A 70,675-nucleotide genomic window follows, 5' to 3' on the forward strand; every position below is an offset into this window, starting at 1 on the left:
AAGGGATAATAGCCATAAACACCTAACAACAAACATTTGGTAAGAAAATGTCCATGTTTATTTTTACTTGCATTCATAATTAAAAGAAAAAAATATTTTTTCTTACTAATTGTATTATTCAGCTGATAAGAAAGAAAAGTCAGGCACATCAGGTACAAGTGAGAGGGGTATACACAAACATACTAGCTTCTCCTGCTCTTGTAGACAAAGCTGAGCTCGACAAGTCCCTGTGCCTGCTAATAGCCCATGGCTGTGAGGGAAGAGGCCAGGGCAGCATGCCTTGGGACCATGTAAAATCGAGCTTTTTTGCAACCTAAGCAACAGATGCCCTTTGGAAATTATGGGCCCTTGCCTGAATTCACTGTTTAGTCACAAAGGATAGGTTGAAACAGGGGAAGCAGACTTTTTCAAATGGATCATGAGCCTTGCAAGGAGAGACTGCTTCATCCAGTCTTTCATATGGGTCTTCACTTCCTTGCACCTTGTTTCACCTTCATTAACCAGTTGGTACAGAGTGCAAATTTTCCTTGTCCCTATGAAGTGCCCACCATGTGCAACCTCACCCATTATTTGGGTTGCTAGACTCAGCAGCAGTAGCAAGAGCAGCACCCTGATGCTGGACATGTAGTGTTAACTGATACAGAAGGTATCCTGCACTGTCTATACTGAGGGAGATGCAGCAGCAACATGGTCTTTAATTCAGTCAAAGGAAGGGGGGTGTGCTCTATAGCATTCAGGTATTCTGCTTCTAGAGAGTAGCTGAATGAAAGACATGTTTCTTCTTTTAATCATTTTGCTGCTAACGTGCAGAAATTAGGGTTTTCCTGTATGTATTTTGCACAGCAGAAGAGATAAGAACCAGCAGATATAGCTCAAAAACGTCAGTGCCATGAGGTTCAACCTGTCCCACGTATGGGACTTATCAAGAACAGGGAGGAGTAAGGAGCACAGCTGGCTCTCCAGATAATGTCCTTAACCTTGTAGGACCTTTCAAGATACATTGCAAACATGCCAAGGATTATTTCTTTTCCATGTTTATTTCATTTTTTTTAATTGTGAGAGGGGAGGGTATCAGTGGTTGACATGCCTTTCTATTTAGGGCTGTTACAAAAACAAATAGGTTGGAAGGGTCCAGCTAAAGCTCACCTCTGTATATCAGTCATTCTTCCCATTGCAAGTCATAATGGTGTCTTCATATCTTTCTGTCTGCCCAGTCTGCTCAGTTTCCTGTGACACTAATCTCCTGGAACAGGGCATGATAAAACAAACCTCAATGAGGTGCTGCAGTCCTATCACTTACCTTTCTCCTTTGGCTTGACTTACTCTTTTCAGAGAGCATGGAGATTGCAGCTGTGCTCCAAAGCAGCACTACAGAATGCACAGGTGCTTTAAGGCAGGCTTAATGGCAACACCATCCTGTCTAACAGTCAAACCAAAATCAATGTCAGCATTGCCTTAGTTAGAACTGGCCCAGAATGAAGCACTAAGTATGCGTTGGAATAACTCACTGGATTTGGGGTGGTTGGTTTTTGTTTGTTGTGTTGGTTGGTTGGTTTGGGGTGGGGTTTTTTTTGTTTGGTTGGGGTTTTTTTAATCATATGATTGAGATCTCCTTTTGAACTTATGGGAGATAGTTATTCTTAAAAAATCAACATCTGTGGCTATATTTGAGCCAAAGATCACTACTCAAGCAGGTAAACCTTCACTTTGTATAGCAATTGTGTCTTTAATCAGCTGACCGTGTGCTTATCAAGGGTGAGTTCACTGGCAAGTTTCCATGACGTAATAGTACCTATTATGCCAGTGACTGAAAGACTTGAAGTGCAAAGGAAAGTCTGCAACATAAAATTGCTCATACATTAAGAATTGTCTACAGAGTTACACTGAAAGTTAGATGCTGCATAAAAATCGAGTTGCCCTCTTGAAATCACGCATGTGCCCCCTGCAAACCTTTTGAAAGTATTCCTAAATTATACAGACTTTACAAAGAGAATCATAATTATAGACAAGACTGGGAAAAAAAAATCCATCACAGTGACTTCTGGATAATATTTTTCCAGTCAGGTTGACATTTAAATTTTAAATAGCACTTTGTTCAAAACCAGCAAGGTAGGAAATAGTTGTCTTGCACAGAGCAAAAATAGCTTAGCACATACTGTCAACAGAGAAACAAGAGTTTCTCTTATGAAAAATTGTCCTTTATGCTATTTGGATGTTGACCTTTTGCACGATCTCACACTTCTCACTTAACTAAATTCTCAGAAACTTATCATGCTGACCCACCACTGGAAACTGCTTAACAGCCCTTACACCTTCAACCTGATACTGGATTTACATGGCAATTTACTCTGCCTTTATATCATCTATGTGGTTAATTCCATGTATAGTGTTTCTGCACTACTTTGGTTAAACTGGGAAAAGTGTAAAGTTTTGGACTCCTCAGTACAGGAGAGAGATGGACAAATTGCAGACAGCACAGGTCATTGAGATTTGGGAACTGTCAGAAATGCCTACAAGGAAGAAATAAGAGACCTGGATTTGTTCAATATGGAGAAGAGAGAGATCTGAGAGATTGAGGGAGCTGGGGTTGCTTAGTCTGGAGAGGAGGACACTCAGGGGTGACCTTATTGCTCTCTACAACTACCTGAAGAGGGGTTGTAGTGAGGCGGAGGTTGGTCTCTTCTCCCAGGCAACCAGCACCAGAACAAGAGGGCACAGTCTCAGGCTGCGTCAGGGGAGGTTTAGGCTGGAGGTTAGGAGGAAGTTTTACACAGAGAGAGTGATTGCCCACTGGAATGGGCTGCCTGAGGAGGTGGTGGGGTCACCGTCACTGGGGGTGTTCAGGGCGAGGCTTGACAGGATGCTTGGTTGCATGGTTTAGTTGATTGGGTAGTGTTGGATGATAGGTTGGACACGATGATCTTGAAGGTCTCTTCCAACCTGGTTTATTCTATTCTATTCTATTCTATTGTAATTGTCTTCAATGTCTAACAGGGAGTTACAGAAAAGAGAGCCAGACTCTTCTCAGAGGTGCACAGGGCAAGGAAGGAAGGCAATGGTCCAGGCTGCAGTAAGAGAAATTCTGGTTGAATATAGATTAAAGAAATATCTATGAGCATTGTAAAGCACTGGAATAGATTTTTTGAAGAGGCTGTGGGACCTACACTCTTGGAGATTTTCAAGTCATCCCTGGACATGGTCCTGAACAACATAGTCTAACTTCAGACTTAGTTCTGCTTTGAGCATGCAGTTGGCTTAGATCTGTGATTCTAGTAGCTACATGGGTGAAACACTCTCTCCTCAAGCTGTCAGCTTCCTGCAGATGCTTAAACAGACTTTCACTGTCTTTCAAATCATGTTTATAATGATGAGTCATTAAGGCAGTGTATGGAGGAGTGTCCTTTACTCTAGCCCAGAAAGCATTCAAAACACCCCCTACACACCGCCAAGCTTTCTTCCATCAGATAGCAACTAAATTGCTCATGCCGTATCTCTGTCAAACAAAGTCATTGGAAGTGTAATGCTAGGTCAAGTAGAAGACTAATCCAGCCTCAGAACAAGAAAAGAAGCCAAAGCAGTGCTGGCTTTCTAAGCACTAGCTATGCAAAATATGTAGTGAATGCTTTCACCATCAGCTTACGCAACACAAGTTTTATGACTTTTATGTGGCTCAGCAAACATTTCTCAGCTGTACCTTAAGCACACACCCTTACATGTGCACATGTGTGCATACATACATCTGTCCATACAGGAAGTACACACAGACATAGGTGTAGTGTAAGAGTAGATGCCAATCTTTGTTAAATGTCTGGAAATGGTAATCTGTATTCTGTCCTTCTTTACACCAATATCATTTCCCTTATCCATGTTCCTGGAAAATCACCCTTTCCAGAGTTCTCTAGTGAGATAAATACAGATCACAGCCTTCTGGCAGTAAAAATGAACCATAGCAGAAATTGTCTAATATGTTCTCATAAGACAGGGCCAATGTGGGCATCAGTCTTGCACATCACCATTTTTGTTGGTGGCAGAGTATCACAGTATCACCATATCACCAAGGTTGGAAGAGACCTCGAAGATCATCAAGTCCAGCCTGTCACCACAGACCTCATGACTAGACCATGGCACCAAGAGCACGACACACGAGTACACAGACCTCTAGCCTGGGTGTAAAGATTGCATATGAGCAGTGTCCTGCATGGGAGTGAGTTTTATTTGATCACTGCTCCTATAAAAATCAATGTGCAGTTTGCCCCTGTGGTGAATTTGTTTCAGCTTCCCATCAGTGGCTATGCTTTAGGCAGTTTTGCATTGTGAACAGTGCGAGTCCTAAGCCTCATTACTTTCATTATTAGCCCTGCTGGTTTTATGCATTTTAACACCTGGAACAGGTGCCAAAAGACTTTTTTTTGAGGAGTCTGTGCAACTTTTCCACATTGTAGAGCTAGAAGTGTGTCTGATCCTCCAATACACATTTAGATTGCATTACTTTCAAGCTAGTACTCTGAAATATGAATGTTCTGCATAATACTAGCTCCTGGTGGAATGATACTAGGACCAAGGAAGAAAAAATGCCTCTTCTAACTCCTGGCACACAAGTGTGCTGCATAGAACCCTGAACCACCTTAGTTTACCCTGTATAGGTGCAAAGCCTGCAACTCACTTCTGAGAAAACTTTTCTCCTTCTTTCAACTATCACTTTGCACATCAGGGAGCAGAGCCTGTATTCAGCTTGGCAGAGGAGCTAGTCCTATACTCAGTCAGTATTCAATGAGGTAAAACCCCTCATCTATCTCATTTTAAGGACATCTGTCCTTTGGTAACCTGTTTAAAATCATTCCATTCTGATTTAGCCATAGACACTGGGATGTTTCCCTGCTTGGTAGGGCACAAGTGTGCAGGATGGGAATGCTTTCTTTTAATATACTGGAATCTGAATCTCAGAGTGCATCTGTCAGCAACTCTGGTGAACTCTACCCTAGTTTCACAACCTCTATGACTCTCCTGAGTTTCCTGCAAAAGGCTAAGCAGAGGTGAAGTGGAGCAGAAAGGGGCAGGCTGTCAAACTTTAAGGAGCAGTAAGTGTGATCTCTGTAACACTTGGCAGAAACATTAGTGGGATTTGCACAAAACTGATTGTGCTCCCAACTGCAAGAGCTCATCCATTAGGTATGGCAGGTGCCTTCAGTACAGGACAGCTGCACTGAAGAAAATTAAACCAGTTTCCTTTCATCTGGATCCAAGAATCTGTGATTGTTGCCAGCCTGTGCACTGGAAAACAAAAAACAAACATGGAAGATACCAAATGCTCGGCTATCTGTAAAGTTCTACAGTTCCTCAGCATCAGGAGGAATATGAAAATCTTCAGCTGAGGTGACACAGACCATTTTCTATCACCAAGAATAGAACAGATGGTGAATTTTCAGCTGGTTAGAAAGTGTGTGCCATAAACTATTAACCTAGCATAGACAGCAGGTGCTGTCTCATTTTCCCTCAAGACAGACTTTGAGGTCAGAAAGAGCCCAGAAGGAGCTGCAGGACACTGGACTTGCCCTATCATGGGATGAGAAAGGTACTTGGGAGAATGGGTACAATACTACTTCAACTGTAGTTACTATTTGTTCAAGCTAAGAAGTATCTGGAAGCTGAAGACCTTAGGAAATAGCATTTCAGTGAAGCAGTTTGCCTTGAGTTCATCTGCAAAGCACAGATCTGGCTGCTGGCAAGATGTTATGATGTCTGGGTCTTGTCTTCAGGATGCTACTAGTGTACTCAGTATACCAAGTTCAGAGCAGGAAAGAAATATAAAACTTATTCTTTGCTTCTTACTAAATTCCAGTTATGAAATGAAGCTAAAATTTGTTTACAGGAATTCCATAAAATTGAAACAAATCCTTAATGAACAGAGTAATAGACTATTAGAGAGAATGAATAATACAGACTGGAAGAACAATCAAGCAAACCACTTTCCCAGGAGTTATCCTCTGTTGTGATTACATTAACATGAGAAATGTTGTCCTATGTTGCTGACCAGCAAAGAAAACTTTCCATAGTTCTGTAATACCAAATATTGACATTGTCAAGTTGCTAAAGGTGTCTATGAAATATTCCTTTATAACTGTGAAACTGTTAATCACTTGGTGATGAAATACTTAAAACATTAGTCTGCTTAATTTAAGACACCTCTGAGCCTCTTTTCAGGCCTCTTTGTTCCTAGGGTTAAGTGAGCTATGCACATTAATTAATTAATTGTACTTTAATTCTAATATAGCCCAACCTATTAAAACAGCAGCATTGTATTTGCTCTGTCAACAAGTTCTAAGACCTTGTGAACAGAGCACATCACACATAGGACTTCAATCCAGCAGTTAACTCTCCATCTTTGCAGCTGTCAACAAAGACAGCCTGGTGGAGGCCGAATAAACCTGTTCTACAGGTACCTGTATGTTTCTTTTCCTGTACTGTGACTCTTCCCTCCCCATAGCTAAGTCAGCAAGAGCATCACAGTGATACAGAATTAACCCCAAGTATCCACCATGAACTGATGAAAATCAACTGATTTTAATGTGTTTTCAATGCAGACTTTATCTTGCAGTGCTGTAACAGCAACTGCTGCTATTTTCAGAGTGATTTCTTAGAGAGCATCCATAACAATGACTAGGACAGGGCTAGAAATGTGTACTGTTCATGCAAATGGCACCATTGTCTCTATAGAACTTTGTGGCAGCTTCCAGGGACTTGGATGAGCCTTCCAACATGCACCCAGAGGAAATGGAGCTGTAGGGTGGTTCTTGTGCTTGGGACCTTCATCTCAGTCTATAAAGACTCAATTTCATAAAGTGCAGATCTCTCCCCTGTCTTTGAGCTTGATTTGTAACAGTTCCAGTCCTCTGACATTCAGAGCCCACTGACCATAAGCATATAACATGTGAAAGCAGAAAACAAAATTTTCTCAGCTACTTCCTTGCATCTCCAGCAGAGGGAAATTGAAATGGCCACAAAGCTGTCCACTTTGAGGCAAAAATGTCAACTGCTTTTTGGAAATTGGTTGCATACATAGCCACAAAAATAAACACACTGATAAATGCAAATAGGAAATGTGTGTGGGGAGTAGAATGTCTCAACAGAGAAGGGGAAGGCTGAAGGAAGAGGGCCACAACTGCTGTGAAAGAAAAGCATTGGTCACCTGCTTAAGAGTGCTCCCAGGGATAACATGAAAACTCAGCAATGAGAAATGACTACAAAAAGTGGAAGGTCTTTGAGGGGAAAAAAAAAATCACCGTGAACAGATGAGGAAAAGCTCACAAGCATCTTGTAGTATGGGACTTGGACTAACCCAAAACCTGGAGAGTACACAGCCTCTTACCGTCACAATCTTTATTCGAAGGTGCTAGCATAGTGGATGAAGGCTTTAGCATATTTTAGAAGAAACTTACAGCATTTTGGGAGGGCTATATGAAAAATGACTCTTTTAAAGGTTGTTTGTTTTTTTTCTGACAAAAGTCAAAAGGTTATTACTTCTGCCTCTAAGCTCTTACTACCATTTCAGTTGACCAAAGATAGAGCCTAATAATCCATAATTGATGCCCACAGGAGTCACATTCAGACACTGAGTGCATAAAATGAGAAATCAGTTAGCTATTTACATGTGCAGTTTTCTTGTAACAAATATCTGCATGTCTCTTCTCACCCACTCTGTACATACTGCAAAGTGCAAGGCCCTCCAATTTGTAGAGCATGCAATGAAAAAGAAGGTCAAAGTCAAGGTTTAGGAAACACCAAGGAAATGCAATGAGAGAGAATGGATACCTACACCTTGTTTCATTATGCATGAGTCACTCCGACAGTACCTTTACAGTGCCATACAAGCACTGTATGCATAGCTAATAAACTCCAATTGTACAGTTTTTTTACCACTTTTCCAAAGATGAGATAACACAGATGGTGCTGTATTTCCCCACCACTCCATCTTCTTACAGCTTTAATGTCTTTCACTTGTGTCTACCTGTACACCAGTCACTCTTGTCTGGTAAATGTGATAGCAGGTCTTTTCTGTCAGCAGATAAAATGCTAATGCCACTGTATTATCCACTTGAAATGTGAAACCAAGAGTAGATAAGGTCCTACTTCTATGGAAAAAAAATACACCAAAAACTTGTTCTCAAAAGAGAGGCTCATGAGAGGAGAAACCAGCAAGCTCACACAGATAGGTAGGCATACAACAGAGGAACAACTCTGTTCCCACAGTGCTGCTGCAGACATCCCATGTCAATGTGAGATGAAAAAGACATAGATGTCCAAGACATACACACCTGTTGCCTTTGCTTCTTGAACTAAATCTTTACTTCCCTGTTACCAAATATTTCTGCACTCTACAGGCTCCACTTTAAAGTACAGAAACTAAGTAAAGACCATATTTCCAAAGATATCAACAATCAGTTCAAGCTCTATCCAGCCTTGTCTCATAGGGAGGGTTCCTCCTCTCCTCTTCTCTCCAGAAAATGCTATTCTTGCTTCTCAAGCAGGTTGTTCAAGAAGTGATGGACCACCAGGAAGTGACACTTGAACTTCCTTTCTAACCACAGAACATGACAAAGTAACTTACATAGTAACTTCAAAGGTTTTGTGCTAAATTTGAAGTTTTCATCAGAAAAAATGAACAAGTCAGGATTTGAACAAAGGCTAGACATTTGCATGATGAAATACCCATAAATTTTGTCAGGCAATAGCTGCACAATACTGTGCTTCAGAAATTCCTATACTTTATACACTTCTAAAAGTATCTTGTTTAACTCTGCAGTGATAACATAATTTTGTCTGCAAAATAAGCTTGATGCCTAGCATTAAATTTTAATAGATTAAAAAAATACAGTTTTCTACCCTGCTTTGTCCTTTGCTGTTTTCCAAGTAGTTAGAATAGAATAGAATAGAATAGAATAGACCAGGTTGGAAGAGACCTTCAAGATCATCGCATCCAACCTATTATCCAACCCACCTAATCAAGCAAGCACCCAACCCACCATGCAACCAAGCACCCTATCGAGTCTCCTCCTAAACACCTCCAATGATGGTGACTCCACCACCTCCCCAGGCAGCCCATTCCAATGGACAATCACTTTCTCTGTGTAGAATTTTCTTCCTAACATCCAGCCTAAACCTCCCCTGGCACAGCTTGTTCTGGTGCTGGCTGCCTGAGAGAAGAGACCAACCTCTGCCTGTCTAGAACCTCCCTTCAGTTAGTTGTAGAGAGCAGTAAGGTCTCCCCTGAGCCTCTACTTCTCCAGGCTAAGCAATGCCAGTTCCCTCAGTCTCTCCTCATAGGGCTGTGTTCCAAACCCCTCAACAACTTTGTTGCCCTTCTCTGGACACGTTCCAGCAAGTCAACATCCTTCCTAAACTGAGGGGCCCAGAACTGGACACAGGACTCAAGGTGTTGTCCAACAAGTGCAGTGTACAGGGGCAGAATGACCTCCCTGCTCCTGCTGTCCACACTGTTCCTGATGCAGGCCAGGATGCCATTGGCCCTCTTGGCTGTCTGGGCACACTGCAGGCTCACATTCAGCCTACCATCGACCAGTACCCCCAGGTCCCTCTCTGCCTGGCTGCTCTCCAGCCACTCTGACCCCAGCCTGTAGCACTGCATGGGGTTGCTGTGGCCAATGTGCAGAACCATAGCTTGAAAAACGCAATTGTTTTTTTATCTGTCAGAGAAGGTAAAGTTTGTAATCTGAGAGCTAAACCTGAAAGTTGCACTAAGTGTACTTAGTATTGAACAAAACAGGAGGAGTACAAATAAAGCAGATTGGGTGAAACCTCATCCCAAACAAATCCTGTAGCAAAGATCCCATTAATTTCTTAGAGCCAAGACCTTACCCAGCAATCACACAACAAAGAGAGCTGGCACTGAGCAACTTTTAGAGGAGAAGAAAAGACTAAAAACTCAGTACTCAGGATACCGAAAGAGGGAAACATAAACTATGTTGGTATTTACCAGAAAACTGTTGAATTGTGAAAATGAGTGATTCCAAAGGGACTTGTGGCAATCTTAAGGCCAGTAGATAATTACAATTTGCAAGGCTCAGCCCCTGCAGAACCAGTGGACCTTGCAGAATTGGTGATAGTGCTTTCCTTGACAAAAGAACTTAAGGAGAGCAGCAGGAACTGAGAAACCAATCTCTGATAAGGCAAGCAGGCTGACTATGTAAAGAATGACTTGAGGGCACACATCTGCAGGACAGATGTCTGACTTGAGGGCACACAGTGGAAGGACAAGTGTCAGAGAAGATACAATCATCCAGTCCCAGACAAAACCAATGACCCTTTGGAGAAACTGGGGCAATGAAGGGCCATGAAATGATAATAGCTATGAATGATGTGCAAGTATCAGGTATAGGCTGTGATAGGTTAATGATCTCTGGGGAAACTGGTGAATATAGAATAGAATAGAATTAACCAGGTTGGAAAAGACCTTTGAGATCATAGAGTCCAACCTATGGTTGTTTATATGCTATAAAAACCTGTGTGTTCATGCCCTTAGTGGTGCATGCTTTTGAGAGAGATCTTGGTGTACCCCAGCACTGTTGCACTGGCTGTCAAGTACAGATTTCTTTGTTTCAATACAGTCACATTTACAATAAAGAAAAGATTCAGCTAAACTCTAAGCTGACATCCAGCACATGGTTTATTCAGCAGAGAAAAATTATAGATGAATCAAAGTGTTGTGTGAATAACAGACATAGCCTCTTTTTACATCAAAATGACAGCCTTTCTCTTTAATTTGATGCATAAAAAGAACCCCTCTCTGTAATCTTCACAGGCTGTAAGAGTTCAAGGGTGACCTTCTAGTCTGGTCAGTTGTAAAGTAATCTTTTGAAATGCTTACCATGCCATAAGGATAGCAACAATGGGAATGGGAGGGACCTCAGGGGAATGAATAGGGAAAAACAGCCTTGCAAAAAGCAGCAGGAAAAAACAGAGTTCATCTGGGACAGTCCTAGTTAATCTTTAGCTTCCATAATGCTACAGTTCTTAATATCCCAGAAATCACATAAAAATATACATATGCCTATGTCTTATATACCTTGCAAGATACTACAACAGATTAAATAAGAAATAGTAAATTCTTTTAGTAAACAGAGCCCTAAACACACCATGTAGCTTAATTAATAGGGAAGGATGCAAAATCCTTCAGAGCAGCAAATACCTTACTGCTCCAGCTGGTATGAATGACAAAAGTCTATTGACATCACAGAATCACAGAAACATTCAGGTTGGAAAAGACCCTCAGGATCACCAAGTCCAACCATATTGTGGTCTGCATTTTATTGTCTTCTGGTGGGAATCTGATGGCATCTGAAACAGCAATACCTCACTTTTTCCTCTGCAGAACACTGACTTTATTGAGCATCCCAGCAATGAAATGGAGAAGGCTGAGAAAGCTGTCTGGATCTTGTAGGTAAATATTATGCAGGGGATTTTTTTCTTAAATTAAAAATGACCTCACAATAAGGTTTGTGCAAAAATGATGGTATGTTTAAGGCAATTTTTATATGTGCCTTTAATTTCATGGCAAAATTACTAGAGCTAACACATTTCCAGAATATTAAGATTTAAACTAAGGCATTTTTTAAAGGAGTCTATGGGGGAAGTTGATAGATTTTTCTATGGATACATCAGTAAAAGAAGGGAAAGTTGGTTTATTTGGAACTGTGTAGAACAGAAATTATACTGAGGTTTCAAAATAAGTTTCAGTTCCCTGTCACTGCAACATTGCATGTCAGTGAGGGCATGTTCATTATGGCCTGATCCTTGTGGAACTTAATAATGCACCTATTAACTTTAGGCACATAACCAATTGCACAGCTCTCCCAGTTAAAATTAAACCTGTGCCTTGCTGCTTGGCTGAACCAGGGCCTAAGGCTAAATGGATCTTCAGCATGTTTTTTTAATGTTCTTAGAGGAGCTCTCAGGTGAGGAGTGAAGAAGGGCAGTGGCACTGAGGTGCCCCAATGTCATACAAGGTTTTTGGGCAGGGAGGATGAGGTCAACTGACTTCCAGCATGAAGCATTTACCTGAGAGGGAGGGAAAACAGGGATTTGTACAAAGTGCAGGAGCAAGAAGAACACAGAGGATTCTGCAGAGTATTGGAAACAACCTTCAGGTCTTACACTCTGAAACTTTCCAAATCACATTGAGCTACAACCACAACAGCTACCAAAAAGAAAATACAAGTTTAAATATAACTTTCTTCTTCAGAAATATAATTTCCCTCACATTTTCCATAAAATTTTCATCATTTCAAAGTACTTTTTAAAGGTCTGTAAGCACCAGCAAAAAGGTGGTTTACCTGAGGAGTTAAAAATCAGCTTTTTTTGCTACAAAGACAGCTCCTGATCACTCAGGATTTGAAGAAGGTAAATAATTCTGTGCATATTAGCTGAATATTTATTTGCATATGTAAAAAATAATCTCATTTATGAATGTTTGTGATGTTGGGCACCTTAAATAATCCTAATCATAAAAACAGGTATCTGGGGGTCAGATCCAATTCTTCAATGGATCTGACCAAATTTCATGGCATGTGTCAAAGAGTGACTTTTGACACCGTTAAACAGAAGCAATTTCCAGGAGTCAGTGCTCTTGTTCCTTTGCATTTTTCTTAAATGAACTTGTCTGTACTTCTCTTTCACCACTCTCATTAATATCAGCCTCAGAAATCATTTTGCAATTAATGAAAGTCTGAATTCTTCTTGTTCACTGAGCAAACTCTTAGTACAAATACTCAATGCAAACTCATTCCAAGATAATTAATAGTGCTAGCCTAGGTTATATCTATTTATCATCTGACACACAACTGTAACAGGCAAGTTTGTGTTCTCACTGTTGTCTTCTGATTGCTGAAACTTGTACAGTGGAAACTCAACAGTCAGCACTGGTCTAAAGTCTATTAAAAGCAAGGTACAGCAACTATTTTACCACAGCCTTTTGTCTGAAGTAGCCAAAAGGAATAATCATGGCTTTTCTTTAGATTTTGGGCAGATAGTAAGCTCATTAGGGTTCTCAAGCCATTTACATTTCTGAAGCTCAGAAAGTTCATCCAGAAGGGGAGAAGTATCTTCCTGCCAGAACGCAGATCAGAGAGGTTGCCTGCAGCAGCAAAATATTCAGTAGGTGTTTTCATGAATGATCATGAGGAGGGAGAGACAAATATCCTACAGTTCCCCCAGAGTAGCTGAATAATCCTCCAGGGAAGCAATGCCTCCTTGATCCTGCAGCACATGAGTCATCATTGCAGTGCGTGGGAGAATTGTTCTCTTGGCTCATGATACAAACTGGACAATTTGCAAAAAAAATAAGGAAAAAGGAAAAATCAAAGTTTTCAGTTGAACAAGTGCAAACTACTGTAAAAAAAATGTTTATGCTTTACAGTAAATATGATCATGGTGTTATAGCTTCTGCTGTGCATTGGGAACGGGAAAGGAAAATATAAAATCCCGTATCTGCTCTGTAGAGAGAGGGCAGAAAGTACAAGTTTAAACCAGACTTTAATTCTGCATAATTGGTTTCCAGAGCTTTCCTCAAATGCATGGTATAGAAGTCATCCCCTAAGAGCATTCCCTGGTTAAAAAGAAAAGAAGCATGGATGCAAGAGCCCCTCCAACTCTTGTCTTTTCTCTGATGTTCTGAGTGTGCACTGTCATGGATTACTGTGTCTGAGTGACCCAATAGTGTGTTTTACCCCTAGTGGGTACCATCCTATGTTTGTACACGAAGAGAATGGAATATAAAGTAGCTACTTGACCTATCATCCATATTTCGGCTGACCTGTGGTAGGTCTGAACATGAAACTTTCACCTTCTGGATCCTGATGCTGTGATTATCAACCAATACAATTTCCATCTCACCTGGCCTTTGGTACATAAGATCTGCTAACTGTTGCATGTACCAGGGAGCTACGGGAAATACTCCAGGAGTCTGCTGGAGCCAGACTGATCATTTTTATTGATGACTACTTACAAGTTCCTGTAAGATATCACAGTATCACACTATCACAATATCACTAAGGTTGGAAAAGACCTCAAAGATCATCAAGTCCAACCTGTCACCACAGATTTCATGACTAGACCATGGCACCAAGTGCCACATCCAATCCCCTCTTGAACACCTCCAGGGACTGTGACTCCACCACCTCCCTGGGCAGCCCATTCCAATGATGTATCTCAAACTCCTTATATTTGCATCCCCATCCATATTACACTGGTATGTAATGCTCTTACTGCATGAAGGCATTCTGTCCATCACTAGATTATACATGCAGTACCTGTTCTGATTAACTATACACAGATATGGGTTGAATTACAATGGAAAGCTGCTTCCTGTGTACAGCAAGGGATGACTTCATTAGCGTTACTTACACTTGAAAAGAAAGGACTTTCAAAAGGAAACCTTGTTGGCTTATTGTTTGTTTCTTTCTGAAAAATGACATTATATAAAAACATAATTAGTCTTGCAAAAAAAGCCACAAAGAATCAGCCAGAAAACTTATTCCACCTTGTCATTTTGCTACTGCTCAATCATTGTAAGACTCATGTAAAACATTTGAGACTTACAAATGGAGTCTCCTCACGCTGCATAGATTAGATTGAAATCTCTGCCCATTTCTTTTAAAACAGTTTTAATGAGATTTGCTAAATTTTGTTTTCTGTGAAAGCAGGCTGGTGGATTTTGAAGAGATGTCCATCCGTGCTTATGTGTCTGATCAAGGATTCTATGAAGTAACAGCTGGCAAAACTCCAAGACTGATTGGTGTTAGAGCACAAAGGGGTTTTTTTCTTTCTAGCTTCATACAACCTTTTCCTGCATTGTGTGGTGTCAGGTTGGACTCTATGATCCTTGGGGTCTCTGCCAACCTTAGTTGTACTGTGTGTCTGTCATGATTTGGTACATGCCAAAATACACAGGCCAAGCATTGAATGAAAACCATATATTATACCAGTGTAGCTGAGAAGTCACTGAGAATGGCTGCTGGACAAGAAACTAATTCTGGTAGCACTGTTTTAGGTAGCAGCAGTGGCAGTGGATTTCCTAGGTGGTTAGAGATCTTGATGAGAAACATTTGGGAAAACTGGATTCTGGTGAAAATAGAAAAATTACCTGTGGAATTAATGTTCTTAACAGCAATAATAGGACTCTTAAAGGGAATTCTAAAGCACAACAACAGCTCTCTACAACTACCTTAAGGGAGGTTGTAGACAGGCAGGGGTTGGTCTCTTCTCCCAGGCAACCAGCACCAGAACAAGAGGACACAGTCTCAAGCTGCACCAGTGGAGGTTTAGGCTGGAGGTTAGGAGGAAGTTTTACACAGAGAGAGTGATTGCCCATTGGAATGGGCTACCTGGGGAGGTGGTGGAGTCGCCATCACTGGAGGTGTTCAGGAGGAGAGTTGATAGGGTGCTTGGTTGCATGGTTTAGTTGATTAGGTGGTGTTGGATGATAGGTTGGACACGATGATCTCAAAGGTCTCTTCCAACCTGGTTTATTCTATTCTATTCTATTCTATTCTATGAATGGATTTGCTTTGATATTTAGACTTTTCCCTACCTTTCTCCTTTATCACATTCAGTTTTCTAAGCAGCAATAAAATTCTAAAATTATATACTGGAAATGAGAAAAAGGGAGATTTCCTACTGAAAAGTGAATGTGCTGAGTGTAGTTAATAAACCTTTCTCTTTTCCCTTTAAATTATCTTTTCATTCACAGCCCGAATCAAAATTATTATTAGAAGCTGCTTCTCTAAAAACTTCTTTTTAGTCTGAGACATTAAAGACAGTGAGTCAGTGTTCAGTTCCATGTGTTACACTGAGCCACCACAGATGACAGACTATTTCTCACACAACAGCATCATTTCTTTCAGGTTTTCCTAAGCTTTATCTTAATTTGGTTTGTTTCCTTGCTGTGAAAAGATATTGCCATGACAAGACTATATTGCAGTGGGGAAGGCAACAGGGCTATATCAAGGAGATTATTATTAAATCTGAATGTTACATATAGATACACAAAACAATGTTCTGCCAGAAAATAAATTCCATTCTTAAAGTCTGGTGTACTTGGGGTTTGGAGCACAAGCCCTATGAGGAGAGGCTGAGGGAGCTGGGGTTGCTTAGCCTGGAGAAGAGGAGGCTCAGGGGTGACCTTATTGCTGTCTACAACTACCTGAAGGGAGGTTGTGGACAGGCAGAGGTTGGTCTCTTCTCCCAGGCAACCAGCACCAGGACAAGAGGACACAGTATCAAGCTGTGCCAGCGGAGGTTTAGACTGGAGGTTAGGAAGAAATTCTTCACAGAAAGAGTGCCTGGCCATTGGAATGGGCTGCCCAGGGAGGTGGTGCAGGCCAACACTGGTGGTGTTTAGGAAGAGACTGGGTGGGGTGCTTGGTGCCATGGTTTAGTTGATTAGATAGTGTCAGATGATAGGCTGGACTTGATGATCTCAAAGGTCTTTTCCAACCTGGTTTATTCTATTCTATTCTATTCTATTCTATTCTACCCTATTCTATTCTATTCTATTCTATTCTATTCTATTCTATTCTATTCTACCCTATTCTATTCTATTCTATTCTATTCTATTCTATTCTATTCTATTCTATTCTATTCCTAGACTTGCAGCACACAGGAGCCAGGAAAGATCAACCAAACCATGTTAAATTCTTCATGAGAATTTCAGCATTAGTAGAGTTGTGCCAAGATTACCAGCTATCATGTGGTAACTGATCTTGTGCCATTGTTGGCTTTTTGGTGGTTTGGGGTTGTTTTTTTGTGATTGTTAAGTCTTAGGCATTAAGTATTCTTACACATTGGAAGATATTACTAGGCTCAGAACACTTGTTAACGATAAACCTAAATAGTGCAGGCATCTCAGGCTCTCCTGTGCTGTTGTTTCTAATGTGTTTTAATTGTAACATTTTAAGACCTAGTGCTTTTGTTAATCACACCTTGCTTTTCTTGCATTTCTTTGGAAATCACAGCGTATATATGCTGGTGGTGACTAATTCTGTATGACTGCAGATCTTGGAAACAGAAATGGGTTCTTCCTGGAACCTTTGAGCTGGTGGAGGACTAAAACACAGGTTTTTTCTTTTAGAAGCTTTCATTTGAAAAGAGGACTAATAATGTCTTTTGGGACTCTATATTGGAACAGCTTCCTTAAGCCTACTCAAAGTAAGAGGATACAAGTTGATGCCTCTAGTATCAATGAATTTTTTTTCCTTTTAATAAATAAGATCAATGTATCCAAATATTCATTTGGCCTTCATAAAAGTTTAAAATAAAGTATAACATTTACACTTTGACTCTCCTAACACTTCATGCTGAGTAATTTCCAGCACAATGGGGAGCTCTGTTCTCAAGAGAGAAGAGCAAGTCTGCTCAGGAAAAGAAAGATCAAGGACAGGTATATATCATAGTGTCATAGTATCAGTCAGGGTTGGAAGGGACCACAAGGATCATCTAGTTCCAACCTCCCTGCCATGGTCAGGGACACCCCACACTAGATCAGGCTGGCCAGAGCCTCATCCAGCCTGGTCTTATATATGCTGCATACTTAGAGTGGTTTCTGGTTTTCCTTAGACTATAAAGTTAAATGATTAACAATTTTATTTTCTGGCTAATTAATGAAACAATGCAACCAGAATTCAAGATGTGTTTCAAAGGAAGGCCAGAGTTTTCCTTTGGTTGGAGGATACCAGAAAAACAAACAAACAAACACAACAACAAAAAAACCCCACAAGTTGCAGTAGATCACAGACTAAATAGGAGTGAAAAAAATAATCTTGTATTGTAGCTAAGCAGGCATATCTCACTCTGGGTTGCATTCACAAAAGCTGTCAGTGATGTGGGAGGCAATCATTTCTTCTAACTGATTCCTGTAAGATGGGAAACATTTTTCTCCTTTCCATTGCTATAAAATGTTATAGAAGATCAGAAGGTTATTGTTCTACACGGCCAATGGGGTGAAAACAAATACAAAGTAGCTTAAATTTCACCAAAAGTGATCTCAACCGAGCATAAGAAGAAGCTTCTCTTTAACAGTTTGCCTGTTAAAGCGCTGCAAGCATTCTCCTATGGAAGTTGTGAAGTCTGCTTCACTGGAGGTTTCTTTTCTAGAATGGGTTAGACAAAAATCTGCTAGGAATGATCTTAGTGTAGACCATTGACTTGCCTCAATCCAAAGGAGGACTGGGTCAGCTGGTCTTCTGGGGTTTTGTGTTTCTGCTCTTCTAGGAATGTAAAATACCTGACTGAGCTTACTGCCAGATGGATCTTTTCTTGTTGCACTTCCCATTGCATAAATGTCTTCCTTGCTGTACAAACTTTATAGCACACTGAGAGTACAAGGACCCAATGAACTTCCTGTTATTCAAATACTCTTCTCACTGTTGCACTTCTGAGGACAAATTTGCAGTGTCCCTCTCCAATTGCATGTACTCAGTCAGGAGCTAAACTCTTTGTGACCAATGTCTCACAGGTTTGCCTGCAAAATACAAAGCTGGAAGGAGTGGCTAGTAACTTTCTAACTGATCTAAACACCTGGGAAATTGATATCTCATAATTTTTGTGCTTGCAACAGAAGACTGACTTTATCTCAGCTCAGACTTGAAATGGAGGAAGATCTTGTTTTCAATGAAAGCAAGCAGCAACTCAGAGCCATGGCATCCAGTTCAAGTGCTGACTCCTGGCTGTGTTTCTACTGCCAGAACCAGCAACTTTCTGCTGCCAGATATCCCATCTCTTCCTTTGGCAGCAGGATCAAAAAAGATGTGCTATTTTCAGAGTTTCTCCTGTAATACAATCATGATAAAGAGTATGAAACTGCTAGTTAAAATCCTCAAGGCATTTGGGAAAAGGTTCTTGGAAGTGTCAGTGTTGCATAGAAGTGTCATGGAGCTACAGCAGCTGGTTGGTGCCAGCAGGCCCTCTGTGACCTGGTCTAGGAGGCTGCCTCAAAGGGTGTTAGGGACAAGCCCCACACACAAACCCTGTTTCACAACACATCTTACATTGGAGGTGCGGACTGCCTACTTGAATAAATCTGTGGTAACTCCATGGAGAAATGGCACCTGGGACACTTACCCTTGCCATCTTCATGCAATTCCTGGCACATCATTGCAATGCTGAGCATAAGAAAGCTATGGTCACCAGAGGACTTAAGAGTTACAGCATGAAAAGTACAAAACTGAGACTTCAGCTTCTCTTTTCATCATCAAAATGCAGCACTTTCCTTTGCCTTCTTTTAGAGTTGTCCAAATCCACAATCATGCTCATTAGCAAAGTCTCCAGCTCCTAACTTTTGAGTATGTTGAAATACCTCATTTTTAACAGTATCCTATTCTCAGGAGATAGTTGATGCATAGCTCCCTAAAGCTTTGCAGAAGAGGTCCTCTCCATCTCTCTTGCTCAGGTGACAAGTATTTTCAGTGCACATCTGTCAGATAAAACCCAGCACAAAATATAAAGGTTGCTGGTAGTTGCAGTACCTCAAACCTCTAATAACCCTCAGTACTTTGAGCCCTCACAAGGAACAGGGCCACAAATCAATTTTCCAAGAGAGTACCTAGTAGTAAGCTGGAGTGGAGTTCTCTTAACTTCTACTTTCCAAGGAATAATTAAATATTCATTAGATCAGGGGCAGGAAGGAAGAATAAAATGAGATAACACTAAGTGGCTAAGGCTCTTTGGTAGGAGAAGAAAGCCTTAGGTTTCTTGTGGAAGAGAGTATTTCTTTTCAAATATTTAAATTTAGAATTGGAGGAGAGAGCAGAAAGTGAGATTCTCCACTTCTCCCAGATGAGAATCATAAAAAAGCAGTGAGCTACAGTGACATGTTCTTGTCTTGTTTCTAGGGCACAATGAATATTGAATGAGTGTATGAGGATGGATACAGCTTCTGCAAGACAGAATGAGAACCTTCTCTTTCCCATCCCAGAGTAGCATCAGCTCAAGTGGTTTAGGAGTGGAAAATGTAGGTTCAAGAACCCTATAGCACAGGAATGAATAGATTCTAGTGCTTTCTCTGCATAAATACTCAGGTGAATCCACCCCTGTGGAAGAGAGCCGCTGCTAAGACCATGCTTTGTGAGAAGCATTGGCAGAGGACCATCATGTCAAAGGGAGTCAGAGAGGCCCCACAGGCTAGAGATGTGACCTAATCTTATCAGTTTCTGTTAGCTAAAATGGTATTTGCATAATTTGTTTGCTTTAGGGGCATTGTATGCCTAGATCCTGCATTGTCACGAGCACTGCATGTGAAGCAACGCATGCAATTAAGCTGTGTAACCCAGGGCTGAGGTATCCTGATAGTTGAGTCCTTGTACAGCAAGTGATCGTTTTCTTGTGAGCCTAGCTCTGGATTTCTCATTTTCAGTCTCACTCATGACTGTATCAGGAAGGAAAGCCAGAAGAAATGTTGCTATTTTGTACTGTTGCTAAGATGTCAAGGTTTCTGGACATCTTCCAGAGGTGAGTGTTAGCTCAGTGGGTCAGTTGCCAAGAAAACTCTGCTGCTTGTACATAACAGGTTTTACTCTTGTGATTCATGGTTTCATCATTTCAATGGATATAACTGTCACAAGAGATTATGGACTGATTTACCCTGCCCTTCAGGTAGCACAAATCCAAGGAGTTGCAATCTAGTCACCAATCTTAGTAACCAATTAAGCTCTCAGGTGAGCCCCCACAGTCAATGTTATTTGCAACTGAGTGGCTAACCAATCTGAAGCCATTCAAGCTGATGGTTTCAGGGTTATGTACAGAGGATTTTCCTCAACACTCACAGAATTATGTGGCTACAAATGAACCAAAAGCCCATGCTGGAGACAAATGTCTGCAACCGTGCACATGAAAGGAACTCTTTCCTAGCCATGTGTCTTTGAGCATTCAGACACAGAACTAGGCATTTTCAGTGTTTATTCAGCTTTTCAGGGGAAGAGGACACAAACAGCTCCTTGTCCAAATTAAAAAAAAAAAAAAAAAAGAAAGAAAAAGGAAGAAAAGGTTTGTTTAAAAAAAAATAAACATAGCCTTTTCTTTAGAAAACTAGCTTGAATGAAGCATTTCAGATCTTCAGAACTATCTGGAAGTGATTCAGTTCCATGTGAAGAGAGCGTATCAAAGAGAGGAGTATTTTCTTTAGTTGCTTCTCCATCATTTCTGACTCCTCTCTGGAGTTGGAGAAACAGTCAGCATCAGCAGGGTGAATCATCTGCACTGCGTACAGCCCTGTTTGGCAAGCTGCAAACAACCATCTCCTGGGACTCTGCTCCAGTTTGCACGTTCCTCCCTACTGGAGGCCCTAGCTAAAATAAGGAACAACACATCTGCAATTTGCATTTATTTTGCTGTCTGACAAAGACAGAGCAGATTAATATACAGTAGACTTTGAGGGCTGGCAGGTAGGATGTCTGGGGAATAAGGATGTCTGAAGAAGAATCTTTCACATTTCCTGAAGGCTGGTGAAGAGCATGAGGCAGAAGTGTGGTCAGCAGAGGAATTTATGTGGAAACTTGCTAGAGTCTTTGCAGGAAACACAAAAGGGTTTATATATTTGGAGTCAAAGGGTCAGGCAAGGGTGAACTCGCTCTAGCAGAGTTTAGTCCTCACTTCTAATTTGGGTAGTTTACTGACTTCTCACGTGTGCCAAATAAGACAGTTTATCTGCACTTAATTTTCCAGTATTCAGTTGTTCTCAGAGTCACTAACTTTGCTTTGTTTCTTTCTCAAGAATATTGAGTTTATCCCAGGACCTAAAGTTGGCATTCTAGGAGTTTTATAGTATGAAATGTGCCATCTACTAAGTGAAGTAACTGTAGTGGAAAAAAATGTTCATGTTTCCTAAGAGGCTGTTGAGCGGTGTACAGCTAAATCTGGCAAAGAACTGAATGCTTCCATTTTCCATTGATGTCAGCTCTCATGGTGTCTCACAAATGGGAAGCTGACTGAAGAAGCATCACAGCCTGGCAGTGAGCGGGTAGATGCAAAATTGATTAAGAAATGAAAGACACAAGGGAGCACATCACCTAAAAGGATAATGTTTTTAATCTGTCTTGATAATTTGCTACATATTCAGAGCCACGCTAGTAAGTGTACTGGGTACTTTTGCAATGTTTGTAACCAACGAGCTCATCTACATTTATCCTACCACCCAGAATTATATGGATTGTTCTGATGGGCAGGTAATTTATAGGTTTCTTTTCCCTTTTTAGTCATCCTAAACCATCAGTGCAAGCACTTTTCTAGTCACTCTTTCATAACTATCTGAGATTACCTCATCCAGAGAGATGGAATGACATCCATCCTGTTTCTTCCAAAGCTGTCTCATTGAATCAGTCTACTTTTTATATCTTATCCCCTTTACCTGGACTTTCAGCTGCTGACTTTATCTAAAATTATGTAAGATCTCTTTTACTTGGAATCAGTTTATTCACCATGTGAAAGTCACCTTGAAATGCTCTAAATGTTCTTCATTCCCTCAAATATGCATTCAATGCCTTAATTCAGAGATTATTGCTTGTAATAACATCAAGGGAAATACACAAGAAGAGGACAAGTGCTAATGATGGCTCACAAGGAGAGGTTTCCAGCAGCAGTTTGATGAAAAGAATCAAAGTCAGTTCCCATTTATGACCAGGAATAAATTGCAGAGCTCTTTTTAGCTATTCCAGCTTGTGACTCACTGTACAAAGCGTTGTTGGCTCTCAGATATCTTTCTGTTTCACCCAGCAATAGAACTAGCCCAGGAACTAAAGAGCAGCAAGACACAGGGAACTGTCAGCTGTGGAAAATGTCACAATTTATGAAATTTTTGAAAATAATAAACTGAAGCACCAAACAGACAAAGGTTTTGGGTTTGTAAATTTGGGTGTTGTTTTTTTTTTTTTTTTCCTTTTAAAGAGGCTTCTGATTTTTCTTAATTTCTTCTCCAGATGAAATTTACAACAGATAATGTGGCCATTTTTCATTTTATTGTAGGTTGACAGCAATGTGCTGACTTACTGCTTTGCCCTGGTGCACGTTTTCTTTCATTCTGTAGAGGACTGAGATCTCTTAATCCTCCAAATGAAGGATTCTGAATGAGTTGGGATGAGTTCTCATGGAAATATTAAAGTACGTGACTATTATCTGATATGTCCTTACATGTTCTTAGAGCTGGCTAAGACTTCTCCAGTGGAAAAGCCAGGCTGTAATCTTCCCTCACCCCCTTTCGTGGGAGGCTCCAAGAAGTCAGTTGAGATAGGTGCGAAGGGTGTGGACAATTCAGGCCAAAACCAGGGATGAGGTAAGATGTGTTGTAATTTATGCATTGCTGAGTAGGCATAAATTACACTGGTTGGCTAGGTCCTGTGAGTTTCTGGTGGCCACTGTCCTGAACAAAACCCACATACTCCATGCTGGTGTCTAGAGCAAGGCAGCCACATTCTCCCTGAGCTCTTTCCTCTGCCAGTGGATGCACATGTGCTGGTTATGCCCTTGAAACAAAGAAAGTTTACAGATTCCATGAACCCTTCCAGCTTTATGTCAGAACAGGAAGAAGAATAGGGTCCTAGAAGTCAGCTGCATGTGTGAGTTTATCTTTTAGAATCATGGAATTGTCAGGGTTGGAAAGGACCTCAAGGATCATCCAGTTCCAACACCCCTGCTATGGGCAGGGACCCCTCACACTAGATCAGATTGCCCAGAGCCCCATCCAGCCTGGCCTTAAAAACCCCCAGGCATGGGGCTTTACCACCTCTCTGGGCAACCTCTTCCAGTGTCTCATCACCCTCATGGTGAAGAACTTCTTCCTAACATCCAATTTGAATCTACCCACTTCTAGTTTGGCTCAGTTGTCCCTAGTCCTATCAACTGCCCGACATCTTAAGAAGTCCCTCCCAGCTTTCTTGTAGGCCCCCTTAAGATACTGGAAGGGCACACCACATGTCTTCCAAGAGTTTTTTTCTTGTCCATGATAAAAAACCCCAACAACATGCAACTCATAGAAGTACACTTAAAAAAATACTTTCTAATCTTAAGTGCACTTCTAAGTTCCACTGATGCCAGGCAGATATGATCAGAGTATTGCTTTGTTTGTAGAACATCCATGGAGATACATACAGTGAATGCAGCAGGAACATGGGGCCACAGTGGTGTTAGCCTGGTGAGAGAATAGACTTGTAGTGTTAAATAGACATCAGGGGGAGAAAAAAACCCAACAAGTTAAAAGTCATTGTAAAAATCTGGTTTACCATGGAAATAGTTTTTCAATTTCTATAGCAGCAGAAATTATGTCTCTCTGGCAGTGCTTGTTGAGAAGTGGCCATGGAACTGCAGGCCAAGAAGAAAAAGAAACATCTGTGGCTTGGCTTGGCTTGGCTTGGTTTACAGAGCCATGCAAGGGAAAAAAAAAAGCATACTTTTACCCTCTGTGCTGACTGTGACTGCAGGAGATTACAACCCACAGGCAAAGGGGTTTCTTAGGAATGTTAATTCGAGTTCCATTCAAAAGGAGCTAGAGAGCCGAAGACCTTTAAATGCAATCATTCCTGTTTCCCCAGGGCCAGGCTAAAGGGCTAAAGTAGCTACTATACATTGTCAGGAGCTGTCCTGGAGAGAAGCTCTCCTCTCAGCTCAGTAATAGTAGGATTTGGGTAAGCTCTTGTCTATAGTCATGTCCATAAGCCACCCTCTGCACCCAGAGGTGAATACAACGGCTTCAGGGGTAACAGATATGGAGAGAAAGCTCGGTGTTAACCTGGCAGTGCAGCATAGGAGTGGCTGTGTGAGTGACAGAGAAGGGGGCTGGTATTGGGAGAGGATCAAGACAGGTCTGCACAAAAAGGCTGGAGACGAGGTCCCTTCCAACCCCTAACATACTGTGATCCTGTGGTTTTGTGAGAGCCACTGTACCTCAAGGTGGATATTCTTGACCTACACCTAGTGCCCTTGGTTTATCCTATTGAGAAGCCTGACAACTTCCTACATGTTAGGCATAGCCTACAGGTTGTTTTAACTGGTCTGCTCTGAGAGTGAACTTTTTGGTCATTAAAAGCATGCTTTCAGTAGAGTATTACTATGCAGTCAGATAGAGTCGGGAGAGTTCATCTGCTTTAGACAGTATGGCTTGAGGCCCTGCACACAGAAGGGAGGGGGCAATTAGAAGAGATAGACGACACTGGCATTCACCTCCTCCATCCCTTGTCAGTAAACTGCCTCTGGATTTTAGGCACTCCTCAATGAAAGTTATAATCACAGTGATTTTTTTAATTTATTTAATGACTTGGCCTTTTTCTGAGAAATAAACCTTTGGTTTTGCCTCAGAACTCCTTATTAACTGCTTCTCTTATACATGTATGCATCTCTCAGGAGTACTGCTCACTTCCACCCATGTCAGACTGTGAACTTTCTTTAACCCAGCCCTTCCCATTCACAAAAATGCCTCTTTAACCTGAGTTACAAAGCAGTTGACCTTTCCACCTCCACATCCCTCATTCATATGCAAATCTTCCAAGATATCTACACTACACAGGCCATCTTTATGAGTGAATACAAAGAGCAGTCAGATTTAACTACTTACCAATAACACTTATGCTTTAAAACTCCTCAACATCTGAACTGTGTTTTAGTGAGCACAGTATTTTGGGCATCTCTGCCTCTTGCAGTGACTAGGCATATACGGAACTGGGATGTCAGGCAGTAATCCTCACCTCACTAGGTGAAAACTTTGTGGTGAAGACATACAGGATTGTGCCAAATATTCCTTCTATAGAAGTAAGCTTTAAAAAAACCCATGAAATAGAGTATCCCAATCCCTTTGTACTTGTGTTCTGTAAACTTTGTCCCCTGGTGCGATAAAGAAACTCAAGACCATAATTATCTTTAGTTTCCTAACAGTCTCTCCAGATGAAGAGCTACGGACAATGCAATCCTGTCTTCTGAGCAGAAGGCACACCTTGAAGTTTTATGTGGTGTCAGGCTTAATGGATCTCTAACACTGATGCTTTTGGAAAGACTTTTGGGAACTGCCTGAGAGGGTACAGCAAAGGGCTACAAAGATGATTAGGGGAGTAGAATATCTCTCTTATGAAGAATGACTGAGGAACTTGGGGCTTTTTAGCCTGGATATAAGAAGACTGAAGAGAGATCTTACCAATACTTACAAATACTTCAAGGGTGGGTGTGAGGATGATGGGGCCAGTCTTTTTTTTTTCATGGTGCCCAGCAACAGGACATGAGGTAACAGGCACAAACTTGAACGTAGGAAGTTCCATCTAAACATGAGGAGGAACTTCTTTATGTTAAGGGTGGTGGAGCACTGGAGGAGGTAGAGAGATGAGAACACCAGAGAAACAGCAGAGTTTCCATCTCTGGAGTCATTCAAAACACACCTGGATGTGAACCTGTATAGCCTGCTCTAGGTGAACCTGCTCTGGCAGAGGGGTTGGACTAGAAGATCTCCAGAGGTCACTTCCAACCTCTATGATTCTGTGAAAGGGCTTTTTTGCTTCACCACCATAACTCTCTGATAAGCATTTTCTTCTCAAAAAGGCATCTCAAGGTGGCTGTGTTTTGTGAGTATGGTACACTTGCTTTGCACAGACATAAATAATAACAATGATAGAAAAGCAGGGACAAAGCTACTCAGATATCTTCTGTTTTAAGTAATATCAAATTTGCTGCATTGAGTTTCCCTACAATACATCCCAGAGCCATCTTAGAGAAAATGATGACATTAAATCGGCCAGCAAATAGCATTAGTTCTCCTTTTGACATCTGATATTTGGTGATACCATATGTTGGTCCCACTGGTTTCCTTCATCTAAATTACCGTTTTCCCCCACTGCTGCTTTTGCAGAGGACAAGAGATCTTAGTTCAGTGGCTACTTGCATTTGTTCTGCCAGGCTCTGTTTTCTGCAATGGCATCATTATATGTCTCATTAAATAGTGAAGGTCAAGCCAGCAACCAAGATCTCCTGTATGTGGCTCTCTGTGGGTAGCTAAATAAATGACGATGTCAATAAATATTTGATACCTTCTGAGAGATGAGAAGTAGCTTCTTTGTTCTTAAGATCCTAAGAAGATCCTAAGGCAGCACAAGCTTTTAGGGAAGCAGCCATCCCATAAGATAAGTTGAAAAGCAATTGTCTTGAAAACTGATTCTACAACACTGGAAGAGAATGGGTTTGTTCCTATGAGTTGTAATTCATGATTCATGAAGTAATCTTACTCTGACGGGAGCATTCCTTTTTGTCTGCAGAGGCAAGATTTCCCCACCCCTGTTTCATTCATGGTCTTGCATGTCTGACCATCAGATCTTTGTAATGCTCATATTAATGAGTAATACATGCAAAGAGTGGCAGACCTTTCTCCAACTAAAATCCCTGAAAAGATAAGTTGTAACATGGCAATCAGTTATCTGGGTAATCTCTTGCCTTGAGGGAAGTCTTGGGGAGCAGAGACCTGGCAAAATCACCTCTTTGTTAGCCTGTGACAGGTTTTTCTTTGAGTAGGAGCTACTGAAGGGAGCTACCTGAAGGGAGGTTGTAGACAGACGGATGTTGGTCTCTTCTCCCAGGCAAGCAGTACCAGAACAAGAGGACACAGTCTCAGGCTGCACCAGGGGAGGTTCAGGCTGGATGTTAGAAAAAAGTTCTATACAGAAAGAGTGATTGCACATTGGAATGGGCTGCCTGGGGAGGTGGTGGAGTCGCCATCACTGGAGGTTTTTAGGAGAAGACTTGACGGGGTGCTTGGTGCCGTGGGTTAGTTGCTTGGGCGGTGTTGGATTGGTTGATGGGTTGGACGCGATGATCTTGAAGGTCTCTTCCAACCTGGTTTATTCTATGTATCTATGTATTCTATGTAAGAGATTCTCTTTGGAGCCATTTGGGACTATCTTGCTGTGTTAAATCAACTGTGCACCAAAGGAGTGAAATGGCAGTATGCAGCCATCTGTTTGTTGGGTTTTTTTCCTGAGGAGGCATTCCACCATTGTGTCCCAGGATACTTTGTCCAGTCTTGTAGATCAGATCTCATAGATCACTGAAGTTCTGGTCCCAGCCCCAGACTACAGAATGATTTAGTTTATATTGTGTGATGAGCTTTGAAACAGAGCTCTCTGACATCTGCTGCTGTTCTGTCTGATAGTTGGTGGCAAGGGATGGCCCATACTGTGTGTTTGAGAAGCTCAGATAGAATCCAGCCTTGGTAGTGACTGCATAAAACAATTTTGAGGTCAAATTTTGATGTCAATAAAAAGAATAATTAAAACTCCAGACTGGGAATACAGGAACTCCTAAAGTGTAAATTATGCAACAAGACATGAAACAAAATTTCAATAGATCTGAAGCACATTCATATAAATGCCCAATAGAAAAAGCTGCAGCTATTTAAAGCCCTGTCAGTTTAAGCTAAAACCTGTAGTGTTGTTCCTTTCATTCCATGATTATTCCTTTTCTGGAAGTAGACATTTTTGTGTTGATTTAGGTAAGATTTACAGTTACGTGGTGAGCTGCTGTAGAAAGGATGGACATGTATGTGCTAAATCAAAGAAGAAAAGTTGATTGATAGTGTCACAAAATGTAGGTATTCAGTAATTGTCACTTTTGGTAAATGAATATAAGACTGAGTGTTATTCTCTTGAAAACTGCAGTAGCAGCTGTTTCATTCTGAACATGAGTGCAACCCATCACTACAACACTGCAGTTCCTCTCACTCCTGTGAGAGTTTTCTATCCCAATGGAACATGGAGCTGGTGTTTTAGTCCCCACTCTGTGGTATCCTGTATTAGCTTCAGAAAATATTACATGTCTGCACCTCCATCTGGCAAAACCAAAGTGAAATATTAGCATGATCAATCTAATAAGCACTTTCACTGTCATAGGTAAATGTATTCCAGAAAATCCACTGCAAGCTACTGATGTTTTGTTTATAACTGCACCAAAATGGCTCCAGAGGCTTTATACATATTGATTTCATCCATAATCAGAATATCTACTTTGTTTTAAGCAGCCAAAGAACATCCCTTTTTCTTGCTCTAAAAAAAACCCAGATGAAATCATTGAGATCATTTTAGAGCTGATAGCCTGGTCTGGCTTTAATTTTTTTTAAAGCAGACATTTAAACTCCATTCAATAGTTTCTGTTTTGGAGTCTAACTTGCAAAAACACTATCAGAGGGAAAAACCTCTGTAATTTAAGTTTACTATTACACTGAGTAAATACTGCTAGGCAGGTCTTACTCAGCCTGATGGTTGATGTTTCTAAGTCTACATTCTGACAGTCATTCGTACCACTGCTGCCTATGAAAGAGAAATACAAGCAAATACAGACTGATGGACTCTGGTTTTTGGGTTTTGGTTTGTGGGTTGGTTTGTTCGGGTGTTTTTTTCCTGTAGCAAAATAAAGCAAATCTTTGGCAGCATACCTGAGATTTTTAGAGATTTTTAATGACTTATCTAGTGATATATTTCTGAAAATTGCTACTCATCTTTAGGTCTTGGAGACTGAATGAACTGAAGTTGTTTTGCAGCCTCCCTGTTGTCTAGGTTCCAAAAAAGAGCTCTCTGCAAAACTAAAGGAGGCTGAATCACAAGCAAGACCAGGCAGCCTGTAACAGACCTTTAGAAATGAGCGATGCCTTGTACCATTTGCCAAGCAGTGGGGAAAGTGTGAAGATGACTAGGATGATTCAGTGCCCTTTTAAAAGCCCTTGCATGCCTCATCATGTTCAATTTTATAGAGAGCAATTTAATCCCACCACAGCTTTTTGCTACGTTCGGATGAAAACCTGGAAACCGGTGTGAAGTTAGAGTAGTACTTGTGGAAGGTACTAGACCTAATCTTGGAAACCTTCAGTCCCCATGAAGTCTGAATGGTATGTGGAGGGAAAGGGTATGGCAAGAAGCTGATTTTATGTTCACCTCATGAAAGCAGGAGGTAAACCTCTCTCCATGTTTATGAAGGGTGAAGGCACAAGCATACTTACTCTAATGAATGCTTGATTAGAATCTCACTCCCTGTCCTACCCCAGGAATTGTTATCATAGGTATGAATTAATGTTGAATTTTCTACAGTGGTGCAGAAGGGATTTCAAACCAGTAAGATGAGAAAAAAAACATGCTTCCTATTGCCTGTTTGGGCAACAAATGCTATTTGCTCTCATCTTACTGTTTTTCCTATTTTGATAACAGCTTTCAGCAAGCGCTACAAATCTCCATTGCTTATGACCAAGCCCCAGTATAGCAGTTACTTCAGCCCTAAAAGCTTCTAAAAGACAGATAAAAGACATAAGAAGTATGAGAAAAAGTAGTTAGTTACTTTAAATGATAAATTACCTGTTTTGTTATCAGCATAACACACTGGGCAATGTAGTGCTGTCTAGATTTAGAAAGCCTGAGAGCATATTAAGGTCCTTTGTACTTTTATTCCTGATTTCTGAGCTGAACAGCTTCAAATACTGACCTGTTGAAAGTTAATGTCTTGAGTGTTCCAGAATATTGATAAAGTTTTATTTTCATGCCCAAGAAGAATGATCTCTGGGTAGAAAATTTCCTGTCAGCTACCTTGAGAAAGTAATGCAGTTATTGCCATCTCTTTTTCTTTGGCTGGTTCCTCTGTGCTCAGCATGCTGTATGCAAGAGCTTTTACTGCACAACTGCCATATTTAAATGTTTCTATTTATATCTCTCTAGTGTATGTTATTTTTCTATTGCTTTCAGTGTGATGATGAAACTATGGCCTAGCCAATAATAAGCCCAGATGTGAAACTTTAAGCTGATAAATAGAGATAAAAAGTATGACACCCCTTTTGCAGTTTATAAACTCCACCTTTTCTTCAGCACGTGCTTATCGGTGAACACTTGAAATATTTTAGCATGGGAAAGGATTAGGAATGACACTGCTACAGAGTCCAACTAGAAGAAGCCATTCAGTTTGAGCAGATGACAGAATTTTCACTGGGTGCTCTGACTCTGTTGAAAAAAAACCCCAAAAGGAAAAGGAACTTGGCTCATGGCACTTCATCATCTATGAAATGAAACAAACAGCACATAAACATTGACAGAAGACTGCCTGGTGTGTGATTATAGCTGTTAGTGTCCCTAGAGTGTAGCACTTACCAGAGGCTGTGGTTGCTTCAGTTCCAGGGTCTGTCTTTATGGGCTAGAAATAATCTCAAAGTTAATCACCTTCTTCTTCCACAGTGCCCAATTATGTTGCATACAACAATACATAATACAAGTGTTCTCATGCTTGCACTATCTGGGTTACATTTCTCTCACGGCTATTTTGCTGTCAGTGAATTGAACAGAGATTTTCTCCATCCAGAACAACTAAGAACAAAATGTCAGGTAAATCTACTCCTGCCTGCCACATGCTTGGGAAATTGCTTTGAAGTGACTGCAGATTATTATTTTTTTGGTTGGTTTTGGTTTTGTCTTGATGCTGTGACACTAGGAAGAGATTTAACCAGTTGATCTGGATGTAGGACTCACAGGTGACCAGTGCAGGCAGGTGAGAAAAGGCACTGATGGCTGACAGTCGTTGACAGCACAGGTCCTACCAAAACACCAGCATGAGTCACACAGCAGACACAGAGCCACCACCACAAAATGGGGTTTAAGAAGTATGCATTTTCTGGGCCATGGTTTGAAGCCCAAAGTCACTACAAATGGCTTTCAGTGAAGGAATTCTGTGGCACTGGTGTAGTTTATGGTTCTGAGAAAAAGCTTAACAGTGGTGTGCAATGAAACCCTACAGAACTCACAACTGGGGGAAGGGCTAAATAAAGGACCTTTGCCTGAGACATGGGAACAGAGGTAGACAGGGTCTAATTTGGTCCTAGCATTATTACTTGGTGAAATTCCATTGCAACAAATCCCTATTGCATGCCAGGTTTTGCTGATAAATCTATTTTTATTAACAGAAAAAATGAAATTATCCCAAGGCCCTGGAGTTATCCCCTCAAAGCTCTATATACACATACAACATTTTCAGATTCACTGAAAGAAAAATAGCATGGCATATCTGGAACACATTCTTGCCTAGCTTCATCCTGCAGTGATTAATTACAGTTGCATTCCATTCCCTTGGATCAGAGGATTTATAACAGAAATACCATGCAGTGTGCCACTTCTGTCAGCTCTGCATATCCAGACTGGGCTTGCTGCAGCAGGTTTTGCTTGCATCTTAGAGTGCTTTGCAAGAGATGAAGCTGTTGAGGATATTTTCAACCTTACAAGTTTGCAGAGCTCTTGAGTCATAGTCTTCACAGCAGAAAGGCCCTGTGGTGCAAAGGTGGTTACTTCAGCAGACGCTGCATGAGCAGCAGCTATTTGGGTCTAACTCAGGTTCACTTGACTGTTCAAAGAATCAAAAGCCCTCATTCTCTCAAGCAGGTCTCTATTGATCTTGCAATCAGTAGCTCATTTCTGACTGTTGAGAAGTACGAATAGTCTTATAGTTAATGTATGAGCCTTGGTTTTTATTTCTGATTGCACAGAGTGAGACTTAGGAGACCATTTTTATTTCCTCCATTGTAAAACACAGGTAATAGTTTGCTGTTGCAAATATTTTGGTTTTATCCATGCTGCTGTCCAGAGCACTGAAGAAAACAGAAAACCACAGCAAAACAGACAGGAAAATCATCATCTGCTAACCGTGACAAAGGAGCAAGTTGTAGTCTCTCAGCTGCTCAGCTTGTGGGTTACCCCTACATTGCTTTGGCAATAGCCTTTTTCTTGTCACAAGGTGCAACTTGTTTCCCAGTTCCCAGGTTCTGTGGTTTTGGGATAGGGGACATGAGATGGGTATCTATACCAAAACTACCTGGTAGGTTGAGATCACTGAACTGGGGTCTGAACTGAGAATGGTGGTAAGTGTTGGGGGCTGTGGGAGTTGTGAACGTGAAGGTTATTGCATGGCACCTGCAGTAAGGTGCATGGAGGAAAGCATCAGTGGTACTGAATCAATTCTGCACATGGATTTCAGTGACTGAAGGACCAAAGCATTGAGAAAGGCCTGAAAAGTGTGACAGTTATCTGTCACTGGAGCACCTCACTTTCCTCATGGAACCTTGACACACAGTCAGCTTTAGATATGGCTCAAAACTTTTTCTTGCTAAATCAAAAGGAAGATAGGGTTTTCAATCTGTAAGAGGGTGTCACTGAAGGTTGTGCATGCCAATACAGTTTTCCCTTTATGACATTTTGCAGTGCTGACAGCATTCACAGATTCTTTTAGTCGAAAAATAACATATGTAAGAATCACTTCTTTAAATGAACTCAGGGTTTTTCCTCATCTTAGGAGAAAATCCTACTGGGATTAAAAAGAATGAAAAGGTCCTAATTTTATTTTTATATTTGATTAATTTTCTTTCTTTGCATTTACTTGTGTGCCTTTAGCAGTCTTTACTTGGGATTTTAGAACCAATTGTAGGTCAAAATCCTCTACTTGATTAGCAGACATCACTGTGAACACACATTAATAACACTGGGGCTCCATGGAGGCATAAATGCTCTGCACTGCAGAAATAACAGGCTTAGTCCTTTTTCTTTCATTTCCTAGGCTCTGCTTTCATGGTAGCACAAGTTTTAACAAAACATGAAATCTTCTTAGCTGGCAGAACAAACAGACAACAGATTTCAAAAGTGGATGGAAGAAGCAAAGTAACTTTTTAATAAACCCATAATTATTCAGGTCACAAGGTATGCATGGAGATCCTACCTATTTGTCTCAAGATCCTGCTACCTTGAAGTTAGGCTCTTAAAGTCATTCCTGAACCATTCTTTAAATGCAGATTAGATTTGCTATCTTAGCTAATACATAGAATACATAGAATACATAGAATAAACCAGGTTGGAAGAGACCTTCAAGATCATCGCGTCCAACCCATCAACCAATCCAACACCAGCCAAACAACTAACCCACGGCACCAAGCACCCCATCAAGTCTTCTCCTGAAAACCTCCAGTGATGGCGACTCCACCACCTCCCCAGGCAGCCCATTCCAATGTGCAATCACTCTTTCTGTATAGAACTTTTTCCTAACATCTAGCCTGAACCTCCCCTGGTGCAGCCTGAGACTGTGTCCTCTTGTTCTGGTACTGGCTGCCTGGGAGAAGAGACCATCATCCGTCTGTCTACAACCTCCCTTCAGGTAGTTGTAGAGAGTAATAAGGTCACCCCTGAGTCTCCTCTTCTCCAGGCTAAGCAACCCCAGCTCCCTCAGCCTCTCCTCGTAGGGCTTATGTTCCAAACCCCTCACCAACTTTGTTGCTCTTCTCTGGACTCGTTCCAGCAAGTCAACCTCCTTCCTAAACTGAGGGGCCCAGAACTGGACGCAGTACTCGAGGTGCAGCCTAACCAGTGCAGTGTACAAGGGCAGAATGACCTCCCTGCTCCTGCTGGCCACACTGTTCCTGATGCAGGCCAGGATGCCATTGGCCCTCTTAGCTGCCTGGGCACACTGCAGGCTCATGTTCAGTCTACCATCGACCAGCACCCCCGGGTCCCTCTCAGCCTGACTGCTCTCCAGCCACTCTGACCCCAGCTTGTAGCTCTGCATGGGGTTGTTGTGGCCAATGTGCAGAACCCGGCACTTGGATGTGTTAAATCTCATGCCGTTGGATTCTGCCCATCTCCCCATCAAGCTTGCAAGTGCTGAATTTCCTAAGAGTCTGGTGTCATTAGCTCTTCAGTCACTGGTAATGCAATGGCTAGGAGTGATGTCTGCATATGGCCTGCTTTTTGCTTGGCTCCCTGTCCCTCTTGGGCAATTAGCTTCATTTGAGTCCTTGAAATATCTTTTAATAAAGCTTTTTTTTTTTTTTTTCCCAGTCCTAGTGGGACTCTCTAGTTCCTATAAGCAAAACTATTAGCAAATGCATGGTGTCTGAAATGCACAGTATTTTTTTGCTGGGGCAGACATACGGCCCAGTTTTCCCCTATTGTTAGTAGCAAAAGCTTCAAAAGGCACAGTTTTGAACAAAGTGCAAGGGGCTGAAGACAAAGATAAAGCAACTGACTAACCTGAGAGAAAAATCTCTGTTTGGCTTGATGTGGATTATTTGTTTTGAGTGATAATTGGTATATTGGTTTTCTATTTCATATCCTCTCTAAGACAAAGGGACTCAGGACAACAAAAATAAACACTTTTTCAAAGGTTTATGTTACTGAAGGCATAACGTGCTGAAGAAAGAAAGGCTTTTCTGTCTCATGAACTGGGGTTAACTTCTATCAACATGGCCAGATCTATTGCAGCAGTTACATATTAGACCCAGGGTCTGACAAAGCATTATTCATATATTTTGTTATTGTCATGCAACTTTATTAAACACAGTAAGGTGGTCCTCATTACACTGACATTAATATTACTCCAAATGAAAATCATCTCAATATTCCACAAGCTTAGACTTTTTTGTTTTCCTGTCTGCCATTTTTCTTTCTGACAGGCAAAGACATTTTCACAGTCCCCTCTTTTCCTTTAACCTAGATAGCTGCTCAGTGCCTGCAAAATCCTCTGAGAATTAAGAATGGATTTTTGTGTAGGAAGGATCTGGCATTTCCATTCACCTGGAGACTTTACAGGGATTAGATAACTAGATGAAAATAGAACTTTACTCAACAGAAATTAAGATCCTGTAAATTACTGAAGAGTGTGGTCAGCTTTCTTCACATGAAAAGTCCCACCAGCCCAGCCCACTCCCATTCAAACAGAAGCCATCTCTGGAGTGACAAAGGGAGAAAGAGAGTTCAGTAAGGATACACCTAACCCATTACCTGCTAGTCTGTGGCCTTGTGAGACATTAGGAGGGTCAAGGTCCTACTATGGAGGTTGAAGCTGTGCAGAAACAATGTGTTACAGAGTGCTTCATTGGGGGCCTCTTTGTCGATTCTTATGGGACACTGACAGCCTTGAAAAGTAGGAGCTTGCACCATTCATGGCTTTCTTGTCTTTTAGCCACTAGAATGGTTATCAACTTAAAGCAAGGAGTGAAATTACTGAAAATAGTCCTCCATGCATGTGCAGAGCATGAAGGAGTAGTGCAGTCCTTGTTTGGCACTCACATCTTTGGAGAACCTTTGTGAAGCGGCAGGACAAACGAGGAACCTTTCCTCTAGCCACCTTCTAGGCTAGAGGTAATTCCTCCATCCTATCCTCTTTCCCACTGTTCCTCAGGATAAATCCCTAAGCTGAAATCCAAAGGAACAGGATACCTGACCCTTTGGGTATTCAGCCTCCTAAGTTCACTCCACATGGAAGGAGAATGACTTTTCCTGAGTGTAGCAAGACAACTGAGCTTTGATTACTGGATGGGTAACTCATGTCTTTGGTTAGTCACATCAGAGCTTTCATGATCAGGCCCGATTTTTTTTCCATGTTTTACATTTACATTACACCATATGTGATGTGACAAGTTCTTTTCCAGAGAGGAGTACATCAGGAAACAGACCCAACATAGGAAATGTAGAGCAGAAGGTGGTGTTTAAGAAGTCACAGCAGGGGCATTTTACTCACTCTGGGACTATTGTATTTTCCATCTGTAGACTTTACCATTTATTGAGTGCTCATTTATGCCTCTACAAATCCTTTAAAATACTTCCATTTCAAAATGCTGCCTGGGTATGATTTTCACCACTAGTCAGAAAGTGTTTAAGAGAGTCTGATGCACTTCTACAGAGAGTAGGAGGAAATGATGTTTAGCACCCTCTTTTAAGCTGATCTGCAGAATGCTATGCTTTGAAACATCTCCCAGGAACAGATTCTGAGTGAGGATGGCATTTTTTTCAAGCTTGTTTTTATCTTTCCCCACCCCCCACCCCCTGCAAATATTGTCCTTGTTTTCTGCAATATTTCTATCCTTTTTGGGGTATGTTTATTAATCATTACCAAAAATCACATTCACTGCAAGTATCTAGAGGCACTTTGGTTTTGATTTTTGATTCAAGGAATATTTTATGTAAGACTGTCATTTGAGACTAATGCAATTAGACTATTTATAGAGACTTTTGGAAGAAATACCATTAATAAAGTGGTGAAGAGGTGCATCATCCCAATCACAATATTCTGATGTGAGTATCATCCTATTAAATAGTCTCACTTTTTTCTTCTTGTAGCAAGTCAGCTAGTTGAAGAGAAATTTAGAAAGAGGAAAGAGTAAGTTAGTCCCTGACCTTTGAATAACTCCAAGAAAGTATTCTGCTGCTACACAGTTTTGCAAAACCAGGATCACTGGTTATCCTTCCTCCTTGCTTGGGAAGGACTCTCCACTTCCACTTCCCTGCTTAGGTGCAAGGGAGGAGGCTCAGCTATGGAGCAGAGAAGATCCCATGAGCTCTTAGGCTAGCCTGCCTTTTCCTGTCTCTTTGGTGAGGGGGACATAACAGCAAGGAGGATCCTTCTCTGGTCATGGGTTCCACTTCTTACACTGAGGAACCCTGCAGATGGGTTCTCTCACCTTACCAGAGTGAGCTGAACCTTTGGACCTAGCCTTTGGGCTAGTAGATCAGTGTCCAGAAGAGAGGGACTAGCTCTGCTTTCTGTGAAACCTTGGCATGGCTGGCATGCCTCTCAGAGACACCCTTTGTGTAGTGCTACAGAGAAAGATTTCTGTCTGTGTTATCCCTGCTCAAAAGCACCCAAGTGTCTCGCAAGCTCCTTTTCCCTGTTTGATCCTAGGGCTTTCCAGACAGAAGGTGGCCAGCAGCTTGCTGCAAATTTTCTAGGTCCTTGAATACTGAGTGATGTTACAAGACTCATTAAAACCTACCCTTCAGGAAAAAAAAGACATAGTATCCACTTGTGTGCTCTAAATGCTTATTTATTGCATATTGTCCTGTGCTTTTCTTATCTGCTTCAGGGTGTGAACTCAAAAGAGCACACACTGCCTGTTGTAGATACAAGCAGTGCCACATACCATATAGGATTATAAAAACAGGGCTTAGAGATTGCACCTTTCAAAATGTCCTGAGGATATCTTTTTATTGTTAATATGCTGCAGTGTACTGACATCCTCACCAGACAAAAGGGACTCTGTTCCGGGATTAGGAGCAACACAGCTACACTATGTTAACACCAAGCCCTGATGAGAATCTGTGTCTGCGACCTCTGGCAACATAGTTATGTTGCTTTGAGTTCTAAAGAGATCATCCTGAAGACCTCAATGTTAGATGAACACGAGAGCTTGGGGAATCACTGTAATCCACACTGAGTTGAGGATGAACCTAAAATGTCTTTAGTTTGTGGCTTGGATGAAAAACAGCAAGACTTTTGTCTAAAATTTGTCACAGTATCACAGTATCACTAAGGTTGGAAGAGACCTCAAGGATCATTGAGTCCAACCTGTCATGGATCCCTAAAAAGTTTTGTTGTGTTACCTCTCACCGTTTCATGGGGAGCCATGATGGTTTCAAACATTTGCCTGCTGCAATCATTCCTTTAGCAAGTTGGTTGCTGGGGAGTCTCACAGCCTGGGGGAATCATTCGATGGTATGAAAGCAGTACAGCCCTTTGCTATCATACTGAAAGAGGAAGCAGGACAGCAGTGGAGTGTCCAGTTGCCAAAAAGACTTAAAATACATCAAACAGTGTAAGCAACTGTCACCAGGTGCTACATGACTGCATGAGATGCTGTGGTTTGGAAGAGGAAGTGGCTGATGTTATAGGGTCCATGAGAATTTTCCAATAAAGCCATGGCCTGTACTTTCATCACTGCTTGTTTCTATGATACTAGATGTGACACAGCTGTTGCTTGCAGGGCTTTCCTTTGATGAATTAGAAAATCCTAAAGCTGTCATTTAGTGAGTGATACTCTTCCATAAACTATCTGCCCTTCTATAAATATTGCTGACTCCATGCAGGGCATTATTATCTTATCTCCCAGGGAACATCTCTAATCACAGCCTGCACGCCCATGTCAATCTAGGACACTGCCAACCCTTCGAAATAGCACTGGAGAAATCATAAAATGTTCTAACACATGGAGCTGGCAGGCAAGTGCGAGACAGGATCACAAACTGTGCAAAATGAACAGTTTGTAAATGAACATGCTTCCCTCTTCTCTCCCACCAAAGTGCTGGATGAGTATTTGATGATTTCAAATCACCACACGAGCCTTCTTTCTTGCCTTTTTGTTTCTTTTTTATCTTCTAAACAAATTTTCCTTTAATCAAGACTACCCACTCAAAATAACACTGTTACCTGCAGCAACTCATCCTCTGTTCTATGATCAAAGTGGTTATCTTTTTTCCTTTTTCTTTTAATATTATGTGTCCATAAACAGTTTTCCAGTTGAAACAGGCTTGAGTGTGATGTTAGAACGGGTGCTGCTCTACTTCTCCTATGGAACAATTACAAGACCTAATTATAACCTCTTCATACAAACAAATAGGAGAACAGAGGTCAGGAAGAACAACTGGATGGTTCTAACCACCTTTATCTTAATCTAACTCACCATTCAGGAAATAGGATAATAATGCCAGGGAAACTTTTGTTATTTTTTGGGTTGGCCTTCACACAAACATCTTCTTTGAGAAAAGCAATCCCTTGCACAAGCATCTAACTGCACCATGTGGATTTGTGGTACGGCCATGTACCTTTTCATGCTGAAGAAGGCTTCTTTCTATGTGGATTTGGGGCAGCTGAGTTTGTTCACTTAAAAAGAAAGCCCAAAAAAGGGAACAGTGATCCCTGCTACCCTGCTAGACCACACAGGTAAGGCAGAGTAAGGCTCCTCCTGCACACCATGTATATGATTTATGAATGCCAGCTTGCAGTGTGTGGCTAAATACAAAAGCACTTCTTATGCAGCAGAAGCAAACATATGGCGCTGGCACCATTCCAGGTAAACAGGCTCCTGCAAACAAGATAAATATATGACTGATGTTGGTTGTCTCTGCTGTTATGTATAATTGATGGAAGCAACTTTGAAGTGCAATGGTGTATGATACATACAACTTTTTATTGTGGCAGTGGTTAGGTTTTTACTCTAGCTGTTAGGCAGAGGTTCACATTCTTTGTCACATACCAGCTTGGATGCTATTTAAGCTGTACAGGTACCAATGCAATTACCACTTCTCAAAAGGTCTTAACACTCAGTAGGGTATCATAGCTGCAAATAAATGTTTAAAAACTGAAAAGCTGGTGCTCCTATATTTGATTTTTTTAGGGTTGGGAGTTCTATAACATGTAGTCATTATGTGAAGGATAGGGTTGATGTCTTTGAGAGCAGGAAAAAGCTTAGTGTTTGTAACTGCTAGCAAGCACTTTGCTTCAGTTTCATCACAAGGAGCCTGCTTGCTGAAATAGTCTCAAATGACATCTGGGTATGGTCCTGGGTAACAAGCTCTAGGAAGTCCTGCTTGAGCTGAATCACTGGACCAGATGACCTCCAGAGATCCCTTCCCTCTTTAGCCATCCTTTGATGGTGAGTTTCCTCACTACTGAAACAAATCATGTGTCTCACATCTGTAATTCCCATTTTATAGAGATGTAACCTCCATTATATTGTTTAGAGGGCACAACTGTAGCACTCGAGCCTGTGGGTGACAATTACTAGCCAGAGGAGTATTCAAACTACTCAGTGTGAAGAACCTGCTGCAGAGGAGACAAGTACCTTTGTAGGTCCATTCAGAGAAGATTGAACTTGCAGCAGATAACTTGTGGCAGGAGAACATTGTTTTCCTGTTCTGGTTTGCAGCTTGGTTTTTTTTTCTATTTGGTGTGTAGAGGGGTGTTTTAAATGGGGAAGGCTTTTCAGAAGAGGAGCCCTGAAAGAGTTTTACATTGCTCAAAATTAACACCTCCTTCTGCTGTTTATCAGAGAGCTAGTTAGAGAAAAATTCCTAACATACCCATATAAAGGTTTGCACTTATTTTCAGTGCCATTAAAACCAATACCCAATATCCTTTGTTTAGTAATTATGTTTAATATGCAACAATGACAACAGAATGATGGCTTCTTCCCTGGGTTAAAATAACAGCATAGAAGCAAAAAAAAATATATAATTATAGATTTATTAGAGAACTTATCTAAAATACAATATTATTTTACTCTTTAAATTAGAGCATATATTATTTCAATGAAAAGACCCTTTGTATTATTTCTATGGTCATAACAACTTTTGAAGAGAATACTTAAACTGAGAACATGTTCAATTAAAAAAATCCAACACTACCATTAAGACAAAAATCAAGGTTGTTGATAGCATGGGTAAAAATGTAAAACAGTCTTAAAAATATTTACATGTCAGTTTCTTAAAATCTAAAAAGTCTAATTCTCAATATTAATTTTGCTTTACTTGCTTAAAATACCTTTTTTTTTCTTTCCTATGTCATATCTAGATTCTATATTCCTGTGCTTTTCACAAAGCTTCAAGTTACTGTTAGTTATGTGTACTATCACACCAGTGGATGAGGTTTCTTAAAAATGGCTTATTCCACTATCACCTTATCCTCCCCCAAGTAGCCAATGCAGTTACAAAGTGTCAGTTGCAGTAATAGTCACCAAAATACACACAGCCACCACCCCCACCACCCTGCGACCCTCCCATATGCATCTCCCAAGCCCACACCTTAAGAACCCTTTTTCCTATTTGGCCAAGAGCCTTTCACATTTCATTAGCTGGCATTTTAGATGCAGAGCAAAAGAAGGAAGAGATCTGGGAGACAAGATGTTGCCAGGGCACACATGGCAAAGGTCTGATTTGTGCTTAGCAAAGGGGCTTCTCACAAACACAGCAATTTCTAAACACACTCAATGCTGAGGTTACTGGAAGGAAGCTCTGACTTCTCTGCTCTTCAAAGGCTGACATGGGCGCCAGTTGTCCACCATATGGCACACAGGCTCATTCTCAGCATTGAAGCAAAGGCCACGGAGTTTGCACATCTGTGGAGAAAGGCACAAACATCCTCAAATGCATACTCTTGTTTCAGCAGCACTATTTGAATTGTATACCTTGGGCCTGAGTCAGAGGTCCGACTCAAAGTTTTGACAGTGCTCATGGTCTAGAGGGAGCTGGGGTTGCTTAGCCAGGAGAAGAGGAGGCTCAGGGGAGACCTTGTTGCTCTCTACAACTACCTGAAGGGAGGTTGTGGACAGGCAGAGGTTGGTCTCTTCTCCCAGGCAACCAGCACCAGAACAAGAGGACACAGTCTCAGGCTGCACCAGGGGAGGTTTAGGAAGAAATTCTACATGGAGAGAGTGACTGCCCATTGGAATGGGCTGCCCGGGGAGGTGGTGGAGTCACCATCATTGGAGGTGTTCAGGAGGAGACTTGATAGGGTGCTTGGTGCCATGGTTTAGTTGATTAGGTGGTGTTGGATGATAGGTTGGACATGATGATCTTGAAGGTCTCTTCCAACCTGGTTAATTCTATTCTATTCTATCATCACCCATGCGTCTCTTGCATGTCATCCACACCAATTCCTGCCCCTGACTCAGGCACTTCTGTCCACAAAATATCCTAGCAAGAGCTAAGAAAGCACAGAAAACAAGGATGTAGGCACACATTTTCTATAAACTCAGTGCATCTTGATCAAGACCTGAACTGAAATCCTTTCAGAATCCTTTGCAGGAGCTTTGGCTCTTTTGGAAGTTGGATTTTTCTTACCCGTGGGTCAAACTAAAGCAGACAAATTCATTCAAGGTTTCTCAGTTTTCAGATACTGTGAGAGGGAAAGCTGTTCCACATCAGTAGGAGCATACTGGAAAGTTTTAGTGCTTGTTCCTAACATAAAATTGGTGTTTGCACCATCAGAAATAAAAGCACCTTAATGTCTGAATGGGCATCCCCAAAACCAGTAGAAAGACTGTGCCAAAATAATAGCCCACCCCAAATGGTATTTCACAAAGACAAACTGCTGACAAAAGTCTGGAGGTGGGATTCAGGATTTCTCACACACTAAGCTGCAGGCCAGGCTGTATCTCATCCAACGGGGAAGGCCCCAAGTATTGACCAGCCCAGGAGAGGACTTTACCTTCAGAACCAACCAGAACAACGTTCAGAAGTCAACCTCTGCCAGGAACTTGTATCACTACAGTAAATGATCTTGTGCTTGTTACACCCTGTGTAACATCCAGCTGTTTTCTGTCTTTGGAAAATCAACTTCAACCCAGTCTCAACAATCTCCTTTATGGTTTCTTGTTTTGATCACTTTTGGAATAAAAAGGCAAGCTGCCACACACAGTGTTTTGATCTCAAACCCATCTCAAACCACTGAAATGTCAGTGGTAATAAGGTGGGGGAGGGGGAAGGATGGGAAAAACAAGTGGTGTCTTTTACCACTAATAGGTGGTTAAAGTCTGTGTAGTAGGAAAAACAACTATTTTAGTCAGTGCTCCTGTACTTTAATAAAACTGTATTTGCAAACCCTAGGCTATCAACAGCAATACCAGGAGTTTAAAACGTGTAAACAGTGTCAGCTTTAATGCCCCCTTGCAGTTTATTAATGGTAATCCTGATTATAATGATTGTTTCCAATAGTTCATCCTTGCCATTTATGCTATCTTTTATTATGTTAAGTCCCACAGCAGCTCAGTTGCACATTTTTCACACCAGCTGATTAAACCCCTTAGAATTATGTGTATATTGTCAGCATGTCTACCATTGATGAAAGGGATTTAAGAGTTTGAAGGGTAAACTAACGCCCTTCAGGGCTAGTTTTTTTATTTATAGGGTCTAGATTCTATTTATATCTCCCAAGCACACAGATGGTGAACCCCAGGATGGAATCTTGCCTCTGTGTAATTTCATTAATTGATGGTGCAGAAAGCTAGAGCCAGGAGTGATTTAATCTGCACGAGCTCCTTCCTCCTAGGAGGACTCTATCTACCACAAGCTGCTGAACAGAATAAAGGTTTTTTTTTCCAGCCAGCAGACTTCTGGAATCTGCAAGTTTTTCCTCTTCCAAACAAGGCAGTTTTGTTAGGATTGTCACAGTTCTGTATGGGATTTCCCAGTCTCTTCTGAGCTAAATAAAAATGAGCTCGAGCTCTAAGTCCTGGCAATGCAGGGAGAGCAACAAACTGATTATGGCTCTACAGTGTGACTCTGGGGATGCAGCAGGCATGCTCTCCAGATGTTTGGTAGATGCTTGGTATCTTCAGGGCAAGTATACCCAGATAGGTGATGCACACACACAGCAAACCTGCTGATGCTCATAACACATGCTACACTAACTCTGCACTTGCAAACAGTCCTTTCAAGCATGCTGCAATCATCCCAGGCCTTTACCACATAGCAGCTCTAATCATGTATCTGGAAAGGCTGATTAAGTTTTTTAAACACACCCAATTTTCTCTGAACTGAGTTCAAATGAGAGCAGCCTTATGTTTTATAGCAGGCTCTACTTCCACACACAGAGGCAGAGCCCTGGCAGAAGGGGCAATTCAGACAGACATTCTTGACATGTGATGCTACCCGAGATGCTGAATAGCTGTGCAGTAACACAAACTGCCACTTCAAAGATCACCTGGAGGGCTGAATTGAAACATTCAGTTTGACTCCAGTACACATCTACTGGCACTATTCACTGCAGACTTACCTGCTCAGGGCTCACAGTGATGGGCTCCTTCAGAACATGCCAGACCACACATTCCAGCAGTGGGGGAGTGGTCAGTGAACCAGGGTATGTCCAGTAGTCTCTGCATGCAGGAAGCAGTCCAGTGGGGTCAAAGTTTGTGAAAGAAGCTTGCTTTCCCTACAATAAAGGAAGATGATGAGCTAACATCAGGGGAGACCACATACACACATTGGGCTTGCAGTAATAAAACCTCCTAGGAGAAGACCTGTGTTTGGAGAAAAGTAGAAACAGAGTTTGGCATGAAGTGTTGAGGGTCTCCTACAGCACATTTGGGATTAAAGATTTTCAGCAATACATATTTTATGTTATGAAACTTTTAAGGCATTTGTTTCTCATATCAAATGTTTAATTTATGTTCCTGCTCCTAGCAATATGATTTGACCTTGCTTGAAGGAACAATGAGATTTCAGATGCCATGTACACTGATGGCACTAGAAACTCAGAACCTGGGAGACCTGTTGGACAGTCCCTTGTAGTAAATGGCAGCAAGTGTTTACCTCAGATGGAGTCTGCTGACACAGATGACAGCATAGTCTTCATTCTTTACCTTTCCTGTCCACATTTCTCACTGGCACATGCCTTTACCCCTATGAAGGTACCTAGTTACTCAGTAAGTACTTTTAGTTCCTCATTACTCAGCTCATTAAGATCATGCACATGCTTCAGATAATATTTAAAGCACAGAAAAGGTGGTATTTTTCCCCACTAGGAGTTATACATAGCCTCACCAAAGGTCTTGTTTGGACTCTAGAAACCACCAAGAGAAGCATGCCCTCTTAGAGGAATGACATTTATCCCACAGATGAGGGGAAGTGCCTTTTGCATCTGTCTACACTGACTAGGAAGGCTACCTAGAAGAGTAGGTTAGATTAGGAAGATGAATCTTACCCTACAGGTTTATAATGCAGTTAAAAGACAGAGAAATGTAGTCACAGAGATGCAAAGTGATCAGCATCCATCATTCCCTGCTCTCTACCACAACTTCATGAAAACCCCTTTTGCATTTAGAATTACAAGACCACTGCTGGTGGCAGAAAGGTTTCTTTGACTTTTGTACATGCAGCAGACTGGGTTGAAGTAAAACAAAAAAATCTACTTCCTGAAGAATACAGCACAACACAGTTGTGCCTGGTGTCAGTCACCACAGACAGCAACTATTACCTTGGTTTGAATGGAGCTGAGAGCATCCACAACTTTCTGTATTTCAGGCTTGGTATTTCCTACCTGTAACACAAAGCATATGAGAAGAACAGAACCATGCACTCTCATGATACCTTTAGCTTTCTCTTGCTGTTGTAAGGAAACATTTTTCCAGCACCATTTCATCACGTAACAGGAGTATTACAGCAAAAATGACTGGAACTGTCTCTGTAAAATCATGCCAGTAGGCAGTCAGCAAATAATAATGGGTCAGCCAAGGACACTGGGCAGAATAAAGTTATTTTCATTCACAATGTGTGGATTTATTTTTTGACTTGAGCTGCTCTCTTTTCATAGATGTCACCCTCATAATAAAACACAGTGAGGCCAGGACACAGTGCACGGTGCTGGGGCACAGTCACCTTCTCCAACTAGCTGTGAAGACAATTCAATGAAGACAAAATGTCTTGGACGTTGAACAATGACAAGAAAAGGAGAAGAGGTGTTAAGTCAGGCTGATCCTCTTGCAGATTCATGCACACATGGGTTGGCCAGTTCAGCACATTGCCTTTCACCGAGAGGAGTTACGGCACCATCACTGCCATGATGAAGGGAAGACTGCTGCTCTAGGGCTACCACCATGATGGATGGCAGTCATACTCCAGGGCTAGGTTACAATTTTTATACGTAGAGAAAGCCAAGAAGTTGGAGCACCATCTAGTTTGCTAGATAGTCAGACACTACAGCATAATGCTGCCTTGTTTTATATTCTAGCCTCTTAGGCCCCCCTGCAACACAATGAAGATACACGAAGGAAAAATTTTAACTAACCTTCATGAAGATGCCCACCACAGCCAAACCATCAGGATGTTTCACAGCTTCAGCAAATTTACCATATTTTACATTCCAGTGAACAATATGGAGCTAGAAGCAAGAAAACAAGAAGCACTCTGAAAATTATATTCTATCTGCAATGGTTTACAAATGAGGATGCAGGGAAGCAATTTATTACATTTTAAAAGCAGCTGGTGTTCTACTGCTGAGATTTAAAAACCTCTGAAGACAATTAAGAATTTGCAGCATCATTCATCTAGTCTCAAATTCCATTTATGCAGTGAGATTTCTGCCATGTATTTTACTTCTCAGTCTTACTCTCAGAAGAGTTTTAAGTGCAAACTGTGGCTCTATCACTCTGCTTTTAGTCTGGTGAAACTCTTGTTACCTTCACCATGAGTGTTTCCTGCATGCAGCCTGCAGGATTTTGATGTAGTATTTTAATGCTATATATCTTGGAGTTCTTAACACTAAAACACAGGATTTTCAGCATCAGAAGCAGCAGAACGGACACATTAACTACAGATTTGCCCTGCAATCTAGACAGTTTTTAAAGAAGAGTCCTGTCCTTTTCTGGAAACCTGCTGAAAAGAGCATTAAATGACTCTCCAGCTTACATTAACCAGCATGTTGCTCTCTTTTTCATTTCCTAGTTATTTCTAATTTATGTTCATCTGGCTGTTTCCCCACATCTGCAAGTTAAGTTGAGCAAGTAATTATGTCACTGTGAACAGATGCAAAGCAATATCAAGTTTCCCAGATAAGACAAAAGGTACTTCTCTCATGAAAAAGTGGAAAGTCAATGAATTTGTGGGACCACTACTTTTGTCTGTCAATGCAAATCACAGCTATGTTCAGTCAATGTGTATTTATGAAAATGTGTACTTAAAAAAAGTCTGCCACAGCATTGTGAGGAAGATTACCAGAGAGGGAACAAAGAAAGGTGGGATGCGAGGCACTAAAGTCACTTCATGCCTGTAGTGAGACTGTAATAGTCTTAAGTGGTTCAAGGCATATCTGGAGTCTTCAAGATACTGCACAGCGTGCCTGCTCTCACTTTGCTACCTGCACACTCTTTACAGGTTCTTTGCTTCTTTGCTGTCAAAAGGGTTTGCTCCAGAATGCTTCTGTTCTTTCTACAAATGTTTCTTGATGTTAAAAATTGAGGGCCAGGAAAAGGAGATGCATGAGTATTGAGGAGCTGCATTCCAGTTCTTCGTAATTATCAGGAAAGCAGGGGAAAATTAGGGATAGTTAACACTGGGTCTTCTGCTCCTGTAGGCTCTTTGACATCAAGTAGATATTAAAAAACCAAATTAAAACCTGCAAGAGTCCTTCACTTCTAATCTCTGCTCTTGCAAGGAGCAGGTTCTGTGGTAGCACTGTACCAAAATCTTCTATGTTAATTCCCCTATGAAGATCTGTACAAAAGCTGCTACTGTGGTGGGTCATTAAAAAAACACCACCCCAAACCAACTCATTCTACACAAAAGACTGGGGAAAGTAAGACAAGACTTACCTCTGCATCGTATTTCACACCATCCACAGTGTGCTCAGATCCCTGGCCATCACAGGATCCCCAGTGAATGTGAAACTGGGCCAGCCTGTAGACTCCATCCAGCGCTCCTCCTTGCAGCACTGCAAAGCAAAGAGCCTCTGTTAGTATCTCCCACACGGAGTTACTGAGTCTCACTTCAAACTGGAAAATCCATCTCAGGTCTTCCAAGTTCATCACTCTGCATGCTGCCATGCTTCCCCAGACTATCCTCAATGGTATATTGCTGCAATACACCAAAATCAATAATAAATGTATAAAAATGTGACTTTACAGTGAGCATCTCATCAGCAATTTAACAGGCATGCCAATATTAGAGGTGACGAGGGGAGAGCTAAGAATGCAACTTTTCTGTCACCAAATGAACTTTAAAAGGCCAAGAAAGAACAGATTTTTTGTAAGGAAGTGGAATTGAAGACAAAATCATCTTTCACTTGCTAATGTACTTCTGTCCCTTCACTTTAGCCATGTAGACCTTAATCCTGCAAATCCCGTGGCAGATTGGATTGAGTGAAACGCTTTAGGTTCCAAATTAAATCTAAACACCTGTTAGCCTTGGGTTGCAAAGTGAAGCGCTAGGCACAGTGGGTGAATTCAGGCCTCTTGTCCCTCTGATCCCTTAGCCCTCAAGAATGAGTTTGAAAAATGGGGGGGGTGCCTGCAGAAGCAGATTTTTTTTTTGTTAAACTAGAGATTGGAAATGAGGCATTTACTTCTGCTCTCCACTGGCTGAGATCATTCCTGCTATGGGACTGCTGTAAGTGGAGAGCTCAGCCACACATTCAATTATACAGCAGCAAGTTCCCCTGAGCACCCTTATTCTGCCTGCTGGTTTTAACTGTGTACTTAAACTATGACCAATCACCATCATGATATGCAGGATCAAGCCCCGTTGCTGCAGAATGTTCAAGGCACAGAATGTCTCCTCTAGTGCAGCAGAAAGCACAGAACAGTAACAAATAGTTCTATTAAATAGAGCTATTTATCCAAGTTATTAGAGCACGGTTTCACACTGCTTTGTGGGTTGGGTTTTTTTTCCTGCCAAGTGCCTCAAATTCATAATTAAACCTTTAAGGTGTTAATATTTATTTAAAAATACAAATATTTTAAAGTGTAATTTGAAGAATTATATGTCTTAGAGATCAATTTCTCTAGATATACATATAATATACCTAGTAAAGTGACAGAAGAGTGTTGACATCAGGTATTACATGTGTGCTCTGTGCATGTGGCACAAACAGAATGGTTCTGTGGAGTAAAGATGCTTCCCTCTCAGTCTGTAGTTAGTCTAGACACCATCACAGAACGTGCATGTGTAACAACACACATCAAATGCAGATAGGAAATGGTCACTGTCTGTTCAGGTTTGAATAATCCTGATTAGATGCAAGCATGGACAACGTGGACACTTTGCAATCGGGTGAGAAGGATTTGACTAAAAAAAACCACCACCAGGATTACATGAAAATTAAGATATAAACCACATGAATTTCCACTGTGTGCCTTACACATGCAAAATTTGGGTTCAGTGGACAAATTTAGCAGTTGTCTGGGGCACTTTTGGTAAATATATTTGGAAGTCTCACAACACATAGTTCCATTTGAAAACTGTGGATTTGTGTTCCACTGCAGTCTTTGTCATTTCAATACTGTAGCCAACGCTGAACAGCCAACAGACCAAGACTTGCCCTACCTATTGCCAAGCTCTGTGATATACAAAGAATGGCTACTTAAATAATTAAACAGGAACATATCTTATTCTACTGTTATGTTTCTCCCATGTGCTTAGCTGCCAAGAAGCATGACCAGTTCAAGCACAGGACTACAAATCAGAGTACTTTTTCCAGACTGGTGACTGTAAACGTGCAGTAGTTCCTTTGGAAAATGAAGTAATCAGTTGCTGTGCCTTCACAGAAGCAAAATCACTTAATCCACACAGTATCATGTTTCATTTAATAAATAAGATGCCATGGAGTTGCAGTGTTTCAGTTCCTCTGCCTGATGGACTTGCTGCTTGTTGGAGGTACAAATGGACTGAGGTTCCACCATTCCTGCACCTCAGAAAGCACCAGCACAGCACAGGTTAATCTGCCATTATTAACCAATGGAAAGCATGCTGAAAAGCAGAACCATGCAATCTTCTTAAACCCACTTGAAGTGTTATTTGTCTATGCAAAGTTTGCTATAGTCTCATGAAACTCAAAAAGAAAAATCTCTTAATAGTTTTTGCTTACTTTTCTCATTCTGTGGTTCTCAAATCCAGCACTAGCTTATTTTGACTCACAGCAGAGCATTCAAAGAAAGTAATAATTAGATTAGTGTAAATGAATACAAATTCAGCAGGCTTAATTACAGAACAGCCCTTCTTGTTTTAGCCTACACGAGGCCTTTTTGGTTTTTTTAACATTTCTCACCCTTTCCAAAGATGCAAAATTAAACTTAAAAGGCAAAGTTAAAATGTTAGAGCTTCATTCTTTTCCAGAATAAGAATTTTTTAAACCATAAATAAATGCTACCAGCTTTTGCATCACCAAGTTCATCAAGAATCACTTACACTCTGGGAACTTCCCCATCCTTGTCCTGTGTGATGTGCAATATCAATTCAGGCCACACTGACAAGAAAGTCCAGCCTTTTCATGCCCCCTTTTTTCCCGAGGGGTAGGGAAGTCTTGTTCCATATTTCAGCATCTGATTGATCATTACCTCCCTTCCTCTTGAAATCACTAGTAGTGAAAAGCATCCTGGATATACACCTGTGGTCCCTTTCATTACACAGCACAGCTTCAGACGCAGGCTGAAGACAGCACAAGCCAGCCTGGAAAGAACATTTTCTTACAGGTTCAACCTACTCAACACAATCTGTGTCACAACCTGGTCTCCATATAGATGTGTAATAGCCCAAGAGGTGACAGCCTCAATATTTCACAGTTATTTGAAATGTTAAAGGTGAGACAAATTTTCACCTACTTTGCTTAGACTACAAAACAGTAACTTCTTCTGCCCTTTACTGGAGAAGCTGTACTAGTAACATCCAGCAACTCTGCTGCAGTGCTATTAAATCATCTCATAACACTTTCTAAATTAGGTGAATGCAAGTCTTAGCAGTGCTAATTTGGAAAAGTCAAATAACCCCATGAACTGTTCCATTTATGTCTGTGGCATTTCTTAAATGAAGGAGGTCAACTCAATTTGTCTCCATTACACTTTCTTAGGACATTTGGCAACACACAAAAATCAAAAGAGCATTCTGCTGGATCTGGGACAGCTGTTTACTGAGGCCACACAACATACTGTCCTATTTAAAGGCAAGTCACTGGGTAGTTGCCCTTCCCATGAAGAGGAGAACAGCTTTGTCAAAACTACTGTGGACCTCTTCATACCTTTTTTCAGGAAGTGGCAGCATGCACAACTGTGAATTTTTGCAGGAAGACTGTGGAATTACTGTTATTTAGTTACCTCCTACAGGATATTCTTTCTCTACAGAACAGGGCACCAATAAATCTCACAAAGGCAATAAACCTGTCAAAGAAATGATCGAAATGGCTGAACTACAAGATAGCTTCATCAGTTAGAGTGAATTCCTCCCTGACATACAAATTGGTGTGGTAGGAAAAATACTACTCTAACATTTGTACTGAGAAAATGCAGAATGAGAAAGTGTTCTTTAAATGCAAATTGCTGACAGCAAAGCTCCTTCCAGGAACTGAAATAATGGGTCCTCTACAGCACAACAAAAGTCCAGAGCTCCACATCTAGGATATTTAGTTCAAATTGAGACTCCACCAAACAAAAAACCCAGTAGGCAGCAGGACATTTCAACCATTTACTTTTGAGGACAGGCCTCTCACACACTTATTGCTTTGGCATAAAGAAAGCCACAATTTCTTCATCAGTCTATGGTAGATGTGCACATGTATGTGAAGTTGTCAGGTAGATGGTTATGTAAATACATGCACATTATATACATTAATGTTAATGTTTTGTAAGCTTTCATGTATGCACAGACATCTGTATGACAGAAAATAGGCCTGAGATGGATACAGATGAAGCATTACTTGATAAATACAAACTTGAGCATCATGCACTATTAATGGCACAAAAGAGGCTCTTATGAGGATGCTTAGGGATTAGCCTTGTGTTCTTATGCAAGGATGGGCTTCCCTGCCTGACAGACTGAAAAGTTCAGATAGGGTGAACTGTCTCTTGTGTGAAACATGGAGTGCAGAGCACCACATTTTGTGAGATGTTTCCTTCTTTAGGTTATCTCTTTCAGACATTCCTCCTAGGACACCATATCATGACAGGCAAGAGAGCGAGACAGCACGCAAGCTTCTAACTGTAGGCATCACTCTCGCAGAAAACATCTGTAATGGGGTTCAGCAAAAACTACAGAATTGGTATCTCAAGAAAAAACCCCACACTTGCTAGAGGGTTAGCCTGATAAGGCAACAAGGATGTTCCATAGAGATAGATCAGAATGAATCGGCTGCCAAAATACAGAAGGTCTGCAGACATTTGTATCGACAGCAGGTCACTGATTCTGACTCACCTCAGTTGAACTATTTCATTCAGACTGGCTAGCAGCCAGAGACAAAGTAATTTAGGTTCTTAATTTTGCTCCCACTCCCTGGAATCAGTCTTTATCTCTCATGCAGTCTTCTAAAAGGAGATTCTCTGATAGTTAGTTATAAGGTGCTACACCGAACCCCCGATCAGCCTTCAATCCTCATGTTTCACACCATGTGACAATGGCTTTGTAAGAACTGAGCTGAAAGCATGAAAATGCTCTTAAAAAGCAACAACTGATTTACTTTCTGATTATAACAGCTATAATACTAATCTCAGTGACTGCTTACAGTACTGAAAAGTGTTCATACCATGTTGAGATCTAATGAGGGATGAAGAAACATAAGGTGTGAGTATTGCCTCTAAGTACACAGCAGTCCCTTGTGCCTGTAAGTAAATTAACAGATCTATCAGCTGGGAAGAGACGTCACAGTGACATTTGGCACACAGCTTCATTAATCTTAAACTATTCCAAGTGGTCCTAGCTGATAACAGCTGACTAGGTGCTCTTGGTGTTGCACTAGAAGTGCCTCTAGTGGAAGAATTTGGAAGAAGGGGAGGAAGTTGCCATGATTCTTAAACGCACAATCCATGTCAAATTTCTGCTCAGAATTTGCATGTTAAAAGGGAATAAAAAAAAAGAATCTGATTGAAGTGAAGAAAGGCATTTTGGGCTCTGTAAAGAAACAAGAGCCTGAAATGTGCAGGACCGATCTCACGCCCTCTCATCTTCCTTTCCTGTTCCTGGAAGCACTAGAGCTTTTCTTGTTATTTGTTTACATACTTTACAGCTTCTGATGATCCCAGTTCACGGAAGACTTAATGATCCTATAGGACCCTGACTAGTCAAACAGTGCACAGCAGTACTTGTGGCACATGAGCAGCTGTCCCAGTGCAGCCATCAATTCTCCAATTTAGGATTCTGAATGGTCAATAAATATGTCTAGTGTAGGCTATAATGCATTGTGGACCTTCACTCCATGACTGGATGCTGACACCATGCAATACCATTCTGGCATAACTAGTATTAAATCTTGGGAACTGGGAAGTCTAAAAATAGACCAGTGGCAGTGACTTTGATAAAGTGTTGTGCCTTAAAGGCAGCAGACATGCTTTTTTCCTTCCTCCACTTACCAGCTGAGGTGGAAGCGTAGGAAAAAAGCAACAGGGGCACAACTTTCAGTAGCAGCTCAGTGCCAGCCAAGCAGTGCTAACGCGCTGGCTCTTGACTAACCCAGTGTAACAAAAAGATAGGTTTGTTTATAGTGAGTCAGAACTCGAGACAGCTGAAGCATCCTCATTAATATTTACAGTTATAGGAAGTAGTTGTATATTACAACTACTGGAAGTCTCCCAAGGGGTGCTAGTATCAAGGCTGATGCAGGATTTAATTTCATTGGGTCTCCTCATAATTCTAAAGTTCTACTATGATTTAGTATTTGCAAAACTGTCAGATCTACTTGGGACTCTCTCCTGGATTTCACTACTATCTCTACCTCAGTGGCAAGAAAGGAAAAGAGAAAATTAGGAGCCTTGTCCACAAGCAAAAATTACCAATACCTTTAGTAATGTCTCTAGAGCCTTAGACCACAGCTGCAATTCACTTCTGTCAGGTTGTATAGCTAAATGATCTTTTAATATTCCATTCTAGAATAAATTAATTGCCAATTGACTTCTTCCTTTTATAATCTTGGGCGCACAACCAGAAAATACAGAATACAGTGCCAACTGCTGTGAGCCTTTCTCATGTGAATTTCAGATTTTAGGTGAATTCTGAAGTTTTCCTGGAAACTACATAGAGAACACATTATTAGTATGTCACAAAAATCCTCCTTTGGGCTTTTGAGGTTTCCTTGAACAAAGTCACTTCCTGTGGCTTTACAGCCCTGAGAAGTCGCTGTCTAATTCTGTCTTTTAAAGTGACACATGTCCTTACAGCAGACTAGAAAATGTTTAATATGATAAAATAAGTACCATTAACAAGATGCTCCTTTACTATAAAGTTCCTAAAAGGAGGTGATTTCAATTTAGCACATATCAGCACCATTTACTTACTCATGTGGAAGCTCAGGACCCAGGACACAAGCGTGGATGAAGCTGAATTCGCAGTTTTGTTCCTAGTGACATTTTTCTCATAATATATTTTTGCCTTTACTTAAAATTGTAGAAATCTTAAAGAGGAATGCTTACAGATGCTTGTACTTTCACTATTATTAAAAGACAGTGGACATGAGAACTAAGAAAGCAACTCCAAGAACTGAAGAAAAAGAGACTAAGTAGAACTGGAAGAGGAAGTTCACTGTTCATTTTCCACACACAAGTCCAAGAAAACATTCCAAAAGACTACAAGGCAACATGACAGAAGGTACAAGGATATCTAAGAGGAAATAAGAGAGTTTCAATAAACAAAAGATGTTCATAAATAAGGCAATGCTGGCTTATGAGTTTCCTTTCCATACTCCATTTCTATCAACCAGAAACTGTAAAAAATGAAGGGGATTCACTTTACAAACTGGCTGAGTATTTATAAGTGTACTCTGGAATGCAACAGCTGTCACACAGTCCAAGAAATTCAAAAGCTGTACCACAAGAAATGAAATTGAATATTTGGGGGTATTTGCTTAGGATGAAAATTTTTCTGAGCCTGGTTAGTAATATCTAGGCATACGAAAAAAAACAACCCCAAACAAAAAAACAAACAAGAAAGCAAAACAAAGTCAGGTCCTAGATCCATCACAAAGACTTTAACATAATTTCTTTGTTAAAACATTGAAAATGAAAAAAAATGTATAGGTCATAGGTAGAATTATAACATGAAGCAAGAGTTATGTCTGTGAAGCTTCACCTGAGACCTTCTGAAGAGCAGAGAACATCTGTGAAGATATATCAGTCACAGAAAGTGCATATAGATATTTTTTGCTTAAGAAGCAAAACTTTTCTTCTAGATCCTTACTATACTTGAAGTATATAAATGGGGTATCATTAAGAATTCCTACCTTTCTTTTCATTTTCACTTTTTCACAGGAAAAACAGAAGAAGAAAACACTACATACTCTTGCATGCACTCAATGTAACAAGTACAGATTTAAGGGGAAGAGCCTTTTACTTGGAGGAAAAATAGTTTACGTCAAAATGTTGCATATTCTGATATCTACTTCTTGTTTCTTGCGATTAAGAGTATTAATATTACCTATTTTCTGAATCAAAGCAGTAACAGTTACATTCAAAGAGCTTTATGCAAATGTGCATTTTACCTTTCTTACCTATTTTTACTACAAAATTACCTGCGTTTTTTATTGCAGGATCTCATTTTGCATACTGCAGAGACGCAGTCAAGCAGACATTAACACCTAGAACTGCTGTTCAATTTACTTCACTGTCATTAGTGATGAGTCTGAAAATTCTTAATGAATGGATCTCCTTCTTTGCATGCAATTACATCTTGAAGATTACTCACAAACAATGATCTTATGACCTCATTTTGTGCCTAGGGCCAGAGACAACTCATTACTGTATATAGGACAGCATTGAGAAACAAGCAAACCAACTCATGGGAAGTGCTCACATGGTTTTGTTCCATTATCTTCTGTGAACTACCAGCACCTCGCATCATCTCACAGAGTTTCTCTCTGTGACTGTTGCACGCTAACCAAGAACTTGGTTACAGTTAATTTCAGATTCAGAAATAGGCGTGCACCAAGCACAGTCAAGTCAAAGACAGCTCTATTTTGTGTAAGGAAAAGTAGGTTACCTAGTTAACTGCATACAAATGAAGCCATTAAGCATGCTGCCAGGTAGATTCTATGCACTCTAATTCTCAACAGGAAGTGTGATACTGAAGGATCCACCATTACCTGTCTTCATAGACATCTGTTTAATGTCTTTTCTAAAGAATAATCAGTTTCTGATTCACTAATAGAGCTAGTGAGAATATTCCTACTTGCAACTCCTATCCTCCCACTCTGAAAGCTGTGTCACTGCTTATCTGTCAGAGGATCCCTGCCACAGATGTTCTGGTTCTGTGCTGACTTTCCTCATAAAAAGCATTCTTCCTACAGACATTTCTTTTGATTTCTATATGTTCCTGCCATTTTTTCCTCCCAAGTTTCCAAATACAATCTAATTTTTACAGTCTTTTCAAGTTTATGCACACACAAAGTGAACACATAATAGTTTTGCTACACTGTAAAGACTCAAACCTGTTTCCTTTCGGCTCAATGAAAGCAGCGTGAAAACACAATCCCCTTTTTTGCATTCTGAATCATTTACCTTATTCCCCAATGGTGCTGTTAAAATGAATGCTCATTCAACTCCTTTAGTTCCTCAGTGCTTCAGAAAAATCATAGGATTGTTTAGATTGGAAAAGACCTTTAAGATCTTCAAGTCCAACCTTGCAAACACTAATGGGGATGCTCTTATGTGAATTATACACAGACCTATGTATATCTATACAACAGCGAACTCCTAAGGCTGACCCTTAATACTCCTCAGTATAAAGACTGCAATTAAAACACAATGCTAACAGTCTGTTATGCTGTTCTCTTACATTACCTGCAAACCCCTCACATTTTCAGCAGGCACAAACCACTTGTTTTCAGTACCATTCCCTAAACTGCACTGCCAGCAAAACTCTTGGGGAAAACAGAGCACTAGCTGAAACAAGTTAAATCAGACAGCGTCTAGAGATGGCAGTGACTTACGATGGGACTGGTTTTGCTATCCCAGTTAAAAACTAAAGGCACAGTCCTTGTAGCACAGTGATGAATTCTGCAAACTCACCCAGATGAAGAACTACAATTAAAGGTAACCTACAAAGCCCTGCAGCTTGGATTCCCTGTGCCCATCACTGCGACCATTCCTTTCCATAAGGATTACTAGAAGGTCTGCAGGATTCAGCACCCGATTTCACCACAGTACAATGAACAGAGAGATGCTGTGGAACGACTGCCTGCTAGCAAACTTGGGAGGAATGTGTCACATGCATAACCTTCATCTAGAAAGCCCTGTGTCAAGAAATGTCAGGCGTAATACTTGTTTAAATGACAAAAGAACGAAAGAGGTATTTTCTAATCATTCCTCTGTTTCTGTACTAACCTGGGAGAATATTGGCTTCTGAAATATGAAATAATATTTTGATAACTAAAGAAACTATTTCCAAACTATTTCCACTTCAAGTTCTCAACTGTAATCCTTTGTTATTCTAAGGCTGATTTCTTCCCGCGATGTATTTTGCCTCTTATTTTAACCATTTGGTCGGTAGCTCATGATGAGGTATGCCTGAAATCGTTCTTGTCAAAGAATCGCATTTTCTTTTCCTCTCCACAGCTGAGCCCTTATCCAAGTCCTTCTGATTAAAAATAAAGCAATTCACTTTCTGGAGTTTAGCGCAGGGCAGCTCGAAACTGCCCAGATACATTTAGTTTTGTTCTAACAAGAGTTCAGATTCCTGCTAGCCTAGAGGAGCCGTGTAGGATGCTGGATCCTTCGGGGCCGAATCCTGATGTTCCCTTAGCCACAACATTTGGGTATTTCTCTGTCTTTAAGAAAACCCTATGGCCTCAGGAGACAGCAGCGTTAGTAGTTTCTCCCATCTCCAACCTTGCACATGAAGATGAGGTCTCACCTGACTTGTCAGAAGAATCATCAAACTCCACGTTGAAAGAGTGCCCGTTGTTGACGATGTTCCTGGCCGTGCCGGCATCATAACTGAAGCTCAGGGGCTTTAGACCGGGGTCGTACTTGGCGGACTTGCTACTAATGGCGATGGGGGACTGTCGCTCGCCGTTGGCGATGGGGAAGTGCTCGTGCCAGTGCGCGGGTCCTGCAAGACAGCGCGGAGCAGCTTGGTGGGAAGAGACACGAAGCTCGGGGGATACCAGTGACAACCCTAGCTTCGGCAACCGGGATGTTTAACACCAGCATCAGCCGCTACTCTCTGTGCAAGCTGCCAGTGCTGGCAACACAGGCGCCGAGGGGAGATCCCACCTAAGGACCAAGGCAGTGACCCGGCAGCCCATGAACCTCGGAGGCTGAGATTGCACCGGGGCGTCCTTCCAGAGTCCACCCCGTTCCCCCTCTTCCTTGCGCCACTCCCGAAGCAAAGGAATGACGGTAGGGACGCAGGAGATGCTCCAGGCACACGGCGCCCGGCGCGCTGCTCGGGCGCAGGTGGCATCTCAAGGTTAAAAGGGGGGAAAATGCTCTATCGAGCTCATTCTCGCTCCGGACAAGGACTCGGTGCGACGCGCGGCGCGGACGACCCGGGTACTGCTTTGGGGGACCTGCCGGCAGGTGGCCCGCACCGTGCCGCGCCGGAGCCCCTCACGCCCCAGGCACTCACCATCGTGGCTGCCGTACCCCCAGTGGTGGGACATGGTTCGCGGCCCGGCTCTGTCCGCGGAGGCAGTCGCAGCGCCGTGGCCCCGGCTGCCTGTCAGGGGCTTTTATAGGCTCCCGCCAACTCCATGCCCTTCTCCGCGGCCGAAGAAAGGGGAGGGGAGCGCGGACGGAGGCGGAGGGAGACTCCGCTGGGGGCGGAGAGAACCGTCCCTTATAATCCGCCATCCGCCGCAGCCGCGGAGCTGTAGCGGGCGCCGGCCAGCAGCGCCCCCCCGGGAACCGGGCGGCGCGGAGCAGCACGGCTTCAGGCAGGGCGGGGGCGGCGCGCTCTCCCCTTCTGCTGTTCCCCTTCGCTTTTCCCCTACCGCATTGCGCACCTGTGGCCGCCCGGACGCTACGCGGGGCGCTGCGGACACCCCCGGGCGCCGTGACCTTGGGGAGGCGGCGGCGGGCAGGGGGCAGCACGGCGGGAGCGTGTGTTGTGTGTATGTGCGGAGGGAGCGGCGCTGCGGGCGGCTGCTGCTCCCTGCCGGGGGTGGAAGGAAAGGCCCCCTGTGCCAGGGCACTTGGTTCAGGCGGCAGCGGCGGGGAGAGCTTTGGGAGGGATCAGCGGGGATTTGGGGGCGGAGAGCAACGCGCTTAGCCGAGGGAGCTGCGGGCACGCTTCAGAGGAACGAGAACGGGCTTTCCTGTCACTGGGGAGCGTGTGTCTTTGGGAGAAGCCGGCAGGTAGAGCTGTACTCCTATCATCTCCACATTTGGGAAGCACCTACTTACCGTGAGAGCGGCTTAGCCACCGCTCCCGGGGATGGACGTGAGAGAATAAAATTGAGCAATACATATTTGAGATGTTTTTATATTGCTCAACACGCCGGTACTTTATCGCAAGACGGCAGGGATCAGACCTTGCCAGCCCTTTGCCAACCGGCTGAAGTCGGTGGTTCACCGACCCGCGGCTCGCACCCAGCTGGGCCCGCAAATGAGCCTTCCTGAGGGCTCTGCCGTGCCCTCTTGCTCCGAGCAGTGTTTGGTATGGCAATGACATTGTAAGTGTACTGTTAGTTTATCCCCTTTTCTTATTTGGACGGTTTATCCAAATGTGGTTTTAATCTTGAAACAACAACAACAAATAAATGGTTCCAATTTTATTCTGTTGTGAACCAGCCCTGGAGGTCTAAATTCGGTTGTTAGCGAGGTCGTTATAAATCTAGAATCACAACAGCAGAATGACTGCATCGTTTACATTCAGCATTGTAAAACTCGTCATTTGTTTTTATTTGTTAAGAAGGGGGAGAAAAGTGCGTGCATACAATGTGGTTACTGTTGGTGGTGGCAGAAGGAAGCAGTTGGGAAATTGCTTATAAAAATTAAAGGCATTTCTCAGAACCCTTCGTGTGTAAGCAGAAAATATTTAATGCTTATTGCACATTAACACAGTGTGTGTCCTTTTACATTTGCAAGCCTCTTAGCAAGATGGTTTGACAACCCCAAAAGTGAAACACGGAAGGCAAAGCTGCATATACAGGAGTGGCACTGGCATGTGAGCTGTAGAACAGCAAATGGGAGTGCAGAGGTTACAGATCTATTAGGAATTCCTGGTCTGCTCATTATAGACACTTTCCAGCAATGACTTTTAAATCTGCCAGTTGTGCTGTCACAGATCAATACAGGCAACAGTCCTTGAAGGATACAGCAGAAAACATCCCTTTTTGTTGTAGGAAGGTATAGTGTGCCTGCACATTTCAGAAGGCTTTCTTCCATTCAATTTTATATTAAAAAATAATCAATTCAGCCTGATTCCTCTGCGCTATCAGATGTCAAGTTTCCACTGACGTCAAAGGGAGCGCCACATAAAGGACAAGTACAGGATTAAGCACGACACAATGTTTGGCATGGTAGGCTTTCTTAAAAGATCTACTTACGGCTCTTACCAGGGAAAAGAGGTCAGTCAACAGCATCACTGAGGGACTGGGATTTTAATTACATAGATCTTCATTTTAATACACTATTTCTACCAGCTATGTGGTACAGGCTAAGCACATAACAGACATGCATCCATAAAGAGAATGTCCATTGTTTTAATGTCAAATACCTGTTTGCTTTGATCATTCAGCAGTTAGTATTTGCAGGCTTGAGCCCATGCCAAGGAGCTTCTATTGAGAGCTTGGCTCCTTGATTCCAGGCTCCTTCTTTTGTCTCCTGCCTGCATCAGACTCTTTTAATCTGTGATTGTGGTTTTATGGCAGAATGCAGTGCTTCAAGGAAAGCCATAAAATTAGCTTTGCAGAGAAGCTGGACAGTGGAAACAGCACAGTCCAGGTGACACTGCACACTGGTGAAGCTGCTCAGCAGTGACAAAAAGCAAGGCACACTCTCAACAGCAAAAGGATACTACACGCATGAGCACAGTACATGCACCAGCTCAAGCATCTCACATAAACCTACACTGAGCTCCATGAACCTGCCCCTCTGCCACAGTTCTGCTGACACTGGTGGAATGACGCATGCTAGTGAGGCCTACTTGCACGTACAGAATGTGTAGGAGCAGTGCCTAAATCAAATGTTCACAAATCCTGTGATGGCAGGAGCATTATAAATACATTTCAAGCAATACAAATACAGGGAACAGATTAGATAATTACTGTAGCCATTTGATTACTCATGAGTTTGACATTAACGTTTTGGGTAGAAAAGATGCCAGTGTAATCTTGTCTCCCATTTCAGTCATTACTGGTACCACACACTGCTGATTTCTGGCCACTGCCGATACAAGCTGCTTTGAAGTACACATTCTGATGCGCTTTGAAATACACCCTATTTTAAGTTACCTGCTATGTAATAGTGAACAACCTTGACTGACTACACAAATAAGCTCAGTTTCCAGACTAAAGCTATTTGTTGTGATTCACTAAAATTTCATCCACTGGTAAAACTATGTGGTGCAAATCTAAGGTCAACAAGAGCATTTTAGTGTTTGGTTGTCCCAGAACTCACAGACATACCAGTGTACACACCTTCTCATTCCAGGCTAACATACTGGTTCACCCATAGTGTTTCACTGCCTCACAGCCTGATCTTCACAGCTCCAGATACTATTTCCCTGTTTATGTGCTGCCATGCTTTCCTCTTCACACAGGAAGGTGTCAGTGGTTACCATCCTGACTTCTCATCTATGAACCTGTTTGCAGATATGCTCCATTAGTTTTGCAAAATACTTTCTTTTGACTTCTGTAGTTGATGTTACACGATGTGGTAAGCTGGTAGCAGCTCACACTGTAAGGCTCTTACCAGGACACATACAAGAGACACATATTGCAAGGCAGCAGCAGCCGGAGCTCACCAGTGTGACTCAGTACAACACTGCACAAGCAAAGGATTTAAAAATGGTTTATAAACTAATCAAAGCCTTCAGCTTCCAGCTGGTCACAAGGCAAGTTACTTCCTACTCCTCTGAGGACTAAATCTTGGCAAGAGATGACAGTGTTCTTTGCAAGACGTAGGTGGTAACCCATATGGTCACTTTAGAGTTCCTGTACACCAAAGTCAGCAAGTTAGAGGTTTTTCCTTTGAAAAGTTCCCAGCAGCCAGAAGGTTATTGCTTCCGAGATCCTCAGTGAGTTTGCCTCGTCCAATGCAGAGCCCTCACTGTGAGGATGCTATGCAGAACACTGTGGCTTTTTAGGCAGAGCAGACTCTGGAAATTCCAGCTCCATGTTATTCTCTTATCCCAGGCTGGAAGGAATTTTAAAGACCATTTAGTTCCAACACCCCTGCCACCTGCAGGGACATCTTCCACTAGATCAGGTTGCTCAGAGCCCCATCCCATACTTCCAGGAATGGGGCACCCACAGCCTCTCTGGGCAACCTGTTCCTGTGTCTCACCAGTACAGGTGTGAAGAACTTTTTCCTTATATCTAAATCTACCCTCTTTCAGCACTACATGTTCTTGTAAAAAGTCCGTCCCCATCTGTCCTGTACCTTTTTAAGTACTGGAAGGTTATATGGTCTGCCCCAGAGCCTTCTCTTCATCAGGCTGAACAACCTCAACTCTTTCAGCTTGTACTCATAGTGGAGACGTTCCAGTCTGCTGATCATTTTTGTGGCTCTCATCCAGACTCAATCCAACAAGTCCATGTCTTTCTTTTACTGAGGATGCCGGAGCTAAAGACAGTACTCCGGGTCGGGGGGCTTCACCAGAGTGGAGCAGAAGGGAAGAATCAGCTCTCTTGACTTGCTGGCCATGATTTTTTTGATGCAGACAAGGATATGGTTGGCTTTCTGGCCTGCAAATGCACAAGGAAAGGCCATGCTGAGCGTCTCATGAACCAGTGAGAACACATTTGGCATGGTGATCAGCTGGTATTTTTGTACAGAGAAGAACTGTACGTAAATGCCATCCCTTGGCTCAAGTAGAGAGATGCAGACTTCTGGGAACTCCAGACTTGCAGAGCTTTTCTCTGATTCCAGAATAATCATCCACAAGGTGTAAGTGCATCAGCAGTACTCTCTCCTGGATCATATTCTGCTGAGGATTGTCTAGGTCTTCTTTTCTCTTAGCTTTTTAGATATTCCCCATGTTCCTAAAATAATAGGTAATCGTTATCCAAGATGTAAATGAGACGCTTCCCAATCCAGATAGCACAATGTCACAACTGCTTAGAATTTATAGAGTCCTGCACAAGACTGTGAGATGCCTGTTGTGCTGAGTTAGAAGGCAATTCACAAATGACAGAACAGACACTTTTCTATCTTTCCAACTGCAAAGGAAAACGTGGGAAATCAGTTATGAAACTGAACTACAGAGGAGAGAAACAGACAAAAAGATAGGAGTATCTAAGAATAAAAGCAGAGGTAGTTGTGGGGAAAGAATCTAAATTCTAAGTACTAAGCTGAAAGAAATAATAAAAAATACATTTTGTGAAAAAGTTTAGTGTTTACCATGGTATCAATTATTATCATACAAATATTCATATCCTTGAGTAATTCCATTGGGTTCTCTGATGAGGTTATTACTGCCATATCTGTCCTGATAATGTAAATCAACGAAATCACCTGTGCCTAGAAACCCAACCAACCATATCTCTTTCACCTTCATGGCAGGTAGAAATGTAAAATGTAGGAAGTTACACAGGATTTGAAGGATTTGAACTTATGTGGCAACCCCTTAACTTGTATTTTCCCCCAGTGTGAAGCATTCTATTTTTGTTATTAGAGGCCATGGCATGTTCTTCTTTTGTTTGTTGAATGTGTAAAGTGAAGACACTGAAAATGGTGTTCAACCAGGTACTCTTTCTAAGGTTTATTAATGAGAAGATTTACTTCATATGAGATCCTATACTAATATCTTAATATGAACACATTTTTGGACTAAAGGCTGCGCAAGCCTCTCTTGCAGGTAGCCATGACATCATAGGCTGGTTTTGTTTCCTATTCCTATGCCTCTCATTGACTTCATCTTTCTTTTATTCCAGAAATGTATGAGATCTATACACACAGGCACACACCCAAGAGGTACAGCGTTTCAGATTGTTGCATGATGCCAGTTCTGGTGGTTTTTTAAAGTCTGTTTTAGGGAGGGGAGAGCTGCTCTGCATCCAGCAATGATGAACAGTGACTTCACTCCTGAAAAGTGAAAATAAACTCACCTGCTTCATTATTAGTTTAGTAAGATAGTTAAGTATGTGGAGCGGGAAAATTTGATATTAGAATATATGGCAGCAATATATTGTTGTTTGAAAAAGAAATTCTATCTACTGAAAGTGAAAAAGGAAAGCTCATTATGGGTACTATGTATGGTTAAGGCTTTGTATTTACTCAGCCAGTGGTTAAGCCTAAATTGATGGTTTAAAGAATAGCTGCTGTTCATCCCACAAAGTTCAAATCAGTTCAGCATTTTCACTGGCATGTGGAAAGAAAGGAAACTGTAAGACCAGGCTTGTAGACCAAGCTAAACTGTTTTCAGCACAGACTGTGAAAAAAAATAAAGCAAAGGTGATTTTGCATCAGTTTTCTGCATTTTGACCTGTAGGGTTGCTGATGACTTCCTCACCCACTAACAATTACTACCAGGATGGCTATTTCAGATATGATATCTCTCTAACAATTTAAAGTGAAGATAATACTTCATCTCCTACTCAGCTCGGAGCATGACCCCAGAATGTCCTCTTCGGATTAGGCACTAATGAGGTGTGACAAGGAAAAGTAGTTTGGAGCTGGCTGAACCAGTTTCCAGTCATTTCTTTAACAGGAGGTTCCTGAAAAATGCAGCCCCTGTGAGTGGATAACACCACTGGGCACACCAACCACATTTAAGGCTTTGTGTTGGAATATATAGGGACTGCACACTCCCTCTTTCTGTGAAAATCTTTTACGTGCTCTTCCAACCCGGAGACCAGTAATACTGATTGCACATGCTACCTCTTCTGCTTGCTTTGGATGAAAATCACTGTGCAGTTACAGTGCAAACAGCCAGGCTCAGTAAAGATATTTGTGTCACCCTGCAACACCCCTTGGAAATTATCCAACCACACCAGTGGCAGGAGTTAGCTTTGCCACAGCTTTTCTGCGGAAAAGATGGGTTTTGGTTAAGTGAAGTTGGCTACCTGCTGCTATCAGAGCTAAACTGTAATTATCTCCAGAAACAAGCAGTGGGATGACAAGATTTTCAAACAGAAAGGAAAAACAGGGAGGGGAAAAAAAAAAAAGTTCTTCATGGCTTTTCACGTTTTTAATATTTTAAGATTACTTCAGTTACTTAACACCCATTAAAAATAATGAGAAGATTGATGTTAGAAGCTCTGGAGTTTCAGACATCCTACAAAGCCAAAGACTGTAAACTACTTCTGCAAAGTTCATTTCATTCTTCTCTGTGCAAGTCATAGCTTGCTTTTTTTTTTTTCAGAAGAAGTAGAAAATGGAGGAAGAATTGCTACAAACTTAATCTCTGTTTTACAGCCAGAGGAAGACCCTATTTGTAGGTGGAATGCAAGGACTTGGCCTTCTACAGGAATAAAGACAAAATGGAAGGTTTGAAATGGGATTGATCTAATCAAGATGGAATATGATGATGTTATCTGACTACTTCTAATTTATAGGGTTTTTTTCTGTATGACATATCTCTGAAAATGGACTTTTCCTTTCAAAAATCAAAGCTTGGTTGTGTAGCTACTCTTTCCATATTTCATCATTTTTAATGGCATTTCTCACATGCACCTCTGAAAATTTCTATGCAATTAGCATTAGCATTACTCAATCTTCTGAAGGGTTCTGCTCAGATTAACATTTTCCCAGGACCTAAATACTACACAAAACTTGATAATGGAGCTCATTGTAAAAATTGTGGCCTTCCAGTATCTGAAGGGAGCCTACAAGAAGGCTGGGGAGGGACTTCTCAGAATATCAGGTAGTGATAGGACTAGGGGGAATGGAATGAAGCTGGAGGTGGGGAGATTCAGGCTGGACGTGAGGAAGAAGTTCTTCACCATGAGAGTGGTGAAGCCCTGGAATGGGTTGTCCAGGGAGGTGGTTGAGGCCCTGTCCCTGGAGGTGTTTAAGCCCAGGCTGGATGAGGCTCTGGCCAGCCTGATCTAGTGTGGGATGTCCCTGCCCATGGCAGGGAGGTTGGAACTAGATGATCTTTGTGGTTCCTTCCAACCCTGACTGATACTATGATACTATGAAATATACAAATAACTACATTGTGTACCAAATTGTCTGCTATTACAAATATCAACTGCAAATAAATGATGCACTGCTACCACTTACCTTATATCAAAGCATTACATAGACTCTGTTTGCCTTTAAATACTGAGTATCTGTCTATCCTGGACAGGCAGCAGGATAGTAACTTGTTTTGGCCTGAATATTTGTCAAAACATGAAACTCATACTGAATTCAGACCGTAGGAATTAATTACACCTCAGTGCCATGGTTCAGAGGAGAAATAGTCCTGATCCCCTGACAGAAAACACACAGATTTCCCCAAAGTAGATTACTAGCACTGAGAACAGCTGTACCTTCAACTTCTTGGTTGAGCTGATATCCACATTTCATTCCATTATCAAGAACCGGAGTTTGGTAGTCATAAGTTTGTCTGTCATCAGTTCCCTGGGAAACAGAATGGCTGACCAGTTGAACTATGGCTGTGGCTTTGAATAAGTTTAGCATGCAAATTGTTGGTTACAAAAATAGTGAAGAAAACCTATATACAGTAAGTTCACAGCAGTGGAGGCACTGCACACAGTGATGTATTGACCCAGAAAAAGGTCCATGATAGTGCTGTGTAAGCCACTATAGCTCTTTCAGTGGCAGTGATGTGTTGCAATTGCCAGTGCTGGGGAGGAATCCTGTTGAAAGGGATGAAGGCAGAGGGGAGGTAATGCCAGGGTAAAGCTGTGTATAGCCAGCCTATAATGGGCAGTGCTGCAATGACATTCATAGAAAGGCAGTAGCACCATTTTGTGACTTCACAGATCACTTAATATCATCAGTTAGGACTGCTGAACAACCTTCTTCAGTGGGAAAGGATTAAAAATGGCTTGTTTTCCCTAGAAGACATCACATGCTTTGCCAGCTGAATACTTTCTTCCCTTTTCCAGAATACAAAGTAATACTGAAGGGCAACTCACATAGCTGCTGCACTGAGTAAAAATAGCTACTGAGGTTGACTGTGCAAAGTCACACAGTCTGTGCTTTGTTTGAAGGAAGTGCTCAGATGAGGCTTGTCGTTAGCATGGGGATGGTTTCACAATGTGAAGGGGAAGTGCCCAAGTGGATTTGCTGGCAGTAATAAGGCAAATCACCTTCTGTTTGATAAGGTGTCATGGGTTAAGTTGAATATTTGCTGTTTTCAAAACCATCCTGCCTCTTTCCAGCTTGAAAATGAAAATGCTGGCTGGAGCAAAGTATCATGGGGCTTGAAGTTCAGATTGTAACATGGGAGGCTGTTCTGGTTGCTGCTTTTGGGTTCTGGGTTGTGAGTGTTGGCTCTTTTCCACAGGGATGGCGGCGGTACGGTTGGGAGTTGGTTAGGACACAGATTTTCTGCTTTATGCTGTTTTTTCTGCATTTTGCTGTGCTTTTTCTGCAAATAGGCTAGGCTAAGGTAATCCTGCATAGTAGTATTAGCTCAGGTAATTGTGCATTATGTTATCACATTTATATTAAGCTCTTTTTATCTTAACTCTTTATCTCAGCACAGAATTTTTTGATTACTTTTTGTGTGTGGATGTCACTTTTCCTTCTGTGGAGAAACAGGCAGGTTAACCCATGACAGTGCATTAACCTGTTAGAAAAGGAAAGCAGCAATCCTCAGTCTGTTGTCTTGGCCAGACATGTCTGCTGACAGTGGGTTAAAGACCGTTTGTCAATGAATCCAAATCAAGTTGTATGAGATGAAGGATCTCTCTGGTAAGCCCCCAGTGTTACTGTATTCATATACTGTCAATACTTATTTTAAGAAATCAAAAAGGAATTTTTTTTGGTCAAACAATGGAACAATTTGCATAGCAATTATCACTATACAAAAGCAGGAAAAGGAAGAAGTAAAACCTAGACGTTTGCATAGCTTCCCTGAGCTTATTAAAACCTCTTACACAATCAAAAATCCAGACTGAAGATTCCTGTAAAGTCTCTTGTCCAAGAGAAGTTAAAGGTCAGACAAGCCTTTCAAGCACTTTGTAGTTATAAGGAACATCAAAAGAGGATGCATCTTAAGAGTACATCCTTCTTGTCCTGCTTAGGATGTGAGGCATTATGATCTGTAATCTCCAAAACGGGTCCTCAGACACAGTTCAGACTGCAAAAGTTTGGTTTTTTTTCATACAGCTGTGTAGAAAAATAAATAGGAACTGTTCATGCTTAATGATTTACTAACTGATGGCCTACTCAGAGCAATTTTATGCCTATACTTGCTGTGGAACTGGAAAAGAGTGTACCTCTCTTTTATTATCCATTAAAAGAACTGCGTTTTAAGACATTAATGTGTTCACTTAATATACAAGCGCTTTGAATGACAATGTCATTATAGAATACATAGAATACATAGAATACATAGAATAAACCAGGTTGGAAGAGACCTTCAAGATCATCGCGTCCAACCCATCACCAATCCAACACCGCCCAAGCAACTAACCCACAGCACCAAGCACCCTGTCAAGTCTTCTCCTAAAAACCTCCAGCGATGGCGACTCCACCACCTCCCCAGGCAGCCCATTCCAATGTGCAATCACTCTCTCTGTATAGAACTTTTTTCTAACATCCAGCCTGAACCTCCCCTGGCGCAACCTGAGACTGTGTCCTCTTGTTCTGGTACTGCTTGCCTGGGAGAAGAGACCAACATCTGTCTGTCTACAACCTCCCTTCAGATAGTTGTAGAGAGTAATAAGGTCACCCCTGAGTCTCCTCTTCTCCAGGCTAAGCAACCCCAGCTCCCTCAGCCTCTCCTCGTAGGGCTTATGTTCCAAACCCCTCACCAACTTTGTTGCTCTTCTCTGGACTCGTTCCAGCAAGTCAACATCCTTCCTAAACTGAGGGGCCCAGAACTGGACACAGTACTCGAGGTGCGGCCTAACCAGTGCAGTGTACAGGGGCAGAATGACCTCCCTGCTCCTGCTGGCCACACTGTTCCTGATGCAGGCCAGGATGCCATTGGCCCTCTTAGCTGCCTGGGCACACTGCAGGCTCATGTTCAGTCTACCGTCGACCAGCACCCCCAGGTCCCTCTCAGCCTGACTGCTCTCCAGCCACTCTGACCCCAGCCTGTAGCTCTGCATGGGGTTGCTGTGGCCAATGTGCAGAACCCGGCACTTGGATGTGTTAAATCTCATGCCGTTGGACTCTGCCCAACTGCCCAGCCTGTCGAGGTCCCTCTGCAGAGCCTCTCTACCCTCCAGCAGATCAACTCCTGCGCCCAGCTTGGTGTCGTCAGCAAATTTACTGATGATGGACTCGATGCCCTCGTCCAGATCATCAATAAAGATGTTAAAGAGCATGGGGCCCAGCACTGATCCCTGGGGCACACCACTGGTGACTGGCTGCCAGCTGGATGTGGCACCATTCACTACCACTCTCTGGGCTCGGCCCTCCAGCCAGTTCCTAACCCATCGCAGTGTGCTCCCATCCAAGCCATGGGCTGACAGCTTGGCCAGGAGTTTGCTATGGGGAACGGTGTCAAAGGCCTTGCTGAGGTCCAGGTAGACTACATCCACAGGCCTCCCCACATCCACCAGGCGGGTCACCTGATCATAGAAGGAGATCAGGTTGGTCAGGCAGGACCTGCCCTTCCTAAACCCATGCTGGCTGGGCCTGATCCCTTGGCCATCCTCTAAGTGTTGTGTGATTGCACTCAGGATGACCTGCTCCATAATCTTTCCTGGTACTGAGGTCAGGCTGACAGGCCTGTAATTCCCTGGCTCATCCAACCGGCCCTTCTTGTGGATGGGTACCACGTTGGCCAGCTTCCAGTCAGCTGGGATCTCTCCAGTGAGCCAGGACTGATGAAAAATAATGGAGAGTGGTTTGGCCAGCTCATCTGCCAGCTCTCTCAGCACCCTAGGATGGATCCCATCTGGTCCCATGGACTTGTGGGGGTCCAAGCTGCTGAGGAGAGCTCCTATCACTTGCTCATGGAACAAA

The 70,675-nt window shown here is 41.9% G+C and overlaps 1 protein-coding gene across 1 annotated transcript; it reads right to left on the reverse strand.

Annotated features, from left to right (window-relative positions):
• Positions 1 to 41,026: 41,026 nt before the first annotated feature.
• On the reverse strand, positions 41,027 to 59,191 carry CA2 (carbonic anhydrase 2). Its single transcript, XM_054167120.1, has 7 exons — positions 59,043 to 59,191; positions 58,326 to 58,523; positions 48,101 to 48,219; positions 46,579 to 46,671; positions 45,769 to 45,831; positions 44,569 to 44,724; positions 41,027 to 41,911 (listed from the first exon to the last, which is right to left on the reverse strand). Exons 1-7 carry the CDS (start codon positions 59,074 to 59,076, stop codon positions 41,792 to 41,794), a joined length of 783 nt encoding a protein of 260 aa, XP_054023095.1. The 5' UTR covers positions 59,077 to 59,191; the 3' UTR covers positions 41,027 to 41,791.
• Between the last annotated feature and the right edge of the window lie 11,484 nt (positions 59,192 to 70,675).

The sequence above is a fragment of the Dryobates pubescens genome, chromosome 14, assembly GCF_014839835.1.
Source record: "Dryobates pubescens isolate bDryPub1 chromosome 14, bDryPub1.pri, whole genome shotgun sequence".
Taxonomy (NCBI): Eukaryota; Metazoa; Chordata; class Aves; order Piciformes; family Picidae; genus Dryobates; species Dryobates pubescens.

What these genes read in the sequence shown, in the direction of transcription:
- CA2 (XM_054167120.1), bottom strand. Translation starts at nt 59,076, where the DNA reads ATGTCCCACCACTGGGGGTACGGCAGCCACGATG. An exon ending in GGGGTACGGCAGCCACGATG is followed by an intron (nt 58,524 to 59,042) that starts GTGAGTGCCTGG and finishes GCTGTCTTGCAG; the next exon opens with GACCCGCGCACTGGCACGAG. An exon ending in TGATTCTTCTGACAAGTCAG is followed by an intron (nt 48,220 to 58,325) that starts GTGAGACCTCAT and finishes TTTGCTTTGCAG; the next exon opens with TGCTGCAAGGAGGAGCGCTG.